This window comes from Coregonus lavaretus, assembly GCF_964263955.1.
Source record: "Coregonus lavaretus genome assembly, contig: HAP1_SCAFFOLD_398, whole genome shotgun sequence".
NCBI classification, from domain to species: domain Eukaryota; kingdom Metazoa; phylum Chordata; class Actinopteri; order Salmoniformes; family Salmonidae; genus Coregonus; species Coregonus lavaretus.
Genome location: NW_028156549.1, coordinates 224,917 through 297,005, shown reverse-complemented (window position 1 = coordinate 297,005; position 72,089 = coordinate 224,917). Strand labels below are relative to the sequence as shown.

Below are 72,089 nucleotides of genomic sequence, written 5' to 3'. Positions count from 1 at the left end.
ATGTCAGTTACTTGTTGCCTGTCCAAAATTGTAATCAGTAACGTAACTTTTGGATTACCCAAACTCAGTAATGTAATCTGATTACTTTCAGTTACATTTTGATTACTGTCCCCTTAAGAGGCATTAGAAGAACACAAAAAGGATCCATCAAACGCATTTGGTGTGTCATCATAGTGGTCTCTGATTGGTGGTCATCATTTGGTGTGTCATCATAGTGGTCTCTGATTGGTGGTCATCATTTGGTGTGTCATCATAGTGGTCTCTGATTGGTGGTCATCATTTGGTGTGTCATCATAGTGGTCTCTGATTGGTGGTCATCATTTGGTGTGTCATCATAGTGGTCTCTGATTGGTGGTCATCATTTGGTGTGTCATCATAGTGGTCTCTGATTGGTGGTCATCATTTGGTGTGTCATCATAGAGGTCTCTGATTGGTGGTCATCATTTGGTGTGTCATCATAGAGGTCTCTGATTGGTGGTCATCATTTGTTGTGTCATCATAGTGGTCTCTGACTGGTGGTCCGTCCGTCCGTCCGTCCGTCCGCCCGCCCGCCCGCCCGCCCGCCCGCCCGTCCGTCCGTCCGTCCGTCCGTGCGTGCGTGCGTGCGTGCGTGCGTGTGTGTTTAACACTCTGCACCCTCAGCAGTAAAGTGAAATATTATGACTCCAGTTCTGAGAAGATGAGACTTTGTATCCCAGAGCTGATGTCTTTACAATATCCCTCCTGTCATCTGTCTGACATCACTTTCAATTTCCTTTTCAGTCTTTTTGTAGTGTAGTCCTATTCTATTACCCCAGTGATATCTGAGACGTGCTGAGAGCTAGTCACATAGTAAAGGAGACATACAGTTGAAGTCGGAAGTTGACATACACTTAGGTTGGAGTCATTAAAACTCGTTTTTCAACAACTCCACAAATTTCATGTTAACAAACTATAGTTTTGGCAAGTCGGTTAGGACATCTAATTTGTGCATGACACAAGTAATTTTTCCAACAATTGTTTACAGACTGATTATTTCACTTATAATTCACTGTATCACAATTCCAGTTGGTCAGAAGTTTACATACACTAAGTTGATTGTGCCTTTAAACAGCTTGGAAAATTCCAGAAAATGGCTTTAGACGCTTCTGATAGGCTAATTGACATTGTTTGAGTCAATTGGAGGTGTACCTGTGGATATATTTCCAGGCCTACCTTCAAACTCTGTGCCACTTTGCTTGACATCATGGGAAAATCAAAAGAAATCAGCCAAGACCTCAAAAAAAAAATGTGTAGACGTACACAAGTATGGTTCATCCTTGGGAGCAATTTCCAAACATCTGAAGGTACCACGTTCATCTGTACAAACAATAGTACGTAAGTATAAACACCATGGGACCACGCAGCCGTCATACCGCTCAGGAAGGAGACGCGTTCTGTCTCCTAGAGATGAACGTACTTTGGTGCGAAAAATGCAAATAAATCCCAGAACAACAGTAAAGGACCTTGTGAAGATGCTGGAGGAAACAGGTACAAAAGGTACTGAAAGGTCAATCAGCAAGGAAGAAGCCACTGCTCCAAAACCGCCATAGAAAAGCCAGACTACGGTTTGCAACTGCATATGGGGACAAAGATCGTACTTTTTGGAGAAATGTCCTCTGGTCTGATGAAACAAAAATAGAACTGTTTGGCCATAATGACCATTGTTATGTTTGGAGGAAAAAGGGGGTTGCTTGCAAGTCGAAGATCACCCTCCCAACCGTGAAGCACGGGGGTGGCAGCATCATGCTGTGGGGGTGATTTTCCAAGCTGTTTAAAGGCATCTGGGGAGATGGCGCCGGAGAAGATGGCTGCCGTTTTACAGCCCTCTAACCAATTGTACTATAATGTGTGTTTTTTCGCGTTATTTGTAATTTATTCTGTACATAATGTTTCTGTCATCGTCTCTTATAACCAGAAAGAGCTTCTGGATATCAGGATAGCGATTACTCACCTCATATTGGACGAAGATTTTTTCTTCAACGAGTCGGACGCGAAGGATATCCTACAGACACCCGACAAGGACCAAATCCCCGTCATTCGCAGGAGAAAGAGACGGAGATATCGTGGACGTAGGTCAGGGTGCCTTGTAAGAATCCGACGGCGAGCAAGTAAACTGCCTCTTCAATCAATCCTATTAGCCAATGTTCAATCATTTGAAAATAAATTAGAAGACCTACGATTACGGTTATCCTACCAACGGGACATTAAAAACTGTAATATCTTATGTTTCACCAAGTCGTGGCTGAACGACGACATGGACAACATACAGCTGACGGGATATACGCTACATCGGCAGGAAAGAGCGGCTGACTCCGGTAAGACAAGGGGTGGCGGTCTGTGTATATTTGTAAACAACAGCTGGTGCACAAAATCAAATACTAAGGAAGTCTTGAGGTTTTGCTTGCAAACGCCATGCTCTATCAACTGAGCTACATCCCTGCCGGCCATTCCCTCCCCTACCCTGGACGACGCTGGGCCAATTGTGCGTCGCCCATGAGTCTCCCGGTCGCGGCCGGCTGCGACAGAGCCTGGATTCATAGAAAGTGTTACAAATGTTCTCCTGTCATCTTATAGGAGATCCATTCATGGATTTAGTTATGGCTTGAGAATGTGACTGGTCTACGGAGTTCTCCTTTATGTCTGTCTTTGTATGTGACAACAACTTTTCTGTATTATGTGTATTTCCACAATCAATAATCATAAACGGTACTTCACTATGAATACTTTTGACTATGTGGTTTGAAGTACTTTACCGTTATCTTGCACATACATGAAGACTACTATAGACAGAAATCAATGCAGTAATGTTTTATTAAATAAAGGCTCTGATTAAAATATAATATTAATAAAATCAGGCATTTGGCTAATTCTTCTTCCCAGAAGCTCCTCTGAATGGTTTGGAGATGGCTCTGGAGAGAGCGTGTAACACCCTGACTATGAGTGGGCGTTTACGGGACTGGGACTCCTGGGGAGCAGGGGCCGGTGTGGTTGTCAGGTCCTCCTTGGGAGGGGAAGTGGATGGAACCTCTGGAACCTCACACTCAGCATCTGTCATAAGAACATTTCATAATCAGAAAATGAATGTGTGTGTTTGTGTCTGTCCGTCTGCCTGCCTGTCCGTCTGCCTGCCTGCCTGCCTGCCTGTCTGCCTGCCTGTCCGTCTGCCTGCCTGTCCGTCTGCCTGCCTGCCTGTCTGTCTGTCTGCCTGCCCGTCCGTCTGCCTGTCCGTCTGTCTGCCTGTCTGCCTGTCTGTCTGTCTGTCTGCCTGCCTGTCCGTCTGCCTGCCTGTCCGTCTGCCTGTCTGTCTGTCTGTCTGCCTGCCTGTCTGTCTGTCTGTCTGTCTGTCTGTCTGTCTGTCTGTCTGTCTGTCTGTCTGTCTGTCTGTCTGTCTGTCTGTCTGCCTGTCCGTCTGCCTGCCTGCCTGCCTGTCTGTCTGTCTGCCTGCCTGTCCGTCTGCCTGTCTGTCCGTCGGTCTGCCTGTATCTGTTGTCACTGTTTTAACAAGCTTGTCATAGGGTGATACATCAATATGACATTATCGATGCTTATCACTTACCCTGTGAAATATGAGTCTCTCTGAGACGTTTGGTAGGCAGTGCATCCTGTTTAGGGTGGCTCTTCGGTTCCCCTTTTGTCTTGAACAGCTGTTGACAAAACACATCAGGACAACTGAGCCTGTGTAAAATACAGAGTGTGCATCCCAAAAGGCACCCTATTCGCTACGTAAGGCACTACTTTTGAAAAGGGCCCATAGAGCGCTGGTAAAAAGTAGTGCACTATATAGGGAATAGGGTGCCATTTGGGACATAGCCATTGACTCTCTCCCATGTGTATTAGGATTGCATTACAGCGTCCTCACTCAACCTCCTAAAGACAATGACAACAGTTTTGTTCTAATGCTGAGAGACAATAGGGGTGTAGTGAATCTGTAGGGTAAAATTCAGCCCTGCCTTACAGATGTAATCTCAAAACACAGAGCACCCTACCTTAATCATGATCTTTGGAAACTTATGCATTTTCGGTAGGAAACGCCACTTCCTGTTCTTCTTAGTCTCTTCCCCTCTGGCAGAGGGAAGGCGGGCCATGCCGTCAGCCTTTACATCAGCCGGGCTAAGGCTCCTGGCAGGGAATTCCTCAGTAGCATTAAGGTCAGCTACAACACCATGAGTGATGTCACTTGTGGCATTGCTGGTGTCTGAGTGAGAAGAGCACGCTAGTGTGACCGACCTGTGTACAATAACTGGGAGAAGAGGACGCAGCCATTGAAGTCAGTCACTGCATCCCAAATGGCATTCTCTTCACTTTATAGTGCACTACTTTTGACCAGGACCCATAGGGTCTGGTCAAAAGTAGTGCACTAAATATGGAAGAAGGTGCCATTTTGGACACAACCAGTGAATTTTACATCATAAAACGCAATGTATTGAGCATCATGTTACAATTAAGTCCTATGCAGATGAAAAGAGGTACTTTCACTTACCATCCTCCATTGTAGACTTGGACACATAAGTCAGGCTGTCCATCACCACGTCTGTCATCAACTTGATGACCTGATCCAAAACCATTTCAGCTGATGGTGGCAAAGGCCTTCCCATACACTGCCCCAGGAGTCTCCTAACAGAAGTCTGGGCAAAGTTGTAAATGAGCTCTGAGGCATCGTCCTTTGACAGCTTCCTCAGGGCTGGTTTAGGCAGCGCTGGTTGAGAGAGGCTTCTGTGGCCAACCATGGATTGAAGCTGACGGTTTATGGTTATCTCCTGAATGAGACCATGGACCTTTGCGATCAGGTTGCCAGATGCACCTTGAAGGGCTTCAACTGACAGGAGCCTATCCAGATGTTCTTCTGCTGAAGTCATCTCTGGGTCGTCCGTCTTCAATGTGTCCATTATAGTTTTCACTATGATATTGGTGTCAGATATGTTTATTTCTTGTTGGCTCACAAGCATTGACCGTGAACCTGTCTCGTCCATTGCGATAGAGGTATGGGATTCTGTCCTTGTGATCTCATCGGCAGCGCTCATGTCAGGCAACTGGTCAAGGCTCTCCAGTACAGAGTCTAACATGTTAGTGGCTATCAGACACTCCTCACTTGCAATCTGCCCAACAGATGAACTCTCAGAGTTGGCCACTCTACACTTGATCACATTTAGGATCAAGCTGAGCGTCTTCTTTGCAGTTTTGCTAAAGCCTTCTTGGCTGACTGCCACTGTTACGTCTTTTAGAGCCACAAGAGGTTTGCAACTTTCACTCAATCCACTGCCGTGGAGAGGAGAGGCTCTCTTCAAACTGTTGTTGCTCACAACTGACATACTCCTGGTGGGCAGAGTGACATCCTCACTGCATGTGTCAATTACATGGTGGTCTGTTGAAGAGCCACTCGAAGACAGAAGGGTTTTAGACCTTTTAGCCAAACAGACTTTTGACAAAGGCTTCTCACTTCTCACAGACGGAGGGCGGCTCCTGTCCTCAACAAGAGCAGTGTCAGCGGACTTAGAACGTCTGAGTGTCTCCACAGGGGTGGAGTCCAGCACATATTTGGCTGTGGTGACTGACACTGGTGGAAAAGAGAAAAAGATGTTCAGTCTATCCTTTACTCTGTGGTACATGGTTTGAGCAGCATCCAATAAGTTGTCAAAGACAACTCTGGGTTTGAGCTGGAACTCCAGCTTTTTCTCTCCTAGTGGGAAGGAGTCTGCGTCGTCCACAGTGTACTGGGATACACTTTCAAGGTCTTGCATGATAATATTTACTATATCTTCGGCTGTAGAAACCGCATGGTGTGAGAAGGTGGTGCTAGGCATGCTCTGTAGCAAAGAATGGCTGGCTTTGCTAGCAGCTCTGAGAATGGTCTCATTCACAATGTGTTTGGCCTTAGCTCGGAACTCAGCACTGTGAAAGCTCTGGATAGAAATGTTAGAGGTTCTGCTGGCTGCACTAAGAGATCGCGTGAGTGTGGCAATCTCGGCTGACGTCACATCCCTCGAAATGGTGAGGTCCTCCAATTTCGAAATTATCGAGTCCAACTTCTGGTTGAAGTCGATGGATGAATTTGACGTGCTCTCCCCAACGGAAGCGGAGCAGTTTTCCTTTGAAGTGTCCACCCTCAGCACCGAGATCACCTGTTTGATTACCCCTTTAGTGCAGGTGTCGAGGGTGAGCTGGTAGGCTGAGGCTGAGGACTTAGAAGGGGTCTTACTGTCTGTCTTCTGTACAGGAGACACTGCCAAAGTGGCCTCAGTTACAGGAGATTCCTGCACAGTGGCCTCAGTTACAAGTAGTCCAGTTGCAGAAAGCTCGATTTGCACAGGAGTATTTTTTCCCTCAGTGAGATGGTGGGAGGTGAACAGCTTCCTTAGTTTGTCCAGGGTTTTGGTATAAATCTTCTGGGAACCTGAACTCACTTCCACCCAGAACATTTTGCGACCTGATTTCGTACGCTTGGAGGCCTTATTGACCTCATATACCTCAAGCAGGTCGGAAATAATTCCACCAAAGAGATCAGAGGATGCCTCCTCAATATTCTCTGAGGAAACATGGACAGATAGGATTTCCGACAGTTTCCCACAAGTGTCGGTTTTATCCAGCGCAGCAGTATATGTCACAGCTGCATCCTGAATGACCTGAGTGATGCATTGCTCAGCTTTGACAATATACTCCTCCACTGGTTGACCATGGAGGATGTCAACTTTATCAGCAGGGAGCTCCTTCTGAATACTCACATTCTCCTCTGATGGGCATGGGTTGTTGAAGATAATGCTCTCAGTGACCATCTTAGAGGAGGCGAGAGATGAGTCGAGAAGCAGAGATCTGTATATTGTCGAGGTGGACATCTCTGGGTGCTTTATCACAGCAGCCACCTCCAAAATGGCCGACGGGCCCCGGAGGATGTCAGAGATATCCATGTCCTCAATGGTCTCTACCAGAGACGATAGTAGGTCTCTGGCTGCCAGGTTGGTAGGTCTCTGGTTCTCGAGCTCTGTTTTGATTGCTTGACAGGCAGTTACCAGAGCAACAACAGAGCGAGAACACAACTGCTTCAAGGTGGAGTCAGAAAAAGATGATGACAGATCTGTCATGGACATGGTGGAGAGTTGACTCTCAGAGACAAACGGGCTGAGTTTGACAGACACCTGTCTGACCAAGTCCCCAGCAAGAGCTCTCATATCTATTGCTCCACTAGCTGAGTTGTGGGAGCAGGCACTCTGTGGCCTTGACGGGTTCCTGTTATCCAAAAATCCTGTTATCCAAAAAACCTCAAGTACAAGATCCACAACATCGGATGACACTTCTATCATTCTGTTGTCGGACAGAAATGTACTTGGATGAATGGTGCCTGCATTCACAGTCCAGTCGCAAATGGAGTTGTTGGACTGACTCTGGACTAGTGGAACTAGACATGTTTCACTTGGACCTTGGCCAAAGAGCTCTGCCATTTTGAGCAGAACTGATCTTAAGACCTTCGACTTGGAAATGTTCAGCAGTGGGTCGTTGTTGGACAGTCTGGTGGATGGTCTGCTAGCCGATCTGTGAACCACTAGGCTTTGTATTTCTGCCGAAATGGCAGTTAGAAAATAGGTCAAGGGGCTGGTCGCTCTCCCCTCATTTCCTCCGTTGGTTTTAGCCTTGATGATGCTATCTATGATGATGACTATGACCTGTCCAGCCAGAGGACCCAAGATGGCCTCAAGCTCCCTCTCTAACTCAAGGGGAGACTTGTGGCCGAGCGCAATATGCTCTATGGCATGGGAATACATCTTAGAAGTCGCCATGCTTAGCATCTCTTGGGCAAACTGTTGACTTGCTGAGATACTTCCAGTCAGCAGAACTAGAGTTCCCTGACTGACACTTCGCATTAGCTCAGCCCATCTGGAGTTGAGAAGGTTTATAACCAACTCGACAATACCCATCATAAACTTGCCGTCCGTTGACATTTTGCTAGGTCTGTATTTCTCCTGTCTACTCCGTTTGGGCGGCGGTACGATGTCACCCTGCGACTGGCCGCTCTGGACCATGTCGAAGACAGAGTCCTCAGAGATGCCAAACACAGATCTCAGTGGTGCTGAGTGTGGTCTGTGTCTCATCTCTCTATCGCCACCCTCAGGTGAGGAGACATATCGCTCATTGTCCTCACTCAGCAAAGAGGTCAAACACCTGCAGAATGCACAATAGAAATGAATAATACATGGTAACAAAATAAAAAAATATGATCCAAGAATTTGGGACACAAACTCAACCTTGTTATTGTTATTCAAAGGAAGCATTGTGAACCATCTCAAACCACACTCAGTCCAAACATTAACATTTAGAGTAAACTTTTTAGAGTGGTTGTGTAGTATCTAAGTAGTATTTCTCACTAAGTGGATCTGGAAAGGATATTTGTACCTATAACAGGAAAGACCTGCAAAAAGAGGAGGGGATAGAGCTAGGTATCTGTGAGAGGAGGGGATAGGGCTAGGTACCTGTGAGAGGAGGGGATAGGGCTAGGTACCTGTGAGAGGAGGGGATAGGGCTAGGTACCTGTGAGAGGCATGGATAGGGCTAGGTACCTGTGAGAGGAGGGGATAGGGCTAGGTAGCTGTGAGAGGAGGGGAGAGGGGTAGGTACCTGTGAGAGGAGGGGATAGGGGTAGGTACCTGTGAGAGGAGGGGATAGGGCTAGGTACCTGTGAGAGGAGGGGAAAGGCGTGGGAGTGCGTGTGCTGCAGGCGGTTCTGGCGCTGGTGCACCTGCTGGGTCCTCCACTACAGCTGAATCTGACGCTGCGGCCAAGAGAGGTCACCTCTCCTGCCTCATTACTTCCTGATCCAGAAGAGCTTGGCGAATCAGAGAGCTCTATCTGCATGGTGAGGTCAAGGGCGGGAACAACCACAGTGGATGTAGACTCCATCACCCATGCTACAATATCCATGCACTTGGCACTAAACTCATGTCTGCTCATCTGCAATGTTAAAAGACCATCCAGAGTTAGTTTGTTAAAGGGGCTGCACTGATATAAAACGTAGAACCATTTACTCAAGCTAGTCAATTAAAGCAGTGGTTCAGGATTAAAGGTCCTGCAGGATTTCCACAAATGAATGTTTGGTCCATTTTACCAACATTAACTACTTTAGAGGTGACTATAACTCACCCCGGCACGCATATTCTCACTCAGCAGATTCCAATGGCTGAAAAGTAAATAAATGCAAGTACACAATGAACTACATGACATTACCTCTATTATCTTAGACTACGTTATGGATGGACATGACCTCTATTATCTTAGACTACGTTATGGATGGACATTACCTCTATTATTTTAGATTACGTTATGAATGGACATTACCTCTATTATTTTAGATTACGTTATGGATGGACATTACCTCTATTATTTTAGATTACGTTATGGATGGACATTACCTCTATTATTTTAGATTACGTTATGGATGGACATTACCTCTATTATCTTAGATTACGTTATGGATGGACATTACCTCTATTATCTTAGACTACGTTAAGGATGGACCTCTATGGAACTAGGCCACACCCAGACATCCCTGATTGGTTATTTGGTCCGTTGAGTCCTTTGTATTGGCCCGAGACTATGGGAGACTCTCAATCTCCTCACCTCCTTCTCAAAACCCATTGGATGAGAAGGTCAGAAGGGCGGGACCTCTGGCTTTCTCATCCAATGGGTTTTGAGAAGAGAGGACACGAGGAGTATGCAATTGAGATAGGGAACATATCTAGGGGATGCATGGGGAAGCCAAAGAGCAACTTACTCGTCCTTCATGTCCTGCACAAAGGTGTGTAGGTCTGGGTAGCTTCTCTTTCCCCTGCTGAGGGTGAGGCTGGTCTGGGAAGTTTCATCCTTATGGGTCACGGTAGTGAAGGTCACCACTGCAGCCTGATGGCGACAACAGAAAGCAGAGTTAGGCTGGAATTCAATTTTGCGTCATTAAAACACAAAATATCTCAATGAAATGTCATCCATGTAATAGAAAAATACATCATACCTCCTGTGACTGAGATGGGATGGCAACAGCCTCGTCCAACTCACTCTCTCCTTCAACCTCCTGTGACTGAGATGGGATGGCAACAGCCTCGTCCAAATCACTCTCTCCTTCAACCTCCTGCGACTGAGATGGGATGGCAACAGCCTCGTCCAACTCACTCTGTCCTTCAACCTCCTGCGACTGAGATGGGATGGCAACAGCCTCGTCCAACTCACCCTCTCCTTCAACCTCCTGCGACTGAGATGGGATGGCAACAGCCTCGTCCAACTCACTCTCTCCTTCAACCTCCTGCGACTGAGATGGGATGGCAACAGCCTCGTCCAAATCACTCTCTCCTTCAACCTCCTGCGACTGAGATGGGATGGCAACAGCCTCGTCCAACTCACTCTCTACTTCAACCTCCTGCGACCGAGATGGGATGGCAACAGCCTCGTCCAACTCACTCTCTCCTTCAACCTGCTGCGACCGAGATGGGATGGCAACAGCCTCGTCCAACTCACTCTCTCCTTCAACCTCCTGCGACCGAGATGGGATGGCAACAGCCTCGTCCAACTCACTCTCTCCTTCAACCTCCTGCGACTGAGATGGGATGGCAACAGCCTCGTCCAACTCACTCTCTCCTTCAACCTCCTGCGACTGAGATGGGATGGCAACAGCCTCGTCCAACTCACTCTCTCCTTCAACCTCCTGCGACTGAGATGGGATGGCAACAGCCTCGTCCAACTCACTCTCTCCTTCAACCTCCTGCGACTGAGATGGGATGGCAACAGCCTCGTCCAACTCACTATCTCCTTCATCGTCCTGCGACTCAGATGGGATGGCAACAGCCTCGTCCAACTCACTCTCTCCTTCAACCTCCTGCGACTGAGATGGGATGGCAACAGCCTCGTCCAACTCACTCTCTTCTTCAACCTCCTGTGACTGAGTTGGGGTATCTGTGTCTAGAACAGCCTCGTCCAACTTGGTCAGTCTCTCAGCCTCTCTGTGATCTTTATGGGATCTAGATAGAGAAAAGGAATCTCTCTTAGGTCACTGCTATAATGTGAGTGTGAGGATGTGTAATTATAGAATTAGAATCACAGAATTAGAATGAATCATTCTAGAATTAGAATAGAATCACTCAAATTATATGGCTCCAATACTCTTGAGATGACTCGGCCTATCCAGAGCCAAATATTTAGAGAATTCTGCCAACTTTTAAAAGGACTCCATGTTAGCGCCTTGGAGCCTTTCATTTATCCTTTCATTATAAGTAAATTCTAATTATAGATGTTCAGTTACATAGCATTGTTTAAAATGTCAACATTGCCCATGGGGAGCAAGCTGTCATATGGATATCTACTGTGTCATGTAATGTATACATAAACTCAGCAAAAAAAGAAAACGTCCCTTTTTCAGGATCTTTCAAAGATAATTCGTAAAAATCCAAATATCTTCACAGATCTTCATTGTAAAGGGTTTAAACACTGTTTCCCATGCTAGTCCCCTGTAGCTCAGTTGGTAGAGCATGGCGCTTGCAACGCCAGGGTTGTGGGTTTGTTTCCCACGGGGGGCCAGTATGAAAATGTATGCACTCACTAACTGTAAGTCGCTCTGGATAAGAGTGTCTGCTAAATGACTAAAATGTAAAATGTTGTTCAATGAACCATAAACAATTAATGAACATGCACCTGTGCAACGGTCATTAAGACACTAACAGCTTACAGACGGTAGTTATGAAAACGTAGGACCCTAAAGAGGCCTTTCTACTGACTCTGAAAAACACCAAAAGAAAAATGCCCAGGGTCCCTGCTCATCTGCGTGAACGTGCCTTAGGCATGCTGCAAGGAGGCATGAGGACTGCAGATGTGGCCAGGGCAATAAATTGCAATGTCCGTACTGTGAGACGCCTAAGACAGAGCTACAGGGAGACAGGACGGACAGCTGATCATCCTCGCAGTGGCAGACCACGTGTAACAACATCTGCACAGGATCGGAACATCCTGCGGGACAGGTACAGGATGGCAACAACAACTGCCCGAGTTACACCAGGAACGCACAATCCCTCCATCAGTGCTCAGACTGTCCGTAATAGGCTGAGAGAGGCTGGACTGAGGGCTTGTAGGCCTGTTGTAAGGCAAGTCCTCACCAGACATCACCGGCAACAACGTCGCCTATGGGCACAAACACACCGTCGCTGGACCAGACAGGACTGGCAAAAAAGTGCTCTTCACTGACGAGTCGCGGTTTTGTCTCACCAGGGGTGATGGTCGGATTCGTGTTTATCGTCGAAGGAATGAGCGATACACCAAGGCCTGTACTCTGGAGCGGGATCGATTTGGAGGTGGATGGTCCGTCATGGTCTTGGGCGGTGTGTCACAGCATCATCGGACTACGCTTGTTGTCATTGCAGGAAATCTCAACGCTGTGCGTTACAGGGAAGACATCCTCCTCCCTCATGTGGTACCCTTCCTGCAGGCTCATCCTGACATGACCCTCCAGCATGACAATGCCACCAGCCATACTGCTCGTTCTGTGCGTGATTTCCTGCAAGACAGGAATGTCAGTGTTCTGCCATGAAGAGCCTGGATCTGTTGGATCGGAGGGTGAGGGCTAGGATTTAGCCATTCCCCCCAGAAATGTCTGGGAACTTGCAGGTGCCTTGGTGGACGAGGGGGTAACATATCACAGCAAGAACTGGCAAATCTGGTGCAGTCCATGAGGAGGAGATGCACTGCAGTACTTAATGCAGCTGGTGGCCACACCAGATACTGTTACTTTAGATTTTGACCCCCCCCTTTGTTCTGTTAGTCACACGTCTGTGGAACTTGTTCAGTTTATGTCTCAGTTGTTGAATCTTGTTATGTTCATACAAATATTTACATTACATTTTTACATTTTAGTCATTTAGCAGACGCTCTTATAATAATAATAATATAATATGCCATTTAGCAGACGCTTTTATCCAAAGCGACTTACAGTCATGCGTGCATACATTTTTGTGTATGGGTGGTCCCGGGGATCGAACCCACTACCTTGGCGTTACAAAGCGCCGTGCTCTACCAGTTGAGCTACAGAGCGACTTACAGTTAGTGAGTGCATACATTGTTTTATTTGTTTATTTTATTTTTATTCTTTTTTTATATATATATATATTTTTTTTTCATACTGCCCCCCCGTGGGAATCGAACCCACAACCCTGGCGTTGCAAACGCCATGCTCTACCAACTGAGCTACATCCCTGCCGGCCATTCCCTCCCCTACCCTGGACGACGCTGTGCCAATTGTGCGCCGCCCCATGGGTCTCCCGGTCGCGGCCGGCTACGACAGAGCCTGGATTCGAACCAGGATCTCTAGTGGCACAGCTAGCACTGCGATGCAGTGCCTTAGAACACTGCGCCACTCGGGAGATGCGTTATTTACACGTTCAGTTTGCTGAAAATAAACGCAGTTGACAGTGAGAGGACGTTTCTTTTTTTGCTGAGTTTATATCTCAATGTCCCAACTCTCTAAATACATGGCTCTGGGCCTACCTCTCCATAGGCGGTGACCTTTGACCTACTACTGAATCTGTATCTGTAGGCCTATGTGATCCTGTAACCAGTCACAAATGTGTCATTAGTGTAAATCACTTACCTGACTTCCTTCATAACATCAGCTTCATTGATGGGGTCATCCAGGTCTATGAGGGTGAGGTCATTCCCATTGACCTCTGACCTCTGAAAGACAGCACAAAGTCATGTTTAGATGTCACCTACTGTGTCGCCTTTTGCCGTGTTCAAAACAACTGGGAAATCTCTGACTTCCGACTTCAGTGCGTTCAAGACAACTGGGAAATAGGAAAAAAAAACAAGCTCCGACTGGGAAAAATCGTTTTGAACAGTCATCCAACTCGGAATTCCAAGTCGGAAGCAGCGCGGCTTGGCGGGTCATGTTTTGGAGGACGCCTGACTCAACCTTCACCTCTCCCGAGCCCGCTGGGGAGTTGCAGCGATGAGACAAGATCGTAACAAGATCGTAACTACCAATTGGATATCACGAAAAATTGGGGAGAAAAAGGGGATAAAATAACCACCACAAAATGTAAAAAGGAATTCCAAGTCGGAAACTCTGGCATCTTTCTAGAGCTCCGACTTTACGACCTGAAGATCACGGACGTCATGATTTGACCTAGTTATTTTTTTCGAGTTCCCAGTTGCCTTGAGAGCACCATTAACCCAACTCTCATTGTCACATCATAATGCATCATATTCAGAGAAATATAATCACCAGAACATCATATCAGGTGTGCAGTTCAGTTTACCAGTCAAATTGCCAAGGTCAGAGGCTCTATCCTTTCTAGTGATTCTATTTCTATGGTCACATAATAATGCATCATATCTATGCTTGTGTCCGAAATAGCACCCTAGTTCCAATATAGTGCACTTCTTTTGGCTGGAGCCCTATAGAGTCCCACAGTATGAGTCATAATACCCATAAAACCTAGTGGTCTGGCAGCCTCTGGAACTGCCGTTCTGCAGCCAACAAGGCAGAGTTAATCTCAGCCTATGCTACCCTCCAGTCCCTCGACTTCTTGGCGCTGACGGAAACATGGATTACCACAGAAAACACTGCTACTCCTACTGCTCTTTCCTCGTCTAACCATGTGTTCTCGCATACCCCGAGAGCATCTGGTCGGCGCGGCGGTGGCACAGGAATCCTCATCTCTCCAAAGTGGACATTCTCTCTTTTTCCCCTGACCCATCTGTCTATCTCCTCATTTGAATTCCATGCTGTCACATCACTAGCCCATTCAAGCTTAACATCCTTGTCATTTATCGCCCTCCAGGTTCCCTTGGAGAGTTCATCAATGAGCTTGACGCCTTGATAAGTTCCTTTCCTGAGGATGGCTCACCCCTCACAGTTCTGGGTGACTTTAACCTCCCTACGTCTCTGCCTCATTTCTCTCTGCCTCCTTCTTTCCACTCCTTTCCTCTTTTGACCTCACCCTCTCACCGTCCCCCCCTACTCACAAGGCAGGCAATACGCTTGACCTCATCTTTACTAGATGCTGTTCTTCTACTAATCTCACTGCAACTCCCCTCCAAGTCTCCGACCACTACTTTGTATCCTTTTCTCTCTCGCTCTCCTCCAACACTACTCACTCTGCCCCTACTCAGATGGTAATGTGCCATCACAACCTTCGCTCTCTCTCTCCCGCTACTCTCTCCTCTTCCATCCTATCATCTCTTCCCTCTGCTAAATCCTTCTCCCTCCGATCTCCTGATTCTGCCTCCTCAACCCTCCTCTCCTCCCTTTCTGCATCTTTTGACTCTCTATGTCCCCTATCCTCCCGGCCGGCTCGGTCCTCCCCTCCTGCTCCGTGGCTTGACGACTCATTGCGAGCTCACAGAAGAGGGCTCCGGGCAGCCGAGCGGAAATGGAGGAAAACTAGACTCCCTGCGGACCTGTCATCTTTTCACTCCCTCCTCTCTACATTCTCTTCCTCTGTTTCCGCTGCTAAAGCCACTTTCTACCACTCTAAATTTCAAACCTATGCCTCTAACCCTAGGAAGCTCTTTGCCACCTTCTCCTCCCTGCTGAATCCTCCTCCCCCACCCTCCTCCCTCTCTGTGGATGACTTCGTCAACCATTTTGAAAAGAAGGTTGACGACATCCGATCCTCATTTATTAAGTGAAATGACACCGCTGGTCCTGCTCACACTGCCCTACCCTATGCTTTGACTTTTTTCTCCCCTCTCTCTCCAGATGAAATCTTGCGACTTGTGACGGCCGGCCGCCCAACAACCTGCCCGCTTGACCCTATCCCCTCCTCTCTTCTCCAGACCATTTCCGGAGACCTTCTCCCTTACCTCACCTCACCTCACCTCGCTCATCAACTCATCCTTGACCGCTGGCCATGTCCCTTCCGTCTTCAAGAGAGCGAGAGTTGCACCCCTCCTCAAAAAACCTACACTCGATCCCTCCGATGTCAACAACTACAGACAAGTAAGTATCCCTTCTTTCTTTTCTCTCCAAATCTCTTGAGCGTGCCGTCTCTAGCCAACTCTCCTGCTATCACTCTCAGAATGACCTTCTTGATCCAAACCAGTCAGGTTTCAAGACTGGTCATTCAACTGAGACTGCTCTTCTCTGTGTCATGGAGGCTCTCCGCACTGCTAAAGCTAACTCTCTCTCCTCTGCTCTTATCCTTCTAGACCTATCCGCTGCCTTTGATACTGTAAACCATCAGATCCTCCTCTCCACCCTCTCCGAGTTGGGCATCTCCGGCGCTGCTCACTCTTGGATTGCGTCCTACCTGACAGGTCGCTCCTACCAGGTAGCGTGGCGAGAATCTGTCTCCGCACCATGTGCTCTCACCACTGGTGTCCCCCAGGGCTCAGTTCTAGGCCCTCTCCTATTCTCTCTATACACCAAGTCACTTGGCTCTGTCATATCCTCACATGGTCTCTCCTATCATTGCTACGCAGACAACACACAATTAATTTTCTCCTTTCCCCCTTCTGATAACCAGGTGGCGAATCGCATCTCTGCATGTCTGGCAGACATATCAGTGTGGATGTCGGATCACCACCTCAAGCTGAACCTCTGCAAGACGGAGCTGCTCTTCATCCCTGGGAAGGACTGCCCGTTCCATGATCTCGCCATCACGGTTGACAACTCCATTGTGTCCTCCTCCCAGAGTGCAAAGAGCCTTGGCGTGACCCTGGACAACACCCTGTCATTCTCTGCTAACATCAAAACGGTGACCCGATCCTGCAGGTTCATGCTCTACAACATTTGCAGAGTACGACCCTACCTTACACAGAAAGCGGCACAGTTCCTAATCCAGGCACATGTCATCTCCCGTCTTGATTACTGCAACTCGCTGTTGGCTGGGCTCCCTGCCTGTGCCATTAAACCCCTACAACTTATCCAGAACGCCGCAGCCCGTCTGGTGTTCGACCTTCCCAAGTTCTCTCATGTCACCCCGCTCAGTTGAGGCTCGCATCTACTACAAGACCATGGTGCTTGCCTACGGAGCTGTGAGGGGAACGGCACCTCCTTACCTTCAGGCTCTGGCACCCCAATGGTGGAACAAGCTCCCCCACGACGCCAGGACAGCGGAGTCACTGACCACCTTCCGGAGACACTTGAAACCCTACCTCTTTAAGGAATACCTGGAATAGTATAAAGTAATCCTTCTACCCCCCCCTCCCCCCCATAAAAAAAAAAATAAGAAAAATAAGTGGTTGTCCCACTGGCTATCATAAGTTGAATGCACCAATTGTTGAATGCACCATTGTAAGTCGCTCTGGATAAGAGCGTCTGCTAAATGATATAAATGTAAAATGTAAATATACTGATAAAAGTCAACTTGTCCGAGAGAGATTGACATAGTTACAAAAACGTCACGCCAGGGTAAGCCTACACGAAATACAGCCCTTATTTTATGTGTTTCTAAAATCGGCTATGGGAAAAATGAATGGTGGAAAAACGATTGGAACCATGTCCCTGTTTGACCGCTAGGTTTTATGGGTATTATCACACCTCCACTGTGGGACTCTATAGAGGGGTTGGTTGTTAAGCAACAAAACTGGCATGCAACTATGGGGCAAAATAGACAGGGTTTGACTTAGACTGTTGACAACATGTAAACTATATTTAGTCTCTAAATGTTTAATGCAAACATAAATACATTTGAACAATGAACTCGTCTCAAATACATTGTTACAGTTGTTGTTGGTTAGCTAGGTAGCGAATTTGAGTCATTGCATAGACATGATATCAGTCAAAACACCTCAAAACAAGACATGGTATCAATAACACCATACAACAAGCTGAAACATGCCACAGAGCTACGATTCCCCACATGGCAGCTTGTTGTTAGCTGAGGTTCAGAATCATAACAAGATACACGACTTCCGGCCATCGATGCGCGAGCATCATTTTCGTGACGTCAGCCAACCCTTCTATGGCTCCTGGTCAAAAGTAGTACACTAGCCTACATAGGGAATAGGGTGCCATTTTGGACGAATTCATGAAGGTGCTGTCATAACCTTTGACCCCCATTTGACCCTACTGTACCTTTAGCCAACTCTCATGACTCCCCGGCCATAGACTTTCTAGTTTGATATTACAGCATGAATAGCACATTATTTCATTTGTTAAACAATATTTAATCCACAGTAATTAATATAATTGAAGATTTAAAAATAAATAACATGCCTACCTTGAACTCTTTATTCTCCATCTCCTTGCAAAATCAGCACATTTCCTTGCCAAAATGAACGCGCATCCAGAGCGAAAACAAACGCAATCCTCCAGCACTAGGGAGGTTTAGACTGAACTGCTCCAGCGGTTTTTCATCAGTTTCAACGTTTATCAGTGATGACGTAACAATGACCTGTACAGATTTGACGCACTTTCGATCTCGTGCTGATGCAACACTCTGTGTTGTTGAAAGCTCATGTATGGAAATCCTGCGAGTTGTAAACAAATTTAGGCTATAGTTGCCCTTAAAACTGTAATGTTGAGGACGCCATGAAAAATAAAATACATAACCCACACCGTTAGGCCAAGGTACATGCAATATTCATCACTTTGCCAATAGACTTCTTGTTCCTTGTTGTATGTAGCCTTTCTTTTGGGATTAGCACCACTGTCACCTAGAAATTGATACTGCGGTTGTCACATAAAACAGATAACCCATAGTTCATTATTAAATAACATAACTCATTTCTTTATTTTATTACTCATAAAATATACAGCAATCTTCAGATACTGAAAGAATTCATGGGAGTTTCGATTCAGTCACTATTTCATATGTACATGCTAGTTTCATCCTTTTAAAGAAAAAAAGGACACGAAAAAACCTGTGAACCTCCTGATCCTGATTTGACGAACATAGCATATGTATTGTACATATTTCCAGTTTAAATTATTTTAAAAAAGAGACAAAACCATTGGTTTACAGTGTTTCTCCTCTCCAAGGGAGGCATGTTTTCCCCCTCGTATGCCTCGGAATAGTATCAGTGCTTTTCACAAACGTTGTAGTACTTAGTGTGCATCATTGTTTTCGCTCATACAGCTGCCCCTACTCTCCTAACCTCCCCTCAGTAACTAAAGAAGGCACAAAATGATGACATAAATATCACAAGAAAGAATATATGAATTAATAATTTACTTTCTAAAATATTTTCTAGAGGGCAAAGGACAGGTAGGTTTAATAACGCAAATGTAAAAAGTCCTGTCGCTCACATACAAATGCAAAATCTAAATGGCACCCTATTCTTTATAGAGTACACTACTTTTGACCAGAACCCTATGGCCCTGGTCAAAAGTAGTGTACTATAAAGGGAATAGGGTGCCATTGGGGATGGAAATTCTTTGAAATTACTCATGAGAGCAAATACTACGATTTTTTGGTTCCCACAGAGGGCCAGGAGCTTAAGACATGAATGATATTATTAAAATGTTTGTTCATAAAAAATAAATGATTTCCCCTCCTCCCACATGGATTACAGACAAGAGGCTAGGTGCGTTCTGACTGTCTTAGTGTGCGGATAAACATGACCATCACTCTCATAAAACTTAAATGAAACATCACTCCTTATGTTTTTTCTCAGGCCAAAACGCTCAATCCCATTTCTACTGTCAAAACAGGTTTTGAAAAGGCTTCTTCCACATCTTTTGGTCCATGTCTGTTTTTCACTCAGTGAAGTGCTACTATCCCCTTGGACTACAGGTTATTGCCGTCATAAGGTGTCCGTCTGTCTGTTGGCTGGACAGTTTCTACCGTTTAGGACCTTTGTGGGTAAAGGTAAAGGTGGGGTATAGCAGCAGCAGTTCCTCTGAAGTCCAGTATCTGCTGGAAGGACACCTGGTGGTACGAGAGGATGAGTGTGGCCAGCCAGCCTGTTGTGCCTCCCCCTCTCCCTCCCTCCCTCCATTTCTCTCTCTCCATCTGCAGGACTCTTAAGGCTCCTGTGCGGACTGTCTCGGCTCGTGCCCTCCCAAAGCTGGCTGTGGTGATTTAAGACACGGTGTGTATGTGTGGATTTGTTTGTGGCCTCTGCCCCACTTCACTGTCCATCCGCCTACCCTTGGCTCCCCTCCTGGGCAGCGACCACCACCCCCCTCAGTATGTCTCTGAGTCTGAGTCGTTGAGTTCCTCATCCTTGTAGAAGCCTCCATCGTGGTCGCGGTGGCCGATGTTGTTGAAGCTGCAGTAGGAGCTGTGCTCGCTGCGCAGCACGGGCAGGCTGTCGAAGGTCACACTCTTGGAGGGGCTGGTGGTGTAGTGGTTAATGGCACTGAAGGACAGGCTGGGCGCCGGGTTGCAGGGGGACACGGGCATCATGGTGGCCAGGATCAGCGCCAGGCAGTCCGCCACGTCTTTGTTGGGGGCGCAGGCCAAGGCAGGCGTGTAACCTGAGGGGTTCAAACAGAACAGCAGAGGGTCACTTCAGGAGCATCACCGTTTACTATAACACTTTTGGTGAAAAACATGAAATAACAGCAGGCTAGGAGATACAAAGTTAAGACAATAACCAAGCAGTGGACTAGAGAGAAACATTTGTGGACACATTGAGAAGAGAAGTACAGAAGAAAACGGTGTTAGCGTTATGGATCTTACCATTGTCATCGACTGCTAGCACGCTAGCACCCTTCACTAGTAGCTCCTGAACCACCACCGTCAGACCATTTCTGGCTGCAACGTGTAACGGCCTGAGGAGAAAGTACCGTCAGATTAGCCAGCAGCAAATGAGGATACCTCCCAAATGCCAGACTATTCCCTATATAGTGCACTTCTTCTAATTCTTCTGGCCCAATTAATACAGCTGAACCATACGTACGTCTGTAAGGCTGCGTTAGTCGAGTTGATTAGGTTCCTGTCTGTAATCTTCTCCAATATCAACAAAGCACTGGTTTCATGCCCCTTTAAAAACCAGAGTCAAACATGTCAGACCAAAATTTCAACCAGAGAGAGCCAACTGTTCAGATGAACGTCATCTTCATGTGGGGATGCTCACCTTACTGCAGGCCAGATGAAGAGCAGTGTTCTTGACTGCATCCTGCAGGGTGAGCTCTGCTTTGGCACTGCTCACCAACAGCTCTGACACAGACAGAGAAACATAAAGAAACTCAATTAGGAAATGAAGCGACTTATTAAAATGTAAAACAGACATGTTGAACTTAAGCCGGCTGGGCGAGGCAAAGCGGAGGAGAGGGGGCTGCGTACCGACAGCGTTGGTTTGTCCGTTCTCAGCAGCCATCATGAGGGAGGTCTTCCCGGAGGCATCGGGGGAGTTGACCTGGGCGTTGTGGCCTAGCAGCAGCTGAAGACACTCCACGTGGTCCGTGAAAGCCGCCGCATGCAGGGGGGTCCTGGAGAGAGAGGAAACTTATTTCACCGATATCATGTAGGACTGTTATAAACAAGTTTGTTCAATTAACCCTGTTTATACCATAGAAATATAAAATCACTAATAGATGTATTAAAAGTAATCTACAATCCCTCATCCAACCCCAGAGGTCATTTTATTCCCAAGACAACATTATTCTCCAGAAGAAAAGGACTTTGTCATGTGCTGTAGTTACCGGTTCTTGGTGTCAGTGGCGTTGACAATGGCCGGCCCCAGAGTGTCAATCAGCATCTCTGCAGCCCCCTCGTTGTCATTGATCACAGCACAGTGGAGGGGGCTGAACGAGTTGCCCTCGGTGACATATGCTATGACAAAGTCCTGTTTCAGTGTAAGGTCCTCCACTGAGAGTCATAACCCCTAATTCTGTTGTAGTCTTGTTCATTCCCCCACATGGCTCCGTCCACACCAATCGAATGCTTTTCAAGCCACAAGAGGGAGTGAATGAGTGTACACTTCATGGAGGAGAGAACAGAGCTACAGTCCAGTTAGTCAGTACGTACCGTTGTATGTAGGGGTGTAACGATCCATCTACTACATCGATGTATCGATTTATATTCCTATGATCCAACTACATCGATCTGTGCTCGGTGAGTTGGCCTTTTGGACAACATATATCACTCTAACATCGTTTTAAAATGTAATAAATCGATTGTATCGATTCTAGGAAATAACCCATTGGATTTAAGCACGTCAGACTTTATATGGATGTTTTTTCTTAGCACTTTTAATGATAAAGGCTTTAAACATTACTCGATTCAGTCTGCCTATCCGTGACGTCATCGCCCCACGCCAGCAGCAGCGCAAAGGCGCAAAGACAACAAAACATAGCATGGCGGACGACAGAGGAGAAGCCGACGAGCGAGAAATTATCAAGCCACCATTGCGGTCCTTACAAGAAACAGGAATCTAGGAAACTTCACCTGCACTGTCCAGTATCCAGGTATTTATTTCAGTCACACTGGTTGAATTTTTGGCTAAAAGGTTACTGAATCGATTTCAAGTCACTGAATCGTTTCGGATCGTATCGTTCTAAATGAACCAATATCGTCCTTGAATCGTATCGACAACCACGAATCGTGATACAAATCGAATAGTTACACCCCTAGTTGTATGGCCTGCCTAATTCAGGGACATGTTTACGGTGCTGAAGAGAGAAAATCAGAAAATATCTAGTGTTCCGTTAGTCCAGTACGTACCGTTGTAGCAGGCCCAGTGTAGTGGCGTGTAGCCCTGGTTGTCTGTGATGACGGGGAGGGTCTCCACTGACTGGGCGGCGTGTAGGAGTCCCCCCAGCACCCCGATGTGTCCGGATTCCGCCGCCAGGTGGACAGGGGTCCGCCCCTTACAGTCCCGAACCAGGAAGCTGGCGCTGTGCTGCAGCAGGGCCTCCACACACTCCTCATGACCCGTCAACGCCTGGGAGGAAGGGCAGGGAGACAAGAATGGATTTGAATAACTAATAATCAATGATATAATAATGAATCATCAATTATTACAAATGATGTCTGGAGGCAGGTCCCCCTACAGGGATGAATACACCACTACCCATGGACAACTACTTTTCTGAAGATAATATGTATATTTGAGCCTCCCCGTCTCTTTCTGTGTGTGAGCGTATACAGCCAGCTCTCCTCCTCACCCCTCTGTGTAGCGCTGTTCTGCCCCACTTGTCTTTGGCTTCTACGCTGGCTCCCTTGTTGAGTAGTGAGTACACACAGTCTGTGTGTCCGCTCAGCACTGACAGCATCAGAGGGGTTCTGATACACAAGACAACAAGGTCATATTACAAACTGGTAATAACCAGGCTGAGTCCCAAATGGCAACCTATTCCCTATATGGTACACTACTTTTGACCCGAGCCCATAGGGTTCTGGTTTAAAGTAGTGCACCAAGTAGGGCATAGGGTGCCATTTGGGACGTAGAACTAGTGTCAAAATCTCTTTATTTCAGGAATTGTATCCAAAACCCAATTGACTTACTGTCCATTCCCGTCTTGAACGTCCACTGCACTCTGGAGGTCAGCATTTCCAATCAGCAAACGCAAACACTCCGAATGACCGTTGGTAGCTAGAGTAGGATAAACAGAGAGGATATAAGAATGTGAGATGAATGACCGTTGGTAGCTAGAGGAGGATAAACAGAGAGGATATAAGAATGTGAGATGATTGACCGTTGGTAGCTAGAGGAGGCTAAACAGAGAGGATATAAGAATGTGAGATGAATGACCGTTGGTAGCTAGAGGAGGATAAACAGAGAGGATATAAGAATGTGAGATGATTGACCGTTGGTAGCTAGAGGAGGCTAAACAGAGAGGATATGAGCTGATTGCTGGACGACTATTACCTTCACATGAACAGACAGATTTCTAGAACAGTGGTATTGGTAGATGACATCCTCATGATGTTAACACAGCAGATAATAAAACATTTTGGGGCTGAGGCCCTCGAAGCCTGTCACCTGCTAGCTGTGTACCTGGCTCTGGATAGAAGTCCCCCTGTGCACTGATCTAGGATCAGCTTACCCTCCCCAGATCCTCAGCAATAATGACAAAAAATGACCTTAGATCAGTGTGTAGTGGGCATTTTCACACTATGCTATATAATATCCCTAGAGTGGACATTGGCGTCCTAGCAACATGACCAAACAAATGTCCATCTTGGTAAGGAAAACTTTTGAATTACAGAATCTCTAAGTCTTACGTGATATCCTATGCGTACCTGCAGCGTGGATGGGGGTCCTCTTCAGGGTGAAGTCTTTAACCAGGATGGAGGCTCCCTGGTTGATGAGGACGTCAACACACTCCACATGGCCTTTAAAGGCAGCCAGGTCCAGAGGGGTGCGCCCCTGGCTGTTCCTCACGTCTAGATCCAGCAGAGACTGAACCAGGACCTCCATAGCATGGTGGTGGCCGTGGTACGCCTGAATGGAAACAAACACACAGTCTGAAGCAAAGTCCAGTGGTATGCCTGAACAGATATACACTCCTAATATAATCAATGTCCTATAGTAGACCAGTGGTATGCCTGAACAGAAATACACTCCTAATATAATCAATGTCCTATAGTAGACCAGTGGTATGCCTGAACAGATATACACTCCTAATATAATCAATGTCCTATAGTAGACCAGTGGTATGCCAGAACAGATATACACTCCTAATATAATCAATGTCCTATAGTAGACCAGTGGTACGCCTGAACAGAAATACACTCCTAATATAATCAATGTCCTATAGTAGACCAGTGGTATGCCTGAACAGATATACACTCCTAATATAATCAATGTCCTATAGTAGACCAGTGGTATGCCTGAACAGAAATACACTCTTAATATAATCAATGTCCTATAGTAGACCAGTGGTATGCCTGAACAGAAACAGTCCTAGACCCCTAAAGTAGACCAGTGTCTCTCAAATCGGGTGCCCATTTTTTCTCCCGCCCAGCATCAACATCGAAGGTCCCTGCCAAGCGTGAGATTTAGAAACAAACACTCTACTTCTCCTCTGTTGGAGGTTGATTAACTCAAATGGCAAAATAAGGAAATCATCCTCATCATCACCGTGTCAAAATATGCATGTATTTTACACTAATCAGGAACAGATAGGAACATGGTGTGTGAGTGTCTGGACAATCAACTTTTCGTGGAAAAACAACACCATGCCTGCATCCCAGATAGCACCCTATTTCCCATGTAGTGCAGTACTTTTGATCTGGGCCCATAAGGCTCTGGTCAAAAGTAGTGCACTAAATAGGGAATAGGGTGCCATTTGTCATGTGGCGAGACCCCTACAGGAGCAGGTAGGCTTTACTCACAGCTAAGTGTAGGGGGCTGATGGGAGCTCTGACATCAGAGTCGTTCAGGATGTCTGTCCCTGAGGTTTCCATTAGCTGGGGAAAGACAAGGACGGGCCAGTTTAGACTTGTAACATATTTACTTTGAAGGTTAGTCTAGTAGCATGTTTCATGTTGTAAATCTCAGTGACCAGCCCCTGCAGACATACTGGGGTGTTGCATTCGTATCTTAAACAAGCTAGTGTGAGGAAAAGTAACCAACTGGTACTTACCACATCTAAAGGTGTTTCACTTGCAATCTGGAAAAAGAACATCAAGAGTGACGATGCGGCCACGACAAACATGCAACCACACCTTAAAACCTACTGAATATCAACGTCTGTCCCAAATGGCACCCTATTCCCTATATAGTGCATTACTTTTGACCAGAGCCCTATGGGCCCTACATCCATTTGGGACGCAGACAAAATGGTCTGTGAATGCAGGGCGTCTAGTCCCCTGTGGTTCTGACTCACCAGCTCCAGACAGAGGCGGTGTCCGTACGCAGACGCGTAATGGACTGCGTTGTAGCCCTGATTGTCCCTGATCCCTGGGTTAGCGTCGTTTCGCAGCAAATATTCCAGACACCTAGAGGTCAGAGGTCAAGAGTTCACTAATCATTATACCAACATCAAGACAGACAGATAAGCAAGCAGAGACACTTTCCCAAAGGAGACGTGGCCAAGCTTTCACACTGCAGATTTAACACTAGTATGTATTCAAACACGACCAACAACATACTCTAGACTACAGTGAAATGTGAAAGGTCATGGCACCACAACATACTCTCCAGACTACAGTGAAATGTGAAAGGTCATGGCACCACAACATACTCTCCAGACTACAGTGAAATGTGAAAGGTCATGGCACCACAACATACTCTCCAGACTACAGTGAAATGTGAAAGGTCATGGCACCACAACATACTCTCCAGACTACAGTGAAATGTGAAAGGTCATGGCACCACAACATACTCTCCAGACTACAGTGAAATGTGAAAGGTCATGGCACCACAACATACTCTCCAGACTACAGTGAAATGTGAAAGGTCATGGCACCACAACATACTCTCCAGACTACAGTGAAATGTGAAAGGTCATGGCACCACAACATACTCTCCAGACTACAATGAAATGTGAAAGGTCATGGCACCACAACACACACAACAGTAAGAGAGGTGTGAGACGTACTTTCCGTCTGTGTCGGAGGCAGCAGCGTAGTGGAGCGGGGTGCAACCCCTTTTATCCAGATCGTTCACACTGGCCCCAGACCCCACCAAGGCAAACAGACACTGGTAGTTACAATTGGCTGCCGCATAATGCAGAGGACTCCTAGAAGAACGCACAGAAACCATTCAACATCAACAACAGAAACAGCTTATTGGAGCTGTATAACATTTACATTTTACATTTACGTCATTTAGCAGACACTCTTATCCAGTGCGACTTACAGGAGCAATTAGGGTTAAGTGCCTTTCTGCAGGGCACATAGATTTTTCACCTAGTCAGCTAGGGGATTTGAACCAGCAACCTTTCGGTTACTGACCCAACGCTCTTAACCGCTAGGCTACCTGCCGCCCAATATTTCCCATAATAATTCCTATATGCCCCTATACTATATTCCCCATTATCATAAAGATCACATATGAAAGTTATTTGATGCCACAGACAGACCTTCCGAAGCTGTCCTTTCTGTTGAAGTCTGCCCCTGTGTTGAGCAGCAGATTCAGACAGTCCAGGTTCCTGGTAACAAGATATCAAGTTCAGAAAGGCTCTCGTACATCTGAGCTATCAGGTGGATGGTAACAAAATATCAAGTTCAGAAAGGCTCTCGTACATCTGAGCTATCAGGTGGATGGTAACAAGATATCAAGTTCAGAAAGGCTCTCGTTCATCTGAGCTATCAGGTGGATGGTAACAAGATATCAAGTTCAGAAAGGCTCTCGTACATCTGAGCTATCAGGTGGATGGTAACAAGATATCAAGTTCAGAAAGGCTCTCGTACATCTGAGCTATCAGGTGGATGGTAACAAGATATCAAGTTCAGAAAGGCTCTCGTTCATCTGAGCTATCAGGTGGACGGTAACAAGATATCAAGTTCAGAAAGGCTCTCGTTCATCTGAGCTATCAGGTGGATGGTAACAAGATATCAAGTTCAGAAAGGCCCTTTCACATCTGAGCTATCAGGTGGATGGTAACAAGATATCAAGTTCAGAAAGGCTCTCGTACATCTGAGCTATCAGGTGGATGGTAACAAGATATCAAGTTCAGAAAGGCTCTCGTTCATCTGAGCTATCAGGTGGACGGTAACAAGATATCAAGTTCAGAAAGGCTCTCGTTCATCTGAGCTATCAGGTGGATGGTAACAAGATATCAAGTTCAGAAAGGCCCTTTCACATCTGAGCTATCAGGTGGATGGTAACAATGAGAATCTTAAAGAAAAGAGAAACCCGTACACTGCTCTTGCTAGTATCACTGTTTTTATAATGCTAATAAAAGCAATAATAAAAAGTGATACTAGCAAGAGCAGTTTGCAGGTTTCTCTTCTCTTTCAAGAAGATATAAAGACAATTTAGACCAGAGCGCAAGTCAATACCACCATGGCATGGAACCACATTATACAGAAATGATACCGCACTAATGATCTAAACGATTTTTTTATACTGCTAAACAATGTGAAATGTAAGAGTGTGAATATGTGTTTGTTCTTTCTGGTGGCTTTCCAGTTCATGAACTAAATATTCCTTGGTGTAAAGCCTGGACCAGTCCACTCACCCTCCAGCTGCTGCAGCATGTAAACAGGTCCTTCCAAAGTCGTCAGGGGTGTCTATATCAAAGCCTGATGAGAGGAGCTTCCGACAGCAGTCAGAGAACCCACTGAGAGCAGCCAGGTGGAGGCGGAACATCCCATGGACGCCTCGCCTGCAACACATTTTTACATTTTAGACTTTAAGCAGACACTCTTATCCAGAGTGACTTACAGTTGATTCAGCTAAGATTGGAAACAGCACCACATCACAGTCCTCATTAAACCCCACAGCAGATCAACACATCAGCATGCTGCAATGCCCTGTCTTTCAACCCCCCACACACCACAATGTGTTGAGCATAGTCTCCAAGCGGGAATTCGGTCAATGACAGAATTGCAGATGCATGTTGCATTATTGCTGGAAACTGTGTGTGTGTGTGTTCTCACTTGGCTGTGTCAGCTCCGTTCGTGATGAGTGTATTGATGAGTAACTCGTGGCCGTAGCGAGCAGAGATGTGCAGGGGTGTGTTTCCATTATTTTCTTCACAGTCGATCTCAGCACCTACAGAACACACACACACACAGACACACACACACAGACACACACACACACACACACAGACACACACACAGACACACACACACGTCAACCACTTGACCCTAGAGGCCTCATGAAGCTTCATGTTCAACCACATTGCAAGTAACATTGCTCTGTGCCAGTGAATCATGGTTTGAAGACAAAAGACAATGCTGAAGAGCCTACTGGTTCATATATATTCAGTTGAGAGCATTCACAGCGACTCACCATTCTGGATGATGGCTTGAGATCTGGAGAAGCGTCCGTGGATGGCCGTCATGTGGAGGGGGGTCTTTCCATCTTTACTCTGCAGATAGAAAGACAAAGATGGTTCACACGGCAGTCTGTGCTGCTGACCACAGGCAAAATCAAACACGTATTGGAGGAGCGCTTGATTGCATTTAGTTTGCATTGTTAGGCCTATTCCATTGGTATTTGAATGTAGACCAGGGCCAAATACTAAGCCATGTGCTGCGTCAGTGTGTGCGTCCCAAATGGCACCCTATTCTCTTCATAGTGAACTACTTTTTGAACCAAAGTAGTGTACTTATAAAGGGAACAGGGTGCCATTTGGGACACAGCCAGTGTCACCACGGCTCCTTGCTCTATGGGCCCCTGGTCAAAAGTAGTGCACTACATAGGGAATAGGGTGTTATTTAGTTCAGACACAGTGTTGGTCATCCGGTCTCCTCACCTTGATGTTGACGAGGGCCCCGTTGCCCACCAGCAGCTCCAGGCAGAGCGCCCCATGGCGCAAGGCGGCCGTGAAGTGGAGTGGGGCGAAACCCTTCTCGTTCACCTGGTTCACGTTGGCGTCGCACTCGATCAGCTCATTCACCACCACGTCCTGCCCGTTGTAGCATGCCACGTGGAGGGGGGTGTTACCGTAACCATTGGGCTCATTTATCTGGAGGGAGCAAGGGAGGGAAAAGAGTGGAGAGAGAGAGGGGGGGGGGGGGGAACAAAACAATACATTCCTGATCAGGTCACTTGGTTCTGAAAACCCCCTGGCCCAAAACACTGGCTCCAACCTCCATCTCTTCATTACTTGAAAGGAAATCATTCGCCAACCCACTAGAGCTCTGTATTTTCATTGAGTTGTAATTGAACAGTGACTACACATTTGAATGCGTGTTGACTCACATCCACTCCAAGGTCCAGGAGGTACTTGACCACACTGATCATTCCACTGGAGGCTGCAGAGTGGAGAGGGGTGTAGGCCTTCTTGTCTTTACAGGACACCTCTGATCCATGAGAGGCCAGCAGTTTCACCACCTCAATGTGCCCTATGGTAGAGAGAGAGGGGGAGGGATAAATAGAGAGAGAGAGAGAGAGAGAGAGAGAGAGAGAGAGAGAGAGAGAGAGAGAGAGAGAGAGAGAGAGAGAGAGAGAGAGAGCGAGAGAGAGAGAAGGGGAGGGAGATAGTAAGGGGGTTAAGAGAGAAACAGAGATACAAACACAGAGAGATAGGCAGAGAGAGGGAGAGATAGATTAGTTTACAGTGGTACACAGCACCATAAGCAACACCTACATCATGTTAGTACAACTGAAAACATCTAATCAACCTACTTAGTACATGATTCTGACATAATAACACACTAGACGTGGCTCATACAGCTGAGCTGTGAGACTAACACACAGTCCATTCATTCATTCATTCATTGGTATAAAGGACATTAGTCAGAATGTAAATGATGTGGTAAACTCATCACCCATGTAAGCAGCCCAGTGGATTGCTCGGCGATCCTTCTTGTCAAAGGCATTAATGTTGGCTCCTCTGGAGAGAAGCAGCCTCACCATCTAACAGGGAGAGGAGAGAGAAACAAAACACAGGTTGAGGAAAACTAAACAGCAAAATCCGCTAAATCTGGCTTCAAAGCCTTCCCTTTAAAATTATATATTTTGTATTCACAATGAATGAAAGATAACATAGACATGGTACATTTCTCCCCTTTTAGTCCCCCTTTGACCTCCCCCTCCCCCCAGAATGCCTCCAAACACATTTAAAAAGAAAGGGAAAGTAATTGACTTACATGTCAGAAAACAAAATAAAAGTATACAACAACGTTACTTCAAGCAAAAATGTAATAGCCTAACAATTTCAGGTGATTAAGTGATTTTATAGGCCTATATAGCAGTAATCTCAAGGTGGGGCCAAGAGTACTAATCTGGAGGAAGTGTTTGGAGCTGTTCAAAATAGGATATCATCGGGTCCCAGGAGGAATAAAATGAGTTGGTTGACCCTCGAATGGTAACTTCATTTTTTCTCATTTTAGGAACAGCTTCAGATCTTTGAGCCAAAGAGAGGCTAAGGGAGGATTGATAGATTTCCAATCCAATAAAATCCTTCTGCGGGCTAACAGGGAGGCAAAGGCAATGGCATCTAGCTGTCTATTGGTCAGAGAAGGATTGTTGTTTGGTACTCCAAAAATAGCAATTTCTGCACTAGGCTGCAACTTTATATCAAATGCTTCAGAAAGGGTTTTAAATAGTGGACAAATAATCTGCCAGACGGGGACAGGACCAGAACATGTGGGTCAAGTCCACCAAGGAGCTTTTACACCTGTCACATGTACCATCAATATTTGGGTAGAATTTGGCCAATCTGGCCTTACTGAAATGGATACGGTAAAGTACCTTAAACTGTATAAGGCTGAGCCGGGCACAAGAGGAGCTTCCATTTACCCTCAGTAAGGCATTTCACACTCAGATCGGATTTTATTCAAAGCCTCCTCTGAACAAACTCAAGCATACAACTAGGGCTGTGATGGTCATGGAACTTCAGGTGTCGGTGATTGGCGTGTCTTATGTACGTGGTCATCGACAAAACTGACAGCTGACAGGGGGGCGGGACGCACATTAGCAAAGGAAAACATTAGCGCGTTTAGGCCAGTCTTGCTCTCAAGTTTGGGGAAGCTAATTTTCTCCATGAAGAATATATCAAGCATTCCATGCATCATCACATTTGCAAACTTATTAAAAAAAAAAAAAAAATTCACCTTTATTTAACCAGGTAAGCCAGTTGAGAACAAGTTCTCATTTACAACTGCGACCTGGCCAAGATAAAGCAAAGCAGTGCGATAAAAATAACACCGAGTTACATTTGGGGTAAAAAAACATAAAGTCAAAAATACAACAGAAAATATATATACAGTGTGTGCAAATGTAGCAAGTTATGGAGGTAAGGCAATAAATAGGCTATAGTGCAAAATAATTACAATAGTATTAACACTGGAATGCTAGATGTGCAAGAGATTATGTGCAAATAGAGATACCGGGGTGCAAAAGAGCAAAATAAATAACAATATAGGGATGAGGTAGTTGGGTGGCCTAATTTCAGATGGGCTGTGTACAGGTGCAGTGATCGGTAAGGTGCTCTGACAACTGATGCTTAAAGTTAGTGAGGGAGATAAGAGTCTCCAGCTTCAGAGATTTTTGCAATTCGTTCCAGTCATTGGCAGCAGAGAACTGGAAGGAATGGCGGCCAAAGGAGGTGTTGGCTTTGGGAATGACCAGTGAGATATACCTGCTGGAGCGCAGACTACGGGTGGGTGCTGCTATGGTGACCAATGAGCTAAGATAAGGCGGGGATTTGCCTAGCAGTGATTTATAGATGGCCTGGAGCCAGTGGGTTTGACGACAAACATGTAGTGAGGACCAGCCAACAAGAGCGTACAGGTCACAGTGGTGGGTAGTGTATGGGGCTTTGGAGACAAAACGGATGGCACTGTGATAGACTACATCCAGTTTGCTGAGTAGAGTGTTGGAGGCTATTTTGTAAATGACATCGCCGAAGTCAAGGATCGGTAGGATAGTCAGTTTTACGAGGGCATGTTTGGCAGCATGAGTGAAGGAGGCTTTGTTTGCGAAATAGGAAGCCGATTCTAGATTTAACTTTGGATTGGAGATTCTTTATGTGAGTCTGGAAGGAGAGTTTACAGTCTAACCAGACACCTAGGTATTTGTAGTTGTCCACATACTCTAGGTCAGACCCGTCGAGAGTGGTGATTCTAGTCGGGAGGGCGGGTGCCAGCAGCGTTCGATTGAAAAGCATACATTTAGTTTTACTAGTGTTTAAGAGCAGTTGGAGGCTACTGAAGGAGTGTTGTATGGCATTGAAGCTCGTTTGGAGGTTTGTTAACACAGTGTCCAATGAAGGGCCAGATGTATACAAAATGGTGTCGTCTGCGTAGAGGTGGATCTGAGAGTCACCAGCAGCAAGAGCGACATCATTGATATACACGGAGAAAAGTGTCGGCCCAAGAATTGAACCCTGTGGCACCCCCATAGAGACTGCCATAGGTCCAGACAACAGGCCCTCCGATTTGACACACTGAACTCTATCTGAGAAGTAGTTGGTGAACCAGGCGAGGCAGTCATTTGAGAAACCAAGGCTATTTAGTCTGCCAATAAGAATGCGGTGGTTGACAGAGTCGAAAGCCTTGGCCAGGTCGATGAAGACGGCTGCACAGTACTGTCTATTATCAATCGCGGTTATAATATCGTTATCCTATGTTGATTTATGACAAGTTCATTGACTAGGGCCCTATAAAATAAGCGTTGCGGACCGAATCACGGAATCCAGACATTAAACCGAAATTCAACAATATTCAAACATTTATTGAACTTAGTAAGAAATCAACTAAATCTATTCAACTTGTTAGAAAACACATTCATTTGCCCAAGTCAATCATAAGACATGAACAAAATGCATCAGTGATTCGTATTTCCATGAACTTTCTGAAACGGCACAGGAATGCCCCTGTCTGTGTGCATGTGTGCGGTGCGCGCGTATGTCTACACTTTGTGTAGCCGTTAGCGATGATGCTAATGATAACCTTCTTCTGGTAGGGAAGGAATGGCTTTCCCCAAAACCTTCGCAAGTAAATGTTAACTACAAAGTAGCCTATGCCTGCCTGGCAGAATTATACCGTGATCATTTGCATCACTCCAGTGGCCATTTGTTCTACAGCAACACCGCTTAACCAAACAAAGGTCTCTTCCTGGTGCACGCTTGCATTTAAGGGTAACTACACCCCAAAATCTAAATGTCTTACATTTTTCCCAGACCTCACAAATGGTCACCTGATAGGGTTTAAACATTGTTGTGGACATAGAACATCCAATTGTGCTGTTTTGCTATTAAAAAGGTGTACTTTTGAGAGCGAAAACCTGCCAAAACAGGGACAAACGGTCAACGGGGAAATCTAAACGGAGAAAAGGGAACTTGGGAATTAACGGAATCAGGCAAAACATTGAAGGGATTTTATAGTGCCCTAATGGACTACAGACATTGACTGTCTCCTAGACTAAAAACTAAGATTGCATGTACTGCCTATATTTTGAGGGAAACGCACTGTCCATTATTTGATTTGATCAGGGCAGGGCAGGGCAGCACACAAACTGCATTTAGTCCAATAACAATCCATGATATTATTAGGGTGATAAATAAAAGGCAGTTGCTCCATGACACAAGAGCACGCTCTACTGGGACAAAAAGCTTACAGCACCTGGTATTCCCAGGCGGTCTCCCATCCAAGTACTAACCAGGCCCAACCCTGCTTAGCTTCCGAGATCGGACGAGATCAGGCGTATTCAGGCTGGTATGGCCGTAAGCGAGGGAACAACTCTTGGTACACTATATAAAGTAAATGTGTCACTCACTCTGAAAGGGACACAGAAACTTATCCACTTTGTGACACAAACTGAAGAAGCTCAACCCTTGCTTACATTTCCTATATATATATATATATATATATGAGTCTTGTGGGGGGGGGGGGGGGGGGGGGGGAGAGGGCCTATCCTATGTTGATTTATGACAAGTTCATTGACTAGGAATCCTCATCTCATTCCCAGACCCAGTGTAACCCCTCTTCTCTAGGTAGACTTCCATTAACTCCTCCCACTCCAGGACAGAGTACTTATCTGAGCCATCACCCCTAAAAAGAGGTGGAGCACTAACATCTGACTTCACAACCAGATTCAGCTTGGACGCATCAATAAAGGTTGACCCACACTGCTCAGGCAGGGGAAACTGCTGGGGTTGGTGAGGGGGACGGGCAGGAGAAAGACTTGAAACCCCAGGCTGCAGTAAACTCGCTCTGATAGATTCTCCTATCTCTGAACCAATCTGCTTAATAAGGTCACTAAGCTGACTCGGAGGCGTCCCATTATCACCGAGTACTGTGGATGATGGTACATCAAAAGACAGAGGTGGGATACCCTGGTCAGGTGGAACAAACAGCCTACCCCTCCCAGTGCTTGCAAACTCAGGACTAGCAAACGCTCTACTCCCAGGAGCTGACTGTACAATTGGTGTAAATGGAAGGACACCCCTCCCTCTACCCACACTAAAATCCCCAGCATAACACGGGTGCATTTAGTGCATTCAAATACCCCCCCCAAAAAATGCAATAAACAAATTCATCCAAAACATACAAATAAGCACGAATACCTGTATCTAATGAATATGCTACATTCACTTTCACTGTTTACAGTATATATTCACTTACAGTAAGCCATCAACAAATTCACATGCGCAGGTCGTGCACCTCATCCACATGCACAGCTCCGGCGGTCGGCTTGAGCTGACCAGTCGGCAGGTCACGTAATTAGGACACTGCCACAACTGGAATTCTGATGGTTGGATAATTTTTATTCGACCTGCACACGAAGAGACAACACACAATATGTTAGCTCTTGGTGCAGCCACAGCTCTCGGGCACCTTGCTAGTTGAAGGTCAGGCAAAAGAGAACAGGTGCTGCATGCACACATTCAGTGCCTAACAACACACTATACAATACAAGTAAAATGATATACAACATAATTCTGACAAAATAAATGACATACCTGTACACGAAGAGACAACACACAATAGTTTAGCCCTTGGTGCAGCCACAGCTCTCGGGCACCTGCGTGAGCACATAGACACTCACTCAAACACTGCCCCAAATACTCCCGAGTTACAATAGGTACCCTAATTAGCGAGCTCGGTGAAAGTTGTTAACATACATCTTTATATTGTCCACATTGTAACAAAACCTGTAGTTGCGTAACAGCACTTTGTGTAACTTTACCACAGTTTTATATCGACAAATTACGGCGCCAAGGACAACATACCTTGCTAGTTGAAGGTCAGGCAAAAGAGAACAATAAGAGGGTACATAAATACAGATAACCCGCGATGGACCAAACCAAAATATACAAAACTTTTACAATTAGGTGTATTAACAATATAGATACATAAAAATGTTTGTACACCAAAAAATAACATTAGCTATGGAGCTGTAATTAAATAAAGAAACCACATTGAATTACTATTATTATTAACTTTTTAACATCCCCTCTTGACCTGGCCTACTTGAACTGTCCTTGTGTGCAATTTGGTGCATAATCTAGGGGAACAACATCACACTACTACACATATAATTCAAGTCATACCTTTATTGTCATTCATGCTCTTATTTTTAACCGAGTAGTTTTGCAAAAGTGTAACCTGCGTCAATTCTAGGAAATATTGGAATAACGTGCTTAAGAGGACACCTGACACGCACAACAGGATAACACAACAACCAGATTTTCAATTGACAATCATTGATTTAAATGGATGTGGTCAATAGATTTGTATAGGCATATATACTAATTTAATTTAACTTGTAAGCCAAGGTTGGATTAGTAGGTCTATGCAACTTGCACCTGGATAACCGCGTCATGAATCGGAACGGGCTCCAACGTCCTCATATACACATTATGACAAAATAAAGATCTTAATCTTTCACGAAATAAAGATATAGAAGAAAACAGGTTCTAGAAACTCAATTTCTCCATGGCAATAGAATGTAAACATGTATGTTGCGCCAAACATAACCAAATATCGCCTACAACTCAATTCTCAGCGCAGCAAATTGGACGATTCCACAGGCATTGATCATTCGCGACTTTAAGTAATTCCTGTTATCTCTAGAGCATCCCGTATATTTATAGCGCTGCATTTCGTCCCCCTCTGACCATGGATAGGATTGGGAGCATTCCTGAGTTCACTTATGGTCCCACTAAGGTAATTTTAGGAGATATTCCTTTTTGCATACTGTAAATGCATGTGCATAATGTACCTAATAAAGCATACTTATTTTAATTATCTTCAAAGGAATTCTGTAGAAGCAGCCTTTATTTTCAGACTCTGCAGGCCTGCTGGGAGGAAGCATATTACAATAAACAGGTAAGATTCATCCCACAAAAACAGTAACCACAGAAAGAAAGAGATAGATTTAATCCCAAAACAAGAGTTTTATTTCAAGACAGTTTAGAGAAGATGGTCATAAGAGTTCTTAATATCACTTGCAAATTGTGAGACATGAGCAGTTGTGAAATGTTACGAGAGGCCCTTCTGAAAGCACATTATATGGTCTTTAGTGGCACGGTCTCACACCTTACCTCATCTTGCAGAAGAAGCTCATGGTCCACTATCTGCTGCTCCAGAGTCGAGGCCAGGTCTCGCCCCATGTCACCATGGAGCACATGAGCGACTGGCTGGTGTCTCAGGGCAAAAAATCCCTTAGGGAGAGGTGAGTACCACGTCAGCTCTCACCTTCACTGCCATTCTCTGTCACCAGCAGCACTCCAGGAGGTGTGGGTAAAATAAACAACAGATAAATAGGAAGCCAGTAAAGTTGAAATGCTTTGTGTTTTATTTGAAGGGTGTGGAAGGAAACCCTGGAGGAGGGGAACGAACTCGCTCGGCTGGTAAGAGAATGAGAGTTAGAGACTTAGACTATCAGTCAGTGAGCTCTTTTCTAGCCTTTCAACAACTAGTTAGTACAGCAGAATATATCTGTTGTGAAATTACACTAATGGGACTTCCTGTTTCCTACGGCAGACCTGGGAAGTAAACACCTGCCTAAAAATGATTGACATGGAGCACAAGGCTGTCTGCAAGCTCCGCCGCTCTATGCACCCCACCTCTCCAGCTGGCGCTGACATGTGAGTTCCATGTACTGCCCCGCATACGGCTTGCTCCATTCATCTACACATCTGGAGCTATGCAGAAAAAAACTAGGGCAGTGTTCTCTGTGTGAACATTGCACATTGTTTAGCTTTCTCTGCTGCTTTTTGTTGATTTCAGCGACCCCAAGGTCCACATCATCATGGAGAGAGCTGTGAGGAGCATTCAGGACAAGCTGTCCAATAAGCCCTGTAGCAACCTGCTCAGCCCATCCCAGGTGGTGGTGGAGCTGGTGCCCAGGATCCTCCTGGCCCTGTGGCTTCAGCCAGAGGAAGGCCATTCAGATCACCCCATCCTCCTAAGCGGGATGGCTGTGAGTATGGTGGTGGCCGTAGGGGAGAAGCTCTCCAGCATGTTGAAGGCCTCTTCTCCTCACACCCCTTTCTCCCGGGCTGCTACTTTTGACTCTGTGAGGTCGATCCTTGGGAGAATCAGCCAGTCCTTCTCCCTGGATGACCTCACAACCCCTTTTTTTATGAGCTCTGTCTGTGCCTTTGTGGCGGACGAGGTGAAAAGCTACTTCCAGCCTACTGCAGACACCCTGCCAGTTCCCCCTGTCCTAGTGGTGGCCGTCTCCGCCACACTACCAGCTGACATCCAAGCAGGTGAGTAGCACTCATAGAGAACACTCTGACATATGCCTTTTGTCATGACATCCTGGTGCCTTGTAGTAGTAAAGCCAATCAGGATTTTAATTGTCACCCCAAACACAGATGCAGACCAGGCTTCTTCCCACCTGGAGGTTGTGGAAATCCCCCATAACACAGAGGCAGACCCAGCTTCTTCCCACCCATTGGTTGTGGACATCACCCCTAACACAGAGTCAGACCCTGCTTCTTCCAACCTGGAGGTTGTGGACATCACCCATAACACAGAGGCAGACCCGGCTTCTTCTCAGCTGGAGGTTGTGGACATCACCCCTAACAAAGAGGCACACCTGGCTTCTTCCCACCTGGAGCTTGTGGACATCACCCCTAACACAGAGTTAGACCCGGCTTCTTCCTATCAGGAGGTTGTGGAAACCACCCCTAACACAGAGACAGACCCGGCTTCTTCCCACCTGGAGCTTGTTGACATCTCCCATAACTCAGAGGCAGACCCAGCATCTTCCCACCTGGAGGTTGTGGACATCACCTCAAACACAGAGGCAGACCCGGCTTCTTCTCACCTGGAGGTTGTGGACATCACCCCTAACAAAGAGGCACACCTTGCTTCTTCCCAACTGGAGGTTGTGGACATCACTCCTAACAAAGAGGCACACCTGGCTTCTTCCCACCAGGAGCTTGTGGACATCACCCCTAACACAGAGGCAGACCCATCTTCTTCCCACCAGGAGGTTATGGAAATCATCCCTAACACAGAGTCAGACCCTGCTTCTTCCAACCTGGAGGTTGTGGACATCACCCATAACACAGAGGCAGACCCGGCTTCTTCTCAGCTGGAGGTTGTGGACATCACCCCTAACAAAGAGGCACACCTGGCTTCTTCCCACCTGGAGCTTGTGGTCCTCACCCCTAACACAGAGTTAGACCCGGCTTCTTCCTATCAGGAGGTTGTGGAAACCACCCCTAACACAGAGTTAGACCCGGCATCTTCCCACCTGGAGCTTGTGGACATCACCCCAAACAAAGAGTTAGACCCGGCTTCTTCCTATCAGGAGGTTGTGGAAACCACCCCTAACACAGAGGCAGACCCGGCTTCTTCCTATCAGGAGGTTGTGGAAACCACCCCTAACACAGAGTTAGACCCGGCTTCTTCCTATCAGGAGGTTGTGGAAACCACCCCTAACACAGAGGCAGACCCGGCATCTTCCCACCTGGAGCTTGTGGACATCACCCCTAACACAGAGGCAGACCCGGCATCTTCCCACCTGGAGCTTGTGGACATCACCCCAAACAAAGAGGCAGATCCTGCTTCTTCCCACCTGGAGTTTGTGGACATCACCCCTAACACAGATGCAGACCTGGCTTCTTCCCACCTAGAGGTTGTGGACATCACCCCAAACACAGAGGCAGATCCTGCTTCTTCCCACCTGGAGCTTGTGGACATCACCCCAAACACAGAGGCAGATCCTGCTTCTTCCCACCTGGAGCTTGTGGACATCACCCCTAACACAGAGGCAGACCCGGCTTCTTTCCACCTAGTTGTTGTGGACATAACCTTTAACACAGAGGCAGACCCGGCTTATTCCCAGCTGGAAGTTGTGGAAATCACCCCTAACATAGAGGCAGACCCGGCTTCTTCCCACCGTAAGGTTGTGGACATCACCCCTAATACAGAGGTAGACCCGGCTACTTCTCACCTGGAGGTTGTGGAAATCACCCCTAACAAAGAGGCAGAACCCGTCTCTTCCCACTTGGAGATTGTATTCGTCACACCTAACACAGAGGCAGAACCCGTCTCGTCCCACTTGGAAGTTGTGGACATCACCCCTTACACAGAGGCAGACCCGGCTTCTACCCACCTGAAGGTTGTGGACATCACCCCTAACACAGAGGCAGATCCGGCTTGTTCTCAGCTGGAGGTTTTGGACCTCACCCCTAACACAGATAAATACCCTGCTTCTTCACTCTTGGAGGTTGCGGACGTCACACTTGAAGAAAAGCCTCTCATGGTGGCCGTCTACGCCACTCTGCCATCTGACATCCAAGCAGGTGAGTAAGACTTATAGAAAGCACTCTGACAGGTGCCGTTCATCATGATAACATGTAAAGTGTTGGTCCCATGTTTCATGAGCTGAAATAAAAGATCCCATTCAACTGGCCAGTGTTTAGAACCTACGGTTTGCATTTATTTACATTCTGCCCCACTTTTGTCCCTTTCCAGAGGATGTTGCTGTGGTCACCCTGGACGTCACCCCACACGTCACCAAGGAGGTGACCCTGGATGTTCCATGCAGGGCGAGGAAAGGGGCAGTCCGGCGTTTTTTTTGCAGGCTTTGGAGGGCAGTGTGCTGCTGCGCTTGCCACAAGGAAGAGGAGGAACAATATTAATTATTCATTAGACCAGAAACAGGATTGAACCATAGACCATTAAATTCTTTGCATTATAGTTGCCTTCAATTCTGATTTTCTTCTGTTTAATTCTTAATTAATTTCAGAACATTTCTCTAAACTTTGTGGAGTAGGTTGTATAAATAAGTGGGAAACATCCCAATCCCAATTTTAATGCTTTTAATAATTAACTTATTACATTTTTTTTAGATGTATTATTTGACAAAAAAGTGGAGGGCGCGACCAAAAAACTTTAATCATCATAGAAAACTCTTGCTCACTATGAAAAATGCATTGTTTTATTTAAGCAAAGTTAAAAGATGAACGTTTCCGCCTAGTCTATGACGATATGCAAGTTGTGTTTGCCCAGTTAAAGGGGGACCCAGACTCACCCTGGTTCTTGAGGGTTGCAGACACTGAATAATTATCATTTGAAATAAATGGCACTTTTCAAGTCTTGACTAAAAATCTTTAATGAATATGAATTTAAATACAATTGACTTGAGGATCAGAGCAGGCAGACTGACTGGCTTGCCCTGAAGGCCCTCTACCTCTACCTCTGTGTGGTTAATCTCAGCCAAGAGGTTGTATGGGTTGTCTGTCTCTCTCTGGGTGTGAATCACTATCACTATGACCTCTCGCTCCGCCTGCCCGTTGGCCTGATCACAGGAGCAGGGGTGATGGCATTCGGGGTAACCTCCTCCTCTCCTGTATCTAACCCATCTTTCTGGCTATGAGTTCGACTGAGGTCACTCGTTCTCTCTCCCAGGGTGTTGGATAGTTTCTCCTCCTCTGTGTCTTGTGTATTTTCTACATTGTAGAATAATAGTGAAGTCTTCAAAACTATTAAATAACACATATGGCATCATGTAGTAACCAAAAACGTGTTACACATATCAAAATATATTTCAGATTTGAGATTCTTCAAAGTAGCCACCCTTTGCCTTGAAATGTTCTGAGACCAGGTTGCGCTTTCACCTCCCTCGGTAAGAGGGGAATAAGGCAACCTCAGAGTTACATCCAAGGATACTTTATTGACACACACGGATGAAATGGACATGGAAAGGTAGTGGAATGATAGTGGTCCTGTAATGGACAGATAACAGGGGTAATGAATATGCACAATAACTGATAGCACAAGTAGAGCAACAACGCTATTAACAAAGGAAGGGCTGTATTAATGGCATAATGCTACCTGCGGAGTATTACACAACACAGTAAAACACAGAGAGGCAACTTACAATAGGCAATGGTAGTAACTATAAAGAACAACAAGCAAGAATGATATACATGTTACAAACTCACTTTGTGCACGTACACTATCCCACGGTATCTCTGTGCATTCAAATTGTCATCGATAAAATGCAATTGTGTTCATTGTCCGTAGCTTATGCCTGCCCATACCATAACCCCACTGCCACCATGGAGCATTCACAACATTGACATCAGCCAACAGCTCGCCCATATGCTGCTTTACAAGTGGTCTGAAGTCGTGAGGCCAGTTAGAAGTACTGCCAAATTCTCTAAAGCCGCCTTGGCTTATGGTTGAGAAATTAACATAAACGTATCTGGCAACAGCTCTGGTGGACATTCCTGCAGTCTGTAAGCCAATTGCACGCTGCCTCAAAACTTGAAACATCTGTGCATTGTGTTGTGTGACAAAACTGCACATTTTAGAGTGGCATTTTATTGTCCTCAGCACAAGGTGCACCTGTGTAATTATCATGCTGTTTAATCAGCTTCTTGATATGCCATATTTGTCAGGTGGATGGATTATCTTGGCAAAGGAGAAATGCTTGCTTACAGGGATGTAAACAAATGTGTGTACACAATTTGAGAGAAATAAGCTTTTTGTGCAAATGGAACATTTCTGGGATTTTTATTTCAGCTCATGAAACATGGGACCAACACTTTACATGTTGCGTTTATATTTTTGTTCAGTGTAGTTATTAGGTTGGGAGATTGGGATCCTATCTGGGCTAGCTAAAGCCAACTTCATGGTTAGTAGTATGACAGAGAAAATATAACAAGACAAATTTAAACATCACAAATCTGAGGGGGCAAGTGACCCTGTGCCCCCTTTGGGCATGACGTCTCTGCTATCAACCACATCATTCTGTCTCCGTGAATATTCAAAACAGACACATTCATTAAGGTCTGGTACTGGTTGTACCATATAGATCAGGGATGGACAATTCCAGTCCTTGGGGGTCGGAGGGGTGTCACACTTTTTCCCCATCCCTAGCAAACACAGATGATTAAACTTATTGCATTCTAAACTGAAACCCATGAGCACTTGATTATTAGAGTCAAACGTGTTAGCTGGGGCTGGGGAAAAAGTGTAACACCAATCAGGTCCCGAGGACTGGAGTTGCCCATCCCTGATATAGATGCTCTGTTTGCACGCATCGAGGGATGTGGTGACAGTGGAGACAAGGGAACACACATAAACAGCTTTGTCCTTTTAGAAAGTCATCATAATCCTTACATAAATATGATATGTATGCAAGAAATGCAGAGCCACTTCCAAAAACATATTGACAGAGTCTAGTATCTAGTAATCTAATCAATTCGTTTTCAACCCCTTTGTTATGGCAAGTGTAAATAAGCTCAGGAGTAAAAATGTGCTTAACAAGTCACATAATCAGTTAGATGTACTCACTATGTGTGCAATAATAGTGATTTTTGAACGAATACATAATCTCTGTACCCCACACATGCAATTATCTATTAGGTCCCTCAGTCGAGCAGTGAATTTCAAACATAGATTCAACCATGAAGACCAGGGAGGTTTTCCAATGCCTCGCAAAGAAGGGCACCTTTTGGTAGATGGGTACAAATAAAGCAGACATTGAATATTCCTTTGAGCATGGTGAAGTTATTAATTATGCTTTGGATGGTGTATCAATACACCCAGTCACCACAAAAATACAGGTGTCCATCCTAACTCAGCTGCCAGAGAGGAAGGAAAACGCTCAGGGATTTCACCATGAGGCCAATTGTGACTTTAAAACAGTTAGAAAGTTTAATGCTTTGATAGGAGAAAACTGAGGATGAATCATCAACATTGTAGTTACTCCACAATACTAACCTAATTGACAGAGTATGCACTCACTAACTGTAAGTCGCTCTGGATAAGAGCGTCTGCTAAATGACTAAAATGTAAATGTAAAAGAAGGAAACCTGTACATGCATTGTGTTTGCAATAAGGCACTAAAGTAAAACTGCAAATAATGTGGCAAAGAAATGAACTTAATGCCCTGAATACAAAGCCTAATGTTTGGGGCAAATCCAACACAACACATCACTGAGTACCACTCTTCATATTTCCAAGCATGGTGGTGGCTGCATCATGTTATGGGTATGCATGTCATTGGCAAGGACTAGATACTTTTTTAGGATAAAAATAAACGGCATAGAGCTAAGTACAGGCAGATTCCTAGAGGAAAACCTGGTTCAGTCTGCTTTCCAACAGACACTGGGAGACAAATTCCCTCTTCAGCAGGACAATAACCTAAAACACAAGGCCAAATATTCACTGGAGTTGCTTACCAAGACGACATTGAATGTTTCTGAGTGGCTTAGTTACAGTTTTGACTTAATTCGGCTTGAAAACCTATGGCAAAAAAAAAATGTCTGTCTATATATAGTATAATGCATATATTTTACAATCCAGTTGTGCAAAGCTCTTGGAGATTTATCAAGTAAGACACAGCTTTAATCGACTCAGGGGTGGGAATACTTATGTAAATGAGATATTTCTGTATGTAATTTCCAATACATTTGCAAAAATTTCAAAAGCGTGTTTTCAATTTGTCATTATGGGGTATTGTGTGTAGCTGCGTGAGAGAAAATGTTATAATTGAATCCATTTTGAATTCAGGCTGTAAGAAAGCAACATGTGGAATAAGTTAAGGGGTATGAATACTTTCTGAATGCACTGTATATCTGCAAGAAAGTGATAAATAAGTGACTGTTTGAAAGGGGGTCATATAATGTCACGCTCGTCTACGAGAGAGGACCAATGCGCAGCGTTGAAGGTGAACATAATATATATTTATTAACTGATCAACACGATCAAAACAATAACCAACGATGCGTGACGTCTAAGGTTACAACACGAACAAACCTTAACGGAACAAGAAACCACAACACAAAGTGAAAAGACCGATAGTTAAATATGGCTCCCAGTCAGAGACAACCAGCTGACACTCGTTGCCTCTGATTGGGAGTCACTCAGGCCAACATAGATATACAAACATAGACTTACACACCCTGGCTCAACATAACATAGTCCCCAGAGCCAGGGCGTGACATATAAACATTGCCTTATTTATATTTTTACATATAACATAAAGTTAATTTTGTCTGAAATAGTCATGCTAAAATGGGCGTCGTTTCTCAGACCAAATTTCCATTCTGGCTCAAACAAAGCAATCGGATCATGCTCCAGTCAAAAACAGCTATAGGGAATGCCTATACATTGTCCAATCTCCTTCCACACATTGATTTCATCTTATTCAGAAAAAAACAAACTTGAAATTAAGTGTTGTTTCAGTGTCTTGTTGCAGGTTGTGCAATGTTCAAAAGTGTGTGAGAGAAAAAGCATTAACTTGTGTGTGTGGTGTCAAGTGTGGATGGTCCTATGTATGCAAATAGCCGAGATTGGATATTTCAGCACCATGGACAGCAGCGACATTGGGATAGCGAGATCTGTAATTCAGCAACACATGACACTGGATAGTGGCTGTCTCAGGTGAAGTTGGCATTGGGAAAATCCCATCTAATGGGAAACGAGGCATAGGAGGCAAAAAGACTGAAGGAGAAGACTCCCACAGGAACTCTTGGCTTAACTGTTCTGTCACATTCATTTCAAATGTTACATTTTTCGATTTGTAAATAAAAGGGAACACATCTGCAAATAATGTAAACTGACTTTTCTAACTACACTGTACAGCTTTAGTGTGTCTGTGTGTCATAGGTACAACTGCAAGCAATTCTCTTCTCAAATCCTTCTCAAATGTCTGTTTAATGTGAGAAATAAAATAAATGAAAACAATAAAATGAAAAACAACTGTTAGACTAATGATTAACTAACTAAGGCTCCTCTGTCCTCCACTCGTTACCTGTATTAATGGAACCTGTTTGAACTTGTTATCAGTATAAAAGACACCTGTCCACAACCTCAAACAGTCACACTCCAAACTCCACTATGGCCAAGACCAAAGAGCTGTCAAAGGACACCAGAAACAAAATTGTAGACCTGCACCAGGCTGGGAAGACTGAATCTGCAATAGGTAAGCAGCTTGGTTTGAAGAAATCAACTGTGGGAGCAATTATTAGGAAATGGAAGACATACAAGACCACTGATAATCTCCCTCGATATGGGGCTCCACGCAAGATCTCACCCCGTGGGGTCAAAATGATCACAAGAACGGTGAGCAAAAATCCCAGAACCACACGGGGGGACCTAGTGAATGACCTGCAGAGAGCTGGGACCAAAGTAACAAAGCCTACCATCAGTAACACACTACGCCGCCAGGGACTCAAATCCTGCAGTGCGAGATGTGTCCCCCTGCTTAAGCCAGTACATATCCAGGCCCGTCTGAAGTTTGCTAGAGTGCATTTGGATGATCCAGAAGAGGATTGGGAGAATGTCATATGGTCAGATGAAACCAAAATATAACTTTTTGGTAAAAACTCAACTCGTCGTGTTTGGAGGACAAAGAATGCTGAGTTGCATCCAAAGAACACCATACCTACTGTGAAGCATGGGGGTGGAAACATCATGCTTTGGGGCTGTTTTTCTGCAAAGGGACCAGGACGACTGATCCGTGTAAAGGAAAGAATGAATGGGGCCATGTATCGTGAGATTTTGAGTGAAAACCTCCTTCCATCAGCAAGGGCATTGAAGATGAAACGTGGCTGGGTCTTTCAGCATGACAATGATCCCAAACACACCGCCTGGGCAACGAAGGAGTGGCTTCGTAAGAAGCATTTCAAGGTCCTGGAGTGGCCTAGCCAGTCTCCAGATCTCAACCCCATAGAAAATCTTTGGAGGGAGTTGAAAGTCCGTGTTGCCCAGCGACAGCCCCAAAACATCACTGCTCTAGAGGAGATCTGCATGGAGGAATGGGCCAAAATACCAGCAACAGTGTGTGAAAACCTTGTGAAGACTTACAGAAAACGTTTGACCTGTGTCATTGCCAACAAAGGGTATATAACAAAGTATTGAGAAACTTTTGTTATTAACCAAATACTTATTTTCCACCATAATTTGCAAATAAATTCATTAAAAATCCTACAATGTGATTTTCTGGATTTTTTTTCTCATTTTGTCTGTCATAGTTGACGTGTACCTATGATGAAAATTACAGGCCTCTCTCATCTTTTTAAGTGGGAGAACTTGCACAATTGGTGGCTGACTAAATACTTTTTTTCCCCACTGTACATACATACATATACACATACACATATATATATACATACATATATACACATACACATATATACATACATATACTGTGACACTCTGGCTCCGGGACTTTTGTATTTGAGCCAGGGTGTATTTGTTTTGTGGGGTTTTGTTGTGGGGTTTTGTTGTATAGGGTGTATTCGTTTGGTTGTGTTTTGGGTGAGTTAATTGTGGTGTCGTGTGACTCCCAATCGGAGGTAACGAGTGTCAGCTGTCGGCTCGTTATCTCTGATTGGGAGCCATATTTAAACTGTTTGTGTTCTCATGAGGGTTGTGGGTTTTTGTTCCGTTTTCAGTATTTGTACTGTTGGACTTCACATTCGTCGCTTTGGTTTGTTGTTTTTGGTTGCTTTAAGTAAATAAAGTCAACATGTTCTTTTCACTCGCTGCGCCTTGGTCTCCTTCACTCCTCGACGAACGTGACAGAAAAACCCACCATAAAAGGACCAAGCAGCGTGTCAAGCGGCAACAGGATTTATGGACGCCTATCAAGGATTCATGGACATGGGAGGAGATTCTGGATGGAAAGGGTCCTTGGGCACAACCGGGAGAATATCGCCGCCCTCGTGAAGAGCTGGAGGCAGCTAAAGCCGAGAGGAGGCGGTATGAGGAGGCAGCACGGAGTCAAGGCTGGAAGCCCGTGGGTACTACCCAAAAATTTCTTGGGGGGGGGCTAAAAGGGAGTGTGGCGAAGTCAGGTAGGAGACCTGCGCCTACTCCCTGGACTTACCGTGGAGAGCGAGAGTACGGGCAGACACCGTGTTACGCAGTAGAGCGCATGGTGTCTCCTGTACGCAGGCATAGCCCGGTTCGGTACATTCCAGCTTCACGTATCGGCCGGGCTAGATTGAGCGTTGAGCCGGATGTCATGAAGCCGGCCCAACGCATCTGGCCACCAGTGCGTCTCCTCGGGCCGGCTTACATGGCACCAGCCTTACGCATGGTGTCCCCGGTTCGCCCACATAGGCCGGTGCGGGTTATTCCACCTCCCCGTACTGGTCGGGCGACGGGGAGCATCAACCCGGGTAAGGTTGGGCAGGCTCAGTGCTCAAGGGGGCCAGTAAGCCTGCACGGTCCGGTATTTCCGGCGCCACCTCCCCGCTCCAGCCCAGTACCACCAGTGCCTACACCACGCACTAGGCTTCCTGTACGTCTGCAGAGCCCTGTGTCTCCTCCACGCACTAGCTGTATGGTGCGTGTCTCCAGCCTTTTCCCACCAGTGCCTACACCACGCACCAAGCCTCCTGTGTGTCCCCCGAGCCCTGTGCGTCCTGTTGCTGCTCTCCGCACTAGGCCTTATGTGAGTCCCCAGGGTCCAGCATGCCCTGTTCCGGCTCTCCGCACTAGGCTTTATGTGCGTTCCCAGGGTCCAGCATGCCCTGTTGCTTCTCTCCGCACTAGGCCTTATGTGAGTCCCCAGGGTCCAGCATGCCCTGTTCCGGCTCTCCGCACTAGCCCTTATGTGCGTCCCCAGGGTCCAGCATGCCCTGTTGCTGCTCTCCGCACTAGGCCTTATGTGAGTCCCCAGGGTCCAGCATGCCCTGTTCCGGCTCTCCGCACTAGGCTTTATGTGCGTTCCCAGGGTCCAGCATGCCCTGTTGCTTCTCCCCGCACTAGCCCGGAGATGCGTGTCCTCAGCCCGGTACCTCCAGTTCCGGCACCACGCATCAGGCCTACGGTGCGCCTCAGACGGCCAGAGTCTGCCGTCTGCCCTACGGGGCCTGAACTGCCCGTCTGCCCAAAGGCGCTTAAGCCGCCCGTCTGCCATGAGCCGTCAGAGCCGTCCGCCAGACCGGAGCCGCTAGAGCCTTCCGCCAGACAGGATCAGCCAGAGCCTTCCGCCAGACAGGATCAGCCAGAGCCTTCCGCCGGCCATGAGCAGCCAGATCCTTCAGCCAGCCATGAGCAGCCAGATCCTTCAGCCAGCCATGAGCAGCCAGATCCGTCGGCCAGCCACGAGCAGCCAGATCCGTCGGCCAGCCATGAGCAGCTAGATCCGTCAGCCAGCCATGAGCAGCCAGATCCGTCAGCCAGCCATGAGCAGCCAGATCCGTCAGCCAGCCATGAGCAGCCAGATCCGTCAGCCAGCCATGAGCAGCCAGATCTTTCAGCCAGCCATGAGCCGTCCAGCCAGGATCCGCCAGAGCCGTCCAGCCAGGATCCGCCAGAGCCAGCCAGCCAGGATCCGCCATCGAGTCCGGGGCTGTCCCTTAGCCCGATGCTGTCCCTTAGTCCGGTGCTGCCCCTTAGCCAGGTGCTGTCCCTTAGCCCGGTGCTGCCCCTAAATCCAGGTGGGGTAAGTTGGAGGGTGGTCATGTGGAGGAGGCTATGGAAGCGGGTGGTGACTAAGGTGGGGTGGGGACCACGACCAGGGCCAGAACCGCCACCGTGGACAGACGCCCACCCAGACCCTCCCCTAGACTGTATGCTGGTGCGCCCGGAGTGCGCACCTTTAGGGGGGGGTACTGTGACACTCTGGCTCCGGGACTTTTGTATTTGAGCCAGGGTGTATTTGTTTTGTGGGGTTTTGTTGTGGGGTTTTGTTGTATAGGGTGTATTCGTTTGGTTGTGTTTTGGGTGAGTTAATTGTGGTGTCGTGTGACTCCCAATCGGAGGTAACGAGTGTCAGCTGTCGGCTCGTTATCTCTGATTGGGAGCCATATTTAAACTGTTTGTGTTCTCATGAGGGTTGTGGGTTTTTGTTCCGTTTTCAGTATTTGTACTGTTGGACTTCACATTCGTCGCTTTGGTTTGTTGTTTTTGGTTGCTTTAAGTAAATAAAGTCAACATGTTCTTTTCACTCGCTGCGCCTTGGTCTCCTTCACTCCTCGACGAACGTGACATATACACATACACACACACACACACCATTACACATCACTATTATTAAAATACCAGTGGCATTAAAATAAAGGATAGTTGTAAACAAATTAATAAGAATGGCCCAAAAAATAAGTACAAAGCAATCTGCAACCCTGTGTCTGTGTGTGTGCGTGTGTGCGTGCGTGTGAATGAAAGGGTCTGTTTATCCCAGTAGTATGCATATTAGATGCAGTAGTTGGCGCACCTCTCCAATCTCTGATAGTTCTAGGTGTCTTTTGCCAGAGGTTACCTCAGCATATGTAGGCTGATGATCTGAATGATACATGGTGTGGACTGCATCATGTGGTGTACTTCTCTGAAGGACAGTGTTCTGCCCGACCCTGGAGTAGTGGGCAGTGCTGTGTTATAATATAAATAATAATGTGTTGTGATGGGCCAGGTCTAGTAGAGCTGTGTTGTGATGGGCCAGGTCTAGTAGAGCTGTGTTGTGATGGGCCGGGTCTAGTAGAGCTGTGTTGTGATGGGCCAGGTCTAGTAGAGCTGTGTTGTGATGGGACGGGTCTGGTCGTGCTGTCCTGAGGCGGGTCTGGTCTGGTAAATCTGTGCTGTGTTGGGCCTGGTCTTGTAGAGCTGTGCTGTAATAAGCCGTGTCTGGCTATTCTCTCTTGGGGATGGTGGGGGTACTGTTGTTTCAGAAGGTGGGGCGGGGGGAGTGGGGGGGGGGGGGGGGGGGGCTCTGTTGCTGAGGTGATGGGTGTGTGGGTCCCTGCCAAGTGTTGCATCCTTTAGGTCTTTGGCAAAGGTTCTGATACTGTCCTGATCAAGATGTACATTATCGTATAAATGTTCACATGTCAGAGTGGGGTGGTGAGCCGTTGAGCAGTGAGGCACAGTCCACAGTGATCTGTTGATTTATTTTTTCGATCAACTTTCCTGGGAAGTGTGGATGATGACGTTGTCGGGGGTGTCAATCCTGGTCTGACTGAGTAGCTGCATTGCACTCTCAGTTGTAGGACACCAGAACTTATACACCTGGTGTCTAGGGAATAATCTTTCCTGGACTAAGAACTTCCCATTTGAATCAATAATGATTGCAGTTGTGGGTGACTGTCTGGGTGGAGCAGACTGGGAGACTGGTATTCTGACCTGGGCTGGAGCAGACTGGGAGACTGGTATTCTGACCTGGGCTGGAGCAGACTGGGAGGCTGGTTGGCTGACCTGGGCTGGAGCAGACTGGGTGGCTGGTTGGCTGACCTGGGTTGGAGCAGACTGGTTTGCTGGTTGGCTGACCTGGGTTGGAGCACACTGTGCTGGAGCAGACTGGGAAGCAGGTAGGCTGACCTGGGCTAGAGCAGAGTGGGATGCTGGTTGGCTGATCTGGACTGGAGCAGACTGGTAGGCGGGTGCAGTGTCATCAGGCTGTGTGGTGGAGGCCATGCTGGTCTCAGGTTCTGCTTGTGTTGTACCAGGCTGGTGGACATGTTCTCTAGATGCAGAGGACATATTGACTAGCTGCTGGTTGAGGGTCTCAATGTACCTCTCTCTTTGTTCTAGCTCCTTTCTTGTTGTGCTCAGATGGTCTCTGAGGTCATCATTTGTCTGATTGAACTGTTTCATCTCTTCTTTTAGTTTCTGGACAGTGTCCTCCTCCCTCTCTTTGAATTATATGACCTCTGCTTCAATTAGAGAGAGGGTGTTGTGGAAACATTGCATAGCAGGTGTTCTTGGTGTCGTAGGCATGTCCTTGGCTTTGTCTGCTGCAGGTGAGGTAGGTAGAGGGACACTGAGGGCTTCTTGCTGTGTCACAGAGACCGTTGGGGCCTGCTTTTCTCCATCTCCCTCATTGACTTTTTCCTCAGTTTCTGAGATGAGTTTAGCTTCTGCTTTTAGGGTAGCAAACATATTCTCAAAATCCTGGAGGCTTGAATCATTGCCTTGTATCAATACAGTTCCATTATTATATAAGTTTACTGTTTAATACGTGTTGCTCTTGTCAGCTTCTTCAAAAATGCTGATCTGACATCCTTGGCTGATGCCTCTCTTTTTTGAGAAAGGGAAATTGTTGCAAATAACCCTTTTTCATATGTGCCCTTGTTTGGTATTAAATATTACATTTGCTCTTGTTTTGCAACTGGTAAGATCTGCAAACAGGCATTCATGGTTCTGTTCCATCATCAAACCTTTGAAACTTTTCTTAGCTTTCTCCGTCTGGATGTCTGGTGGGTAAACAATTTCACACAATGTTGCAATAGAAGCGTTGTTTCTTGTATTATTCTCTCTTGTGTCTTTTAGAGGACTGTTTTACTTTGATGTCATTTGTCTTCTGTCCTTATTTTGTCTTATTTTGTCTTTCTTTTCTTCAGTTAACTAGATATTCTTTGTTAGCTAGCTAGCTTCTTCCAGGAGAGTCCCTAGCAACTGCTTAGCAACTGGTAAACAATTCAGCTAGCTAAGATAACTACAGTTTTATGAAAAATAGTTACTTTTTCAAAAGCCTTTCTTCTTTGTTTGTTGCTTGTTTTGTCTCTTATTCAGTCTTGCAGTTTTCTTTTGGTTTTTTCCCGATGTACTTCACTCTAAAAACTCATTTTTTCATTAGCTGCTGCTCTATTTGAAATTTTTTGAATAGTATCTCTCTCTCTCTCTTGCCATCTCTCCCTCTCCCTCTCCCTCTCCCTCTCTCTCTCTCTCTCTCTCTCTCTCTCTCTCTCTCTCTCTCTCTCTCTCTCTCTCTCTCTCTCTCTCTCTCTCTCTCTCTCTCTCTCTCTCTCTCTCTCTCTCTCAATCGCCATCTCTCTCTCTTTCTCTCTTTCTCTCTCTCTCGCCATCTCTCTCTCTCTCTCTCTCTCTCTCTTTTCTCTCTCTCTCTCTCTGTCTCTCTCTCCAGTCTCTATCTCTCCAGTCTCTCTCTCTCTCTCTCTCTCTCTCTAGAGACTGGAGAGAGATAGACTGGAGAGAGATAGACTGGAGAGAGAGAGAGTGAGAGAGAGAGAGAGAGAGAGAGAGAGAGAGAGAGAGAGAGAGATACTATCTTACTCAAACTTGATCTTTATCCATAGATTACACATTGATTTTGGATTTTAGATTAATCCATAGATTAAAGTCCATACCAGACAATAGAATGGTTCAAGAGTGCGTCTGTTCATACCACTAAACTGTTTAATGAGCACTAGGTGGCAGTGTTTCATCGTGTTTGTTTGTAATATAGTGTGTGTTACAGTTTTTTTTTGTTTTATTTCACCTTTATTTAACCAGGTAAGCCAGTTGAGAACAAGTTCTCATTTACAACTGCGACCTGGCCAAGATAAAGCAAAGCAGTGCGATAAAAACAACAACAACACAGAGTTACATATGGGATAAACAAAATGTACAGTCAATAACACAATAGAAAATCTATATACAGTGTGTGCAAATGTAGTAAGTTATGGAGGTAAGGCAATAAATAGGCCATAGTGCAAAATAATTACAATTTAGTATTAACACTGGAGTGATAGATGTGCAGAAGATGATGTCAGTTACTTGTTGCCTGTCCAAAATTGTAATCAGTAACGTAACTTTTGGATTACCCAAACTCAGTAATGTAATCTGATTACTTTCAGTTACATTTTGATTACTGTCCCCTTAAGAGGCATTAGAAGAACACAAAAAGGATCCATCAAACGCATTTGGTGTGTCATCATAGTGGTCTCTGATTGGTGGTCATCATTTGGTGTGTCATCATAGTGGTCTCTGATTGGTGGTCATCATTTGGTGTGTCATCATAGTGGTCTCTGATTGGTGGTCATCATTTGGTGTGTCATCATAGTGGTCTCTGATTGGTGGTCATCATTTGGTGTGTCATCATAGTGGTCTCTGATTGGTGGTCATCATTTGGTGTGTCATCATAGTGGTCTCTGATTGGTGGTCATCATTTGGTGTGTCATCATAGAGGTCTCTGATTGGTGGTCATCATTTGGTGTGTCATCATAGAGGTCTCTGATTGGTGGTCATCATTTGTTGTGTCATCATAGTGGTCTCTGACTGGTGGTCCGTCCGTCCGTCCGTCCGTCCGCCCGCCCGCCCGCCCGTCCGTCCGTCCGTGCGTGCGTGCGTGCGTGCGTGTTTAACACTCTGCACCCTCAGCAGTAAAGTGAAATATTATGACTCCAGTTCTGAGAAGATGAGACTTTGTATCCCAGAGCTGATGTCTTTACAATATCCCTCCTGTCATCTGTCTGACATCACTTTCAATTTCCTTTTCAGTCTTTTTGTAGTGTAGTCCTATTCTATTACCCCAGTGATATCTGAGACGTGCTGAGAGCTAGTCACATAGTAAAGGAGACATACAGTTGAAGTCGGAAGTTGACATACACTTAGGTTGGAGTCATTAAAACTCGTTTTTCAACAACTCCACAAATTTCATGTTAACAAACTATAGTTTTGGCAAGTCGGTTAGGACATCTAATTTGTGCATGACACAAGTAATTTTTCCAACAATTGTTTACAGACTGATTATTTCACTTATAATTCACTGTATCACAATTCCAGTTGGTCAGAAGTTTACATACACTAAGTTGATTGTGCCTTTAAACAGCTTGGAAAATTCCAGAAAATGGCTTTAGACGCTTCTGATAGGCTAATTGACATTGTTTGAGTCAATTGGAGGTGTACCTGTGGATATATTTCCAGGCCTACCTTCAAACTCTGTGCCACTTTGCTTGACATCATGGGAAAATCAAAAGAAATCAGCCAAGACCTCAAAAAAAAAATTTGTAGACGTACACAAGTATGGTTCATCCTTGGGAGCAATTTCCAAACATCTGAAGGTACCACGTTCATCTGTACAAACAATAGTACGTAAGTATAAACACCATGGGACCACGCAGCCGTCATACCGCTCAGGAAGGAGACGCGTTCTGTCTCCTAGAGATGAACGTACTTTGGTGCGAAAAATGCAAATAAATCCCAGAACAACAGTAAAGGACCTTGTGAAGATGCTGGAGGAAACAGGTACAAAAGGTACTGAAAGGTCAATCAGCAAGGAAGAAGCCACTGCTCCAAAACCGCCATAGAAAAGCCAGACTACGGTTTGCAACTGCATATGGGGACAAAGATCGTACTTTTTGGAGAAATGTCCTCTGGTCTGATGAAACAAAAATAGAACTGTTTGGCCATAATGACCATTGTTATGTTTGGAGGAAAAAGGGGGTTGTTTGCAAGTCGAAGATCACCCTCCCAACCGTGAAGCACGGGGGTGGCAGCATCATGCTGTGGGGGTGATTTTCCAAGCTGTTTACAGGCATCTGGGGAGATGGCGCCGGAGAAGATGGCTGCCGTTTTACAGCCCTCTAACCAATTGTACTATAATGTGTGTTTTTTCGCGTTATTTGTAATTTATTCTGTACATAATGTTTCTGTCATCGTCTCTTATAACCAGAAAGAGCTTCTGGATATCAGGATAGCGATTACTCACCTCATATTGGACGAAGATTTTTTCTTCAACGAGTCGGACGCGAAGGATATCCTACAGACACCCGACAAGGACCAAATCCCCGTCATTCGCAGGAGAAAGAGACGGAGATATCGTGGACGTAGGTCAGGGTGCCTTGTAAGAATCCGACGGCGAGCAAGTAAACTGCCTCTTCAATCAATCCTATTAGCCAATGTTCAATCATTTGAAAATAAATTAGAAGACCTACGATTACGGTTATCCTACCAACGGGACATTAAAAACTGTAATATCTTATGTTTCACCAAGTCGTGGCTGAACGACGACATGGACAACATACAGCTGACGGGATATACGCTACATCGGCAGGAAAGAGCGGCTGACTCCGGTAAGACAAGGGGTGGCGGTCTGTGTATATTTGTAAACAACAGCTGGTGCACAAAATCAAATACTAAGGAAGTCTTGAGGTTTTGCTTGCAAACGCCATGCTCTATCAACTGAGCTACATCCCTGCCGGCCATTCCCTCCCCTACCCTGGACGACGCTGGGCCAATTGTGCGTCGCCCATGAGTCTCCCGGTCGCGGCCGGCTGCGACAGAGCCTGGATTCATAGAAAGTGTTACAAATGTTCTCCTGTCATCTTATAGGAGATCCATTCATGGATTTAGTTATGGCTTGAGAATGTGACTGGTCTACGGAGTTCTCCTTTATGTCTGTCTTTGTATGTGACAACAACTTTTCTGTATTATGTGTATTTCCACAATCAATAATCATAAACGGTACTTCACTATGAATACTTTTGACTATGTGGTTTGAAGTACTTTACCGTTATCTTGCACATACATGAAGACTACTATAGACAGAAATCAATGCAGTAATGTTTTATTAAATAAAGGCTCTGATTAAAATATAATATTAATAAAATCAGGCATTTGGCTAATTCTTCTTCCCAGAAGCTCCTCTGAATGGTTTGGAGATGGCTCTGGAGAGAGCGTGTAACACCCTGACTATGAGTGGGCGTTTACGGGACTGGGACTCCTGGGGAGCAGGGGCCGGTGTGGTTGTCAGGTCCTCCTTGGGAGGGGAAGTGGATGGAACCTCTGGAACCTCACACTCAGCATCTGTCATAAGAACATTTCATAATCAGAAAATGAATGTGTGTGTTTGTGTCTGTCCGTCTGCCTGCCTGTCCGTCTGCCTGCCTGCCTGCCTGCCTGTCTGTCTGCCTGTCTGCCTGTCCGTCTGCCTGCCTGCCTGTCTGTCTGTCTGCCTGCCTGTCCGTCTGCCTGCCTGCCTGCCTGCCTGCCTGCCTGCCTGTCTGTCTGTCTGCCTGCCTGTCCGTCTGCCTGCCTGTCCGTCTGCCTGTCTGTCTGCCTGCCTGCCTGTCCGTCTGTCTGCCTGCCTGTCCGTCTGCCTGCCTGCCCATCCGTCTGCCTGTATCTGTTGTCACTGTTTTAACAAGCTTGTCATAGGGTGATACATCAATATGACATTATCGATGCTTATCACTTACCCTGTGAAATATGAGTCTCTCTGAGACGTTTGGTAGGCAGTGCATCCTGTTTAGGGTGGCTCTTCGGTTCCCCTTTTGTCTTGAACAGCTGTTGACAAAACACATCAGGACAACTGAGCCTGTGTAAAATACAGAGTGTGCATCCCAAAAGGCACCCTATTCGCTACGTAAGGCACTACTTTTGAAAAGGGCCCATAGAGCGCTGGTAAAAAGTAGTGCACTATATAGGGAATAGGGTGCCATTTGGGACATAGCCATTGACTCTCTCCCATGTGTATTAGGATTGAATTACAGCGTCCTCACTCAACCTCCTAAAGACAATGACAACAGTATTGTTCTAATGCTGAGAGACAATAGAGGTGTAGTGAATCTGTAGGGTAAATTTCAGCCCTGCCTTAAAGAGGTAATCTCAAAACACAGAGCACCCTACCTTAATCATGATCTTTGGAAACTTATGCATTTTCGGTAGGAAACGCCACTTCCTGTTACGCAGACGCGTAATGGACTGCGTTGTAGCCCTGATTGTCCCTGATCCCTGGGTTAGCGTCGTTTCGCAGCAAATATTCCAGACACCTAGAGGTCAGAGGTCAAGAGTTCACTAATCATTATACCAACATCAAGACAGACAGATAAGCAAGCAGAGACACTTTCCCAAAGGAGACGTGGCCAAGCTTTCACACTGCAGATTTTAACACTAGTATGCATTCAAACACGGCCAACAACATACTCTAGACTACAATGAAATGTGAAAGGTCATGGCACCACAACATACTCTCCAGACTACAGTGAAATGTGAAAGGTCATGGCACCACAACATACTCTCCAGACTACAGTGAAATGTGAAAGGTCATGGCACCACAACATACTCTCCAGACTACAGTGAAATGTGAAAGGTCATGGCACCACAACATACTCTCCAGACTACAGTGAAATGTGAAAGGTCATGGCACCACAACATACTCTCCAGACTACAGTGAAATGTGAAAGGTCATGGCACCACAACACACACAACAGTAAGAGAGGTGTGAGACGTACTTTCCGTCTGTGTCGGAGGCAGCAGCGTAGTGGAGCGGGGTGCAACCCCTTTTATCCAGATCGTTCACACTGGCCCCAGACCCCACCAAGGCAAACAGACACTGGTAGTTACAATTGGCTGCCGCATAATGCAGAGGACTCCTAGAAGAACGCACAGAAACCATTCAACATCAACAACAGAAACAGCTTATTGGAGCTGTAAAACATTTACATTTTACGTCATTTAGCAGACACTCTTATCCAGTGCGACTTACAGGAGCAATTAGGGTTAAGTGCCTTTCTGCAGGGCACATAGATTTTTCACCTAGTCGGCTAGGGGATTCGAACCAGCAACCTTTCGGTTACTGACCCAACGCTCTTAACCGCTAGGCTACCTGCCGCCCAATATATCCCATAATAATTCCTATATGCCCCTATACTATATTCCCCATTATCATAAAGATCACATATGAAAGTTATTTGATGCCACAGACAGACCTTCCGAAGCTGTCCTTTCTGTTGAAGTCTGCCCCTGTGTTGAGCAGCAGATTCAGACAGTCCAGGTTCCTGGTAACAAGATATCAAGTTCAGAAAGGCTCTCGTACATCTGAGCTATCAGGTGAATGGTAACAAGATATCAAGTTCAGAAAGGCTCTCGTACATCTGAGCTATCAGGTGAATGGTAACAAGATATCAAGTTCAGAAAGGCTCTCGTACATCTGAGCTATCAGGTGGATGGTAACAAGATATCAAGTTCAGAAAGGCTCTCGTACATCTGAGCTATCAGGTGGATGGTAACAAGATATCAAGTTCAGAAAGGCTATCGTACATCTGAGCTATCAGGTGGATGGTAACAAGATATCAAGTTCAGAAAGGCTCTCGTACATCTGAGCTATCAGGTGGATGGTAACAAGATATCTAGTTCAGAAAGGCTCTCGTACATCTGAGCTATCAGGTGGATGGTAACAAGATATCAAGTTCAGAAAGGCTCTCGTTCATCTGAGCTATCAGGTGGACGGTAACAAGATATCAAGTTCAGAAAGGCTCTCGTTCATCTGAGCTATCAGGTGGATGGTAAAAAGATATCAAGTTCAGAAAGGCTCTCATACATCTGAGCTATCAGGTGGATGGTAACAAGATATCAAGCTCAGAAAGGCTCTCGTACATCTGAGCTATCAGGTGGATGGTAACAAGATATCAAGTTCAGAAAGGCTCTCGTACATCTGAGCTATCAGGTGGATGGTAACAAGATATCAAGTTCAGAAAGGCTCTCGTACATCTGAGCTATCAGGTGGATGGTAACAAGATATCAAGTTCAGAAAGGCTCTCGTACATCTGAGCTATCAGGTGGATGGTAACAAGATATCAAGTTCAGAAAGGCTCTCGTTCATCTGAGCTATCAGGTGGACGGTAACAAGATATCAAGTTCAGAAAGGCTCTCGTTCATCTGAGCTATCAGGTGGATGGTAAAAAGATATCAAGTTCAGAAAGGCTCTCGTACATCTGAGCTATCAGGTGGATGGTAACAAGATATCAAGTTCAGAAAGGCTCTCGTACATCTGAGCTATCAGGTGGATGGTAACAAGATATCAAGGTCAGAAAGGCTCTCGTTCATCTGAGCTATCAGGTGGATGGTAACAATGAGAACCTGAAAGAAAAGAGAAACCCGTACACTGCTCTTGCTAGTATCACTGTTTTTATAATGCTACTAAAAGCAATAATAAAAAGTGATACTAGCAAGAGCAGTTTGCAGGCTTCTCTTTCAAGAAGATATAAAGACAATTTAGACCAGAGCTCAAGTCAATACCACCATGGCATGGAACCACATTATACAGAAATGATACCGCACTAATGATCTATACGATTTTTTAAATAACTCTAAACAATACTGCTAAACCATGTGAAATGTAAGAGTGTGAATATGTGTTTGTTCTTTCTGGTGGCTTTCCAGTTCATGAACTAAATATTCCTTGGTGTAAAGCCTGGACCAGTCCACTCACCCTCCAGCTGCTGCAGCATGTAAACAGGTCCTTCCAAAGTCGTCAGGGGTGTCTATATCAAAGCCTGATGAGAGGAGCTTCCGACAGCAGTCAGAGAACCCACTGAGAGCAGCCAGGTGGAGGGGGAACATCCCATGGACGCCTCGCCTGCAACACATTTTTACATTTTAGACTTTAAGCAGACACTCTTATCCAGAGCGACTTACAGTTGATTCAGCTAAGATTGGAAACAGCACCACATCACAGTCCTCATTAAACCCCACAGCAGATCAACACATCAGCATGCTGCAATGCCCTGTCTTTCAACCCCCCACACACCACAATGTGTTGAGCATAGTCTCCAAGCGGCAATTCGGTCAATGACAGAATTGCAGATGCATGTTGCATTATTGCTGGAAACTGTGTGTGTGTGTGTTCTCACTTGGCTGTGTCAGCTCCGTTCGTGATGAGTGTATTGATGAGTAACTCATGGCCGTAGCGAGCAGAGATGTGCAGGGGTGTGTTTCCATTCTTATCTTCACAGTCGATCTCAGCACCTACAGAACACACACACACACAGACACACACACACAGACACACACACACAGACACACACACACACACACACACATACACACACACAAACACACACACACGTCAACCACTTGACCCAAGAGGCATCATGAAGCATCATGTTCAACCACATTGCAAGTAACATTGCTCTGTGCCAGTGAATCATGGTTTGAAGACTAAAGACAATGCTGAAGAGCCTACTGGTTCATATATATTCAGTTGAGAGCATTCACAGCGACTCACCATTCTGGATGATGGCTTGAGATCTGGAGAAGCGTCCGTGGATGGCCGTCATGTGGAGGGGGGTCTTTCCATCTGCAGATAGAAAGACAAAGATGGTTCACACGGCAGTCTGTGCTGCTGACCACAGGCAAAATCAAACACGTATTGGAGGAGCGCTTGATGGCATTTAGTTTGCATTGTTAGGCCTATTCCATTGGTATTTGAATGTAGACCAGGGCCAAATACTAAGCCATGTGCTGCGTCAGTGTGTGCGTCCCAAATGGCACCCTATTCTCTTCATAGTGAACTACTTTTTGAACCAAAGTAGTGTACTTATAAAGGGAACAGGGTGCCATTTGGGACACAGGCAGTGTCATCACGGCTCCTTGCTCTATGGGCCCCTGGTCAAAAGTAGTGCACTACATAGGGAATAGGGTGTTATTTAGTTCAGACACAGTGTTGGTCATCCGGTCTCCTCACCTTGATGTTGACGAGGGCCCCGTTGCCCACCAGCAGCTCCAAGCAGAGCGCCCCATGGCGCGAGGCGGCCGTGAAGTGGAGTGGGGCGAAACCCTTCTCGTTCACCTGGTTCACGTTGGCGCCACACTCGATCAGCTCATTCACCACCACGTCCTGCCCGTTGTAGCATGCCACGTGGAGGGGGGTGTTACCGTACCCATTGGGCTAATTTATCTGGAGGGAGCAAGGGAGGGAAAAGAGTGGAGAGAGAGAGGGGGGGGGGGGGGGGGGGGACAAAACAATACATTCCTGATCAGGTCACTTGGTTCTGAAAACCCCCTGGCCCAAAACACTGGCTCCAACCTCCATCTCTTCATTACTTGGTTATGAAAACCCCCTGGTCCAACCTCTCTCTCTTCATTACTTGGTTATGAAAACCCCCTGGTCCAACCTCTCTCTCTTCATTACTTGGTTCTGAAAACCCCCTGGTCCAACCTCTCTCTCTTCATTACTTGGTTATGAAAACCCCCTGGTCCAACCTCTCTCTCTTCATTACTTGGTTCTGAAAACCCCCTGGTCCAACCTCTCTCTCTTCATTACTTGGTTATGAAAACCCCCTGGTCCAACCTCTCTCTCTTCATTACTTGGTTATGAAAACCCCCTGGTCCAACCTCTCTCTCTTCATTACTTGGTTATGAAAACCCCCTGGTCCAACCTCTCTCTCTTCATCACTTGGTTCTGAAAACCCCCTGGTCCAACCTCTCTCTCTTCATTACTTGGTTATGAAAACCCCCTGGTCCAACCTCTCTCTCTTCATTACTTGGTTCTGAAAACCCCCTGGTCCAACCTCTCTCTCTTCATTACTTGGTTATGAAAACCCCCTGGTCCAACCTCTCTCTCTTCATTACTTGGTTATGAAAACCCCCTGGTCCAACCTCTCTCTCTTCATTACTTGGTTATGAAAACCCCCTGGTCCAACCTCTCTCTCTTCATTACCTGGTTATGAAAACCCCCTGGTCCAACCTCTCTCTCTTCATTACTTGGTTATGAAAACCCCCTGGTCCAACCTCTCTCTCTTCATTACTTGGTTCTGAAAACCCCCTGGTCCAACCTCTCTCTCTTCATTACTTGGTTATGAAAACCCCCTGGTCCAACCTCTCTCTCTTCATTACTTGGTTCTGAAAACCCCCTGGTCCAACCTCTCTCTCTTCATTACTTGGTTATGAAAACCCCCTGGTCCAACATCTCTCTCTTCATTACTTGGTTCTGAAAACCCCCTGGTCCAACCTCTCTCTCTTCATTACTTGGTTCTGAAAACCCCCTGGTCCAACCTCCTCTCTCTTCATTACTTGGTTCTGAAAACCCCCTGGTCCAACCTCTCTCTCTTCATTACTTGGTTATGAAAACCCCCTGGTCCAACCTCTCTCTCTTCATTACTTGGTTATGAAAACCCCCTGGTCCAACCTCTCTCTCTTCATTACTTGGTTATGAAAACCCCCTGGTCCAACCTCTCTCTCTTCATTACTTGGTTATGAAAACCCCCTGGTCCAACCTCTCTCTCTTCATTACTTGGTTATGAAAACCCCCTGGTCCAACCTCTCTCTCTTCATTACTTGGTTATGAAAACCCCCTGGTCCAAATCACTGGCTCTAACCTCTCTCTCTTCATTACTATTATGAAAACCCCCTACACATTTGAATGCGTGTTGACTCACATCCACTCCAAGGTCCAGGAGGTACTTGACCACACTGATCATTCCACTGGAGGCTGCAGAGTGGAGAGGGGTGTAGGCCTTCTTGTCTTTACAGGACACCTCTGATCCATGAGAGGCCAGCAGTTTCACCACCTCAATGTGCCCTATGGTAGAGAGAGAGAGGGAGGGATAAATAGAGAGAGAGAGAGAGAGAGAGAGAGAGAGAGAGAGAGAGAGAGAGAGAGAGAGAGAGAGAGAGAGAGAGAGAGAGAGAGAGAGAGAGAGAGAGAGAGAGAGAGAGAGAGAGAGAGAGAGAGAGAGAGAGAGAGAGAGCGAGCGAGAGAGAGAGAGAGAGAGCGAGCGAGAGAGAGAGAGAAGGGGAGGGAGATAGTAAGGGGGTTAAGAGAGAAACAGAGATACAAACACAGAGAGATAGGCAGAGAGAGGGAGAGATAGATTAGTTTAGTGGTACACAGCACCATAAGCAACACCTACATCATGTTAGTACAACTGAAAACATCTAATCAACCTACTTAGTACATGATTCTGACATAATAACACACTAGACGTGGCTCATACAGCTGAGCTGTGAGACTAACACACAGTCCATTCATTCATTCATTCATTGGTATAAAGGACATTAGTCAGAATGTAAATGATGTGGTAAACTCATCACCCATGTAAGCAGCCCAGTGGATTGCTCGGCGATCCTTCTTGTCAAAGGCATTAATGTTGGCTCCTCTGGAGAGAAGCAGCCTCACCATCTAACAGGGAGAGGAGAGAGAAACAAAACACAGGTTGAGGAAAACTAAACAGCAAAATCCGCTAAATCTGGCTTCAAAGCCTTCCCTTTAAAATTATATATTTTGTATTCACAATGAATGAAAGATAACATGTAAAGACATGGTACATTTCTCCCCTTTTAGTCCCCCTTTGACCTCCCCCTCCCCCCAGAATGCCTCCAAACACATTTAAAAAGAAAGGGAAAGTAATTGAGTTACATGTCAGAAAACAAAACAAAAGTATACAACAACGTTACTTCAAGCAAAAATGTAATAGCCTAACAATTTCAGGTGATTAAGTGATTTTATAGGCCTATATAGCAGTAATCTCAAGGTGGGGCCAAGAGTACTAATCTGGAGGAAGTGTTTGGAGCTGTTCAAAATAGGATATCATCGGGTCCCAGGAGGAATAAAATGAGTTGGTTGACCCTCGAATGGTAACTTCATTTTTTCTCATTTTAGGAACAGCTTCAGATCTTTGAGCCAAAGAGAGGCTAAGGGAGGATTGATAGATTTCCAATCCAATAAAATCCTTCTGCGGGCTAACAGGGAGGCAAAGGCAATGGCATCTAGCTGTCTATTGGTCAGAGAAGGATTGTTGTTTGGTACTCCAAAAATAGCAATTTCTGCACTAGGCTGCAACTTTATATCAAATGCTTCAGAAAGGGTTTTAAATAGTGGACAAATAATCTGCCAGACGGGGACAGGACCAGAACATGTGGGTCAAGTCCACCAAGGAGCTTTTACACCTGTCACATGTACCATCAATATTTGGGTAGAATTTGGACAATCTGGCCTTACTGAAATGGATACGGTAAAGTACCTTAAACTGTATAAGGCTGAGCCGGGCACAAGAGGAGCTTCCATTTACCCTCAGTAAGGCATTTCACACTCAGATCGGATTTTATTCAAAGCCTCCTCTGAACAAACTCAAGCATACAACTAGGGCTGTGATGGTCATGGAACTTCAGGTGTCGGTGATTGGCGTGTCTTATGTACGTGGTCATCGACAAAACTGACAGCTGACAGGGGGGCGGGACGGACATTAGCAAAGGAAAACATTAGCGCGTTTAGGCCAGTCTTGCTCTCAAGTTTGGGGAAGCTAATTTTCTCCATGAAAAATATCAAGCATTCCATGCATCATCACATTTGCAAACTTATTTTTAAAAAAAATAATTGTTCACCTTTATTTAACCAGGTAAGCCAGTTGAGAACAAGTTCTCATTTACAACTGCGACCTGGCCAAGATAAAGCAAAGCAGTGCGATAAAAATAACACAGAGTTACATTTGGGGTAAAAAAACATAAAGTCAAAAATACAACAGAAAATATATATACAGTGTGTGCAAATGTAGCAAGTTATGGAGGTAAGGCAATAAATAGGCTATAGTGCAAAATAATTACAATAGTATTAACACTGGAATGCTAGATGTGCAAGAGATTATGTGCAAATAGAGATACCGGGGTGCAAAAGAGCAAAATAAATAACAATATAGGGATGAGGTAGTTGGGTGGCCTAATTTCAGATGGGCTGTGTACAGGTGCAGTGATCGGTAAGGTGCTCTGACAACTGATGCTTAAAGTTAGTGAGGGAGATAAGAGTCTCCAGCTTCAGAGATTTTTGCAATTCGTTCCAGTCATTGGCAGCAGAGAACTGGAAGGAATGGCGGCCAAAGGAGGTGTTGGCTTTGGGAATGACCAGTGAGATATATCTGCTGGAGCGCAGACTACGGGTGGGTGCTGCTATGGTGACCAATGAGCTAAGATAAGGCGGGGATTTGCCTAGCAGTGATTTATAGATGGCCTGGAGCCAGTGGGTTTGACGACGAACATGTAGTGAGGACCAGCCAACAAGAGCGTACAGGTCACAGTGGTGGGTAGTGTATGGGGCTTTGGAGACAAAACGGATGGCACTGTGATAGACTACATCCAGTTTGCTGAGTAGAGTGTTGGAGGCTATTTTGTAAATGACATCGCCGAAGTCAAGGATCGGTAGGATAGTCAGTTTTACGAGGGCATGTTTGGCAGCATGAGTGAAGGAGGCTTTGTTTGCGAAATAGGAAGCCGATTCTAGATTTAACTTTGGATTGGAGATTCTTTATGTGAGTCTGGAAGGAGAGTTTACAGTCTAACCAGACACCTAGGTATTTGTAGTTGTCCACATACTCTAGGTCAGACCCGTCGAGAGTGGTGATTCTAGTCGGGAGGGCGGGTGCCAGCAGCGTTCGATTGAAAAGCATACATTTAGTTTTACTAGTGTTTAAGAGCAGTTGGAGGCTACTGAAGGAGTGTTGTATGGCATTGAAGCTCGTTTGGAGGTTTGTTAACACAGTGTCCAATGAAGGGCCAGATGTATACAAAATGGTGTCGTCTGCGTAGAGGTGGATCTGAGAGTCACCAGCAGCAAGAGCGACATCATTGATATACACGGAGAAAAGTGTCGGCCCAAGAATTGAACCCTGTGGCACCCCCATAGAGACTGCCATAGGTCCAGACAACAGGCCCTCCGATTTGACACACTGAACTCTATCTGAGAAGTAGTTGGTGAACCAGGCGAGGCAGTCATTTGAGAAACCAAGGCTATTTAGTCTGCCAATAAGAATGCGGTGGTTGACAGAGTCGAAAGCCTTGGCCAGGTCGATGAAGACGGCTGCACAGTACTGTCTATTATCAATCGCGGTTATAATATCGTTATCCTATGTTGATTTATGACAAGTTCATTGACTAGGGCCCTATAAAATAAGCGTTGCGGACCGAATCACGGAATCCAGACATTAAACCGAAATTCAACAATATTCAAACATTTATTGAACTTAGTAAGAAATCAACTAAATCTATTCAACTTGTTAGAAAACACATTCATTTGCCCAAGTCAATCATAAGACATGAACAAAATGCATCAGTGATTCGTATTTCCATGAACTTTCTGAAACGGCACAGGAATGCCCCTGTCTGTGTGCATGTGTGCGGTGCGCGCGTATGTCTACACTTTGTGTAGCCGTTAGCGATGATGCTAATGATAACCTTCTTCTGGTAGGGAAGGAATGGCTTTCCCCAAAACCTTCGCAAGTAAATGTTAACTACAAAGTAGCCTATGCCTGCCTGGCAGAATTATACCGTGATCATTTGCATCACTCCAGTGGCCATTTGTTCTACAGCAACACCGCTTAACCAAACAAAGGTCTCTTCCTGGTGCACGCTTGCATTTAAGGGTAACTACACCCCAAAATCTAAATGTCTTACATTTTTCCCAGACCTCACAAATGGTCACCTGATAGGGTTTAAACATTGTTGTGGACATAGAACATCCAATTGTGCTGTTTTGCTATTAAAAAGGTGTACTTTTGAGAGCGAAAACCTGCCAAAACAGGGACAAACGGTCAACGGGGAAATCTAAACGGAGAAAAGGGAACTTGGGAATTAACGGAATCAGGCAAAACATTGAAGGGATTTTATAGTGCCCTAATGGACTACAGACATTGACTGTCTCCTAGACTAAAAACTAAGATTGCATGTACTGCCTATATTTTGAGGGAAACGCACTGTCCATTATTTGACTTGATCAGGGCAGGGCAGGGCAGCACACAAACTGCATTTAGTCCAATAACAATCCATGATATTATTAGGGTGATAAATAAAAGGCAGTTGCTCCATGACACAAGAGCACGCTCTACTGGGACAAAAAGCTTACAGCACCTGGTATTCCCAGGCGGTCTCCCATCCAAGTACTAACCAGGCCCAACCCTGCTTAGCTTCCGAGATCGGACGAGATCGGGCGTATTCAGGCTGGTATGGCCGTAAGCGAGGGAACAACTCTTGGTACACTATATAAAGTAAATGTGTCACTCACTCTGAAAGGGACACAGAAACTTATCCACTTTGTGACACAAACTGAAGAAGCTCAACCCTTGCTTACATTTCCTATATATATATATATATATATATATATATATATATATATATATATATATATATATGAGTCTTGTGGGGGGGGGGGGGGGGGGGAAGAGGGCCTATCCTATGTTGATTTATGACAAGTTCATTGACTAGGAATCCTCTTCCCAGACCCAGTGTAACCCCTCTTCTCTAGGTAGACTTCCATTAACTCCTCCCACTCCAGGACAGAGTACTTATCTGAGCCATCACCCCTAAAAAGAGGTGGAGCACTAACATCTGACTTCACAACCAGATTCAGCTTGGACGCATCAATAAAGGTTGACCCACACTGCTCAGGCAGGGGAAACTGCTGGGGTTGGTGAGGGGGACGGGCAGGAGAAAGACTTGAAACCCCAGGCTGCAGTAAACTCGCTCTGATAGATTCTCCTATCTCTGAACCAATCTGCTTAATAAGGTCACTAAGCTGACTCGGAGGCGTCCCATTATCACCGAGTACTGTGGATGATGGTACATCAAAAGACAGAGGTGGGATACCCTGGTCAGGTGGAACAAACAGCCTACCCCTCCCAGTGCTTGCAAACTCAGGACTAGCAAACGCTCTACTCCCAGGAGCTGACTGTACAATTGGTGTAAATGGAAGGACACCCCTCCCTCTACCCACACTAAAATCCCCAGCATAACACGGGTGCATTTAGTGCATTCAAATACCCCCCCCAAAAAATGCAATAAACAAATTCATCCAAAACATACAAATAAGCACGAATACCTGTATCTAATGAATATGCTACATTCACTTTCACTGTTTACAGTATATATTCACTTACAGTAAGCCATCAACAAATTCACATGCGCAGGTCGTGCACCTCATCCACATGCACAGCTCCGGCGGTCGGCTTGAGCTGACCAGTCGGCAGGTCACGTAATTAGGACACTGCCACAACTGGAATTCTGATGGTTGGATCATTTTTATTCGACCTGCACACGAAGAGACAACACACAATATGTTAGCTCTTGGTGCAGCCACAGCTCTCGGGCACCTTGCTAGTTGAAGGTCAGGCAAAAGAGAACAGGTGCTGCATGCACACATTCAGTGCCTAACAACACACTATACAATACAAGTAAAATGATATACAACATAATTCTGACAAAATAAATGACATACCTGTACACGAAGAGACAACACACAATAGTTTAGCCCTTGGTGCAGCCACAGCTCTCGGGCACCTGCGTGAGCACATAGACACTCACTCAAACACTGCCCCAAATACTCCCGAGTTACAATAGGTACCCTAATTAGCGAGCTCGGTGAAAGTTGTTAACATACATCTTTATATTGTCCACATTGTAACAAAACCTGTAGTTGCGTAACAGCACTTTGTGTAACTTTACCACAGTTTTATATCGACAAATTACGGCGCCAAGGACAACATACCTTGCTAGTTGAAGGTCAGGCAAAAGAGAACAATAAGAGGGTACATAAATACAGATAACCCGCGATGGACCAAACCAAAATATACACAACTTTTACAATTAGGTGTATTAACAATATAGATACATAAAAATGTTTGTACACCAAAAAATAACATTAGCTATGGAGCTGTAATTAAATAAAGAAACCACATTGAATTACTATTATTATTAACTTTTTAACATCCCCTCTTGACCTGGCCTACTTGAACTGTCCTTGTGTGCAATTTGGTGCATAATCTAGGGGAACAACATCACACTACTACACATATAAATCAAGTCATACCTTTATTGTCATTCATGCTCTTATTTTTAACCGAGTAGTTTTGCAAAAGTGTAACCTGCGTCAATTCTAGGAAATATTGGAATAACGTGCTTAAGAGGAGCCCTGACACGCACAACAGGATAACACAACAACCAGATTTTCAATTGACAATCATTGATTTAAATGGATGTGGTCAATAGATTTGTATAGGCATATATACTAATTTAATTTAACTTGTAAGCCAAGGTTTGATTAGTAGGTCTATGCAACTTGCACCTGGATAACCGCGTCATGAATCGGAACGGGCTCCAACGTCCTCATATACACATTATGACAAAATAAAGATCTTAATCTTTCACGAAATAAAGATATAGAAGAAAACAGGTTCTAGAAACTCAATTTCTCCATGGCAATAGAATGTAAACATGTATGTTGCGCCAAACATAACCAAATATCGCCTACAACTCAATTCTCAGCGCAGCAAATTGGACGATTCCACAGGCATTGATCATTCGCGACTTTAAGTAATTCCTGTTATCTCTAGAGCATCCCGTATATTTATAGCGCTGCATTTCGTCCCCCTCTGACCATGGATAGGATTGGGAGCATTCCTGAGTTCACTTATGGTCCCACTAAGGTAATTTTAGGAGATATTCCTTTTGGCATACTGTAAATGCATGTGCATAATGTACCTAATAAAGCATACTTATTTTAATTATCTTCAAAGGAATTCTGTAGAAGCAGCCTTTATTTTCAGACTCTGCAGGCCTGCTGGGAGGAAGCATATTACAATAAACAGGTAAGATTCATCCCACAAAAACAGTAACCACAGAAAGAAAGAGATAGATTTAATCCCAAAACAAGAGTTTTATTTCAAGACAGTTTAGAGAAGATGGTCATAAGAGTTCTTAATATCACTTGCAAATTGTGAGACATGAGCAGTTGTGAAATGTTACGAGAGGCCCTTCTGAAAGCACATTATATGGTCTTTAGTGGCACGGTCTCACACCTTACCTCATCTTGCAGAAGAAGCTCATGGTCCACTATCTGCTGCTCCAGAGTCGAGGCCAGGTCTCGCCCCATGTCACCATGGAGCACATGAGCGACTGGCTGGTGTCTCAGGGCAAAAAATCCCTTAGGGAGAGGTGAGTACCACGTCAGCTCTCACCTTCACTGCCATTCTCTGTCACCAGCAGCACTCCAGGAGGTGTGGGTAAAATAAACAACAGATAAATAGGAAGCCAGGAAAGTTGAAATGCTTTGTGTTTTATTTGAAGGGTGTGGAAGGAAACCCTGGAGGAGGGGAACGAACTCGCTCGGCTGGTAAGAGAATGAGAGTTAGAGACTTAGACTATCAGTCAGTGAGCTCTTTTCTAGCCTTTCAACAACTAGTTAGTACAGCAGAATATATCTGTTGTGAAATTACACTAATGGGACTTCCTGTTTCCTACGGCAGACCTGGGAAGTAAACACCTGCCTAAAAATGATTGACATGGAGCACAAGGCTGTCTGCAAGCTCCGCCGCTCTATGCACCCCACCTCTCCAGCTGGCGCTGACATGTGAGTTCCATGTACTGCCCCGCATACGGCTTGCTCCATTCATCTACACATCTGGAGCTATGCAGAAAAAAACTAGGGCAGTGTTCTCTGTGTGAACATTGCACATTGTTTAGCTTTCTCTGCTGCTTTTTGTTGATTTCAGCGACCCCAAGGTCCACATCATCATGGAGAGAGCTGTGAGGAGCATTCAGGACAAGCTGTCCAATAAGCCCTGTAGCAACCTGCTCAGCCCATCCCAGGTGGTGGTGGAGCTGGTGCCCAGGATCCTCCTGGCCCTGTGGCTTCAGCCAGAGGAAGGCCATTCAGATCACCCCATCCTCCTAAGCGGGATGGCTGTGAGTATGGTGGTGGCCGTAGGGGAGAAGCTCTCCAGCATGTTGAAGGCCTCTTCTCCTCACACCCCTTTCTCCCGGGCTGCTACTTTTGACTCTGTGAGGTCGATCCTTGGGAGAATCAGCCAGTCCTTCTCCCTGGATGACCTCACAACCCCTTTTTTTATGAGCTCTGTCTGTGCCTTTGTGGCGGACGAGGTGAAAAGCTACTTCCAGCCTACTGCAGACACCCTGCCAGTTCCCCCTGTCCTAGTGGTGGCCGTCTCCGCCACACTACCAGCTGACATCCAAGCAGGTGAGTAGCACTCATAGAGAACACTCTGACATATGCCTTTTGTCATGACATCCTGGTGCCTTGTAGTAGTAAAGCCAATCAGGATTTTAATTGTCACCCCAAACACAGATGCAGACCAGGATTCTTCCCACCTGGAGGTTGTGGAAATCCCCCATAACACAGAGGCAGACCCAGCTTCTTCCCACCCATTGGTTGTGGACATCACCCCTAACACAGAGTCAGACCCTGCTTCTTCCAACCTGGAGGTTGTGGACATCACCCATAACACAGAGGCAGACCCGGCTTCTTCTCAGCTGGAGGTTGTGGACATCACCCCTAACAAAGAGGCACACCTGGCTTCTTCCCACCTGGAGCTTGTGGACATCACCCCTAACACAGAGTTAGACCCGGCTTCTTCCTATCAGGAGGTTGTGGAAACCACCCCTAACACAGAGACAGACCCGGCTTCTTCCCACCTGGAGCTTGTGGACATCACCCCAAACACAGAGGCAGACCCGGCTTCTTCCCACCGTATGGTTGTTGACATCTCCCATAACTCAGAGGCAGACCCAGCATCTTCCCACCTGGAGGTTGTGGACATCACCTCAAACACAGAGGCAGACCCGGCTTCTTCTCACCTGGAGGTTGTGGACATCACCCCTAACAAAGAGGCACACCTTGCTTCTTCCCAACTGGAGGTTGTGGACATCACTCCTAACAAAGAGGCACACCTGGCTTCTTCCCACCAGGAGCTTGTGGACATCACCCCTAACACAGAGGCAGAC

The 72,089-nt window shown here is 45.8% G+C and overlaps 1 protein-coding gene and 1 long non-coding RNA gene across 2 annotated transcripts; both read right to left on the bottom strand.

The window, feature by feature from the left end:
• Positions 1–20,111: 20,111 nt before the first annotated feature.
• Positions 20,112–30,354, bottom strand: LOC311126212 (serine/threonine-protein phosphatase 6 regulatory ankyrin repeat subunit A-like; the record flags this gene model as incomplete). The annotated part of the gene is made up of 21 exons (XM_084200226.1): positions 20,112–20,404; positions 20,610–20,701; positions 20,830–20,912; positions 21,007–21,089; positions 21,216–21,361; positions 21,575–21,740; positions 22,596–22,815; positions 23,039–23,156; positions 23,379–23,466; positions 24,117–24,318; positions 25,212–25,286; positions 25,463–25,489; positions 25,706–25,817; positions 26,420–26,560; positions 26,903–26,971; positions 28,004–28,150; positions 28,425–28,539; positions 28,783–28,861; positions 29,249–29,461; positions 29,698–29,840; positions 30,267–30,354. The coding sequence occupies 21 exons, from the start codon at positions 30,352–30,354 to the stop codon at positions 20,112–20,114; spliced, it is 2,700 nt and encodes an 899-aa protein (XP_084056352.1).
• A 29,559-nt stretch (positions 30,355–59,913) lies between these two features.
• Positions 59,914–60,629, bottom strand: LOC311126207. Its single transcript, XR_014612970.1, has 3 exons — positions 60,598–60,629; positions 60,224–60,338; positions 59,914–59,949 (listed from the first exon to the last, which is right to left on the bottom strand). It is a non-coding gene; the product is annotated as an uncharacterized lncRNA (long non-coding RNA).
• Between the last annotated feature and the right edge of the window lie 11,460 nt (positions 60,630–72,089).